At 38.3% G+C, this 72,089-nt stretch overlaps 2 protein-coding genes across 5 annotated transcripts; one reads left to right on the plus strand and one right to left on the minus strand.

Moving 5' to 3' along the window:
* Nucleotides 1-1,630: 1,630 nt before the first annotated feature.
* On the plus strand, nucleotides 1,631-35,360 carry LOC137291783 (protein Hook homolog 3-like). 4 transcript variants are annotated; one of them, XM_067823309.1, is made up of 23 exons: nucleotides 1,631-1,792; nucleotides 4,343-4,428; nucleotides 7,195-7,267; nucleotides 7,548-7,598; nucleotides 9,723-9,774; nucleotides 10,620-10,768; nucleotides 11,578-11,634; nucleotides 12,518-12,601; nucleotides 13,103-13,197; nucleotides 13,816-13,895; nucleotides 14,469-14,533; nucleotides 15,309-15,392; nucleotides 16,685-16,727; nucleotides 17,305-17,390; nucleotides 17,893-18,057; nucleotides 18,444-18,604; nucleotides 18,903-19,043; nucleotides 19,172-19,475; nucleotides 20,312-20,419; nucleotides 20,991-21,062; nucleotides 21,684-21,820; nucleotides 25,421-25,436; nucleotides 27,673-35,360. In XM_067823309.1, exons 1-22 carry the CDS (start codon nucleotides 1,754-1,756, stop codon nucleotides 25,431-25,433), a joined length of 2,145 nt encoding a protein of 714 aa, XP_067679410.1. In that variant the 5' UTR covers nucleotides 1,631-1,753; the 3' UTR covers nucleotides 25,434-25,436; nucleotides 27,673-35,360. The 4 variants fall into 4 exon arrangements, with proteins under 4 accessions (XP_067679410.1, XP_067679409.1, XP_067679407.1 ...); XM_067823308.1 differs by lacking the exon at nucleotides 25,421-25,436 and having other exon boundaries at nucleotides 29,307-29,332; nucleotides 32,929-35,360; XM_067823306.1 differs by lacking the exon at nucleotides 25,421-25,436.
* A 20,715-nt stretch (nucleotides 35,361-56,075) lies between these two features.
* Nucleotides 56,076-69,990, minus strand: LOC137291158 (cytochrome P450 2B4-like). Its single transcript, XM_067822447.1, has 7 exons — nucleotides 69,787-69,990; nucleotides 66,813-67,401; nucleotides 62,245-62,457; nucleotides 61,934-62,048; nucleotides 60,203-60,468; nucleotides 59,210-59,337; nucleotides 56,076-56,789 (listed from the first exon to the last, which is right to left on the minus strand). Exons 2-7 carry the CDS (start codon nucleotides 67,356-67,358, stop codon nucleotides 56,579-56,581), a joined length of 1,479 nt encoding a protein of 492 aa, XP_067678548.1. The 5' UTR covers nucleotides 67,359-67,401; nucleotides 69,787-69,990; the 3' UTR covers nucleotides 56,076-56,578.
* Between the last annotated feature and the right edge of the window lie 2,099 nt (nucleotides 69,991-72,089).

The following is a 72,089-nucleotide window of genomic DNA, read 5'->3' on the forward strand; positions in this document are numbered from 1 at the left end:
TTTGCTAGTGAAAACAGTGTCGACAATTTGGGAAGTGCACAGTTGAGTGAATGTATTTAATTTAAATTGTGACTCGACTAATAGTGGAAATCAGTTTGACTTATGTAAACCGATGTGAAATATAATATACAGACAGGAAAGACACAAACATAATGATTTGTCACCAAGCACAAGCAAGTTACTATACGTTCCATGAACTTTCGTTTAATTGTTACAACTGTCATTTATGCATAGTACCATACCATAAATTACCTTCACATGCCATTAACAGTAATTGATAATACTTCAGTGCACATGACAGAACTTTGATGCTCATGGTTTCAACCACTGGGATGACTCAATTACTTAGAGACAAGGGCGTCTGAGATCTATCTGTCACATCGCTGAGTGTATAGTCTCTGGTGTGATGTAAACAAATATACAAACAAAAAGCAAACAAACAAACACTCACCGATATAGCAAAGATAAAGTGTATTGAATATTAGGGCGCACAAATCTGTAACTCAGCATAAATCTATACATGTTCACTGTCCACACAAATAAGCGTCAGCATTAGCAGGACTCAGTTGGATCTACCATACCTTAGGCTTGTTGACGCAGGAGGAGATCGGAAATGAAACTAAATATTATTAACAGGTACCTCCCCCCCCCACACCACACACACACACACACATCTCCAAGTAAAAAAATCCCAACAAAAACAAGCAAACAAACAATAAAAACCAAGCAAACACCCTCCCCAAAACAAAACATAAAACAAAACAAAACAAACAAACAAACAAACAAAAAACAACAATAAAAGCAAGCATCAGCAAGCAGGAAACGATAACGAACAAACAAACATGAGACAAAAGAAAAAAAACCAAGCAACAAACCAACAAAAGCATGCAAATTTAAAAAAAAACGGAAGAGAGTTTTACGAATATCAATTTCTTATTCTAGGGAAACACAACTTTTCGGAGCATTATCCTTACTTCTTCATTAAAGGACGCACATGTTCCCATAGTATAGTATTTCTCAATGTTGCCTTTTCAGGTTGATTACTACGTGTATGACTTACAAATGTAATCCTACTGGCTGAATGCTGGTATTACCTTTACATTTATTGAGTCTTTGAAAGGCAGTTAGAAGTGATACACATAAAGACAAGAGAAGTGAATCAGGCGAATTCCCCTCATGAAGAAGCAAGAACATACATGTCCTTGGAAATGTCGTGACCGTTCACACTAAAGAAGTACTCGTCCATGAAAACACTTTATTGAATTACACGACAAATTTATACAATAATGTGCAACATCTCCCTTGTTGTTCGACCTTTTAAACAGTTTGCTACATTTCTATTGCCTTTCCATGTAATATTGTCATGCATGTGTACTGTTACTTTGATCTTGAAGGCAGAGTTTTTTGCCTTGCCTCGCATTAGAACAAAATATGGTGATCCGATTACTGTTATCACCAACCAGGCCAAACCATTGTCAATTTAGACATTTTGCACTACTTCAGGTCGTGGTTTTGTTCTCTCTTGAAGCAAAAATAGTTTCACAAGTAAGCTCATTTATTATTACCAACAGACGATGCATTGAGAGGACATGAATATATAAGTAGTTGTTCACAGTAGCGTATAACCGGAAGCAGATTGCGAGTTGCGACCCCTGTTAACCAATGGAAATACCAAGATCAAACAATATTTTCTTCATGGGCTGATTAATCACTTTATTTTCGTCGGAGTTTGTTTGATTTGATTTTCTCGAAAATGGATAGAGACAAACTTTGTGCCAGTCTTATCACATGGGTAAGTTTGATTCTAGACGAAGTGGAAGGTCGTCCAAACTCTGACCTGATTCGAAACAGATGATGGGAGTGGACTAGCACTTACTTTCCTTGGTGTCTTTAAAGTTCACCATGCACCAAACCCCTTGTGCAACAAATGACATGCCTATTTAGATACATATTGAGAATCCTATTCGTTTTGCCCCTGCCTGCATATGTGCCACGAGACGGTCATAATCATAAGTGCCGGAATATTTGACGAGCCATTACCTCACTGAGTAAATGTTAGAATTTTGACATGCCAAGCATTGGGGGCTGCCATATTTTATAGCAAGACAGGCAAACAGTAAATATCAATCAATTCTGAAATGAAAAAAAGCCGAACCCATTGTGTTTTTTTTTTCTTTCTCATCATGTTTACACTGAATACACATCATACTGAAATGATGTTGGTGTATGAAGGAAATTAAAACTGATTTATGTATCACAGAATGAATAGTGGGCCTACCTTTAGAATATAGTACCACAAACTTAACAAACACATCATAATGCTCTTTTACGTAATTTTAGGTGATTAGGGTTATGTTAGGGTTAGGATTAGGGTGTGTTAGGGCTAGGTTAGTTTAGGTCAACCTAGCCTTAACGTCCTTACGGGAAGTTGTGATGCTGTATTCTGTGATTTCGAAAGGTGCTCTGAATAGTGATGTGTGACCAAGCTGTGTATGAGATAAGCCAAACCCAGCCAGACATTAGGGCTGGTATCTTCAAATTTGTACCAACCCCAAATGGATTTAACCAGACAAGACACCAAGATACGGTGAATTTACTCGGATGAATCAAACATCTAAACATATGACCAGACCATTTGGTTGGCTAGCTGCAAATTTAGCTGCAAACCATCCATCAAAATATGGCCCATCTCAGGCGGTTTGATGGATCTGTTTTTCTTCCATTGCTTTAAAGGTCACATGCAACAAAAAAAGCCAGACATTATTAAAACACAATTGTCATTTATTCATGACATATAATATACTTTGCTGATTGTGAAAAGTAACTAAACAAAATTATTGTGAATCAAAAGTGCAATATTTTGTACTTTTTGTATTTGGTTTAGTTCCCTTGAAACAAAGCACCCGAGAGACCTAAAATGGTCAGAGTAGGTAGGTGTGCGCTTAAGTGTAACTTAGACTTTTCATTGGCTGGTTCATTTGCTGATGCTTACTATGTTTGTTTCTTTGTACATATGGCCCATGGTTCAGATATCTGAAAATTTGCTTATTCGGACAATTTCAATAAAAACACAAGTGTTCGGATAAACAGGGCACGACAGTATAGAGATTTTGTAGGTTTTTGTAAATACATGCTCTCTGTATTTCTGTTTGATCCAATGAACAATTACTGAGATGGTGAACTAATGCATGGCTGGAAACTGTCGTTTGTCCAAATACATAACAGAACTTGAAACTGACGATGTTTGTACTGGTTTCCGTCTGGTCCAGTCATATATGAAAAATGGATGCAGTTTGTTTGCAACCCACAGATATAATAACATGTCGTGTACAAGTATCAAACCTGCCTGTCTGTGTAATTACATAATGTGACAGGGACAGAACCCAGGTGCACGGGACATAATGAATTTTTCTGTTTGTGGTGTTTAGATGGATATGTCTTAATGTTCAAATTGCATGTGGTCAATGATTGAAGATGTGTATTGCATAATGTCATTATTAGGCATTCAGACAGACACAAATGTGTCAATAAAACAGACATTGAGTTTTGTCAGTGACAGAGGCAGCTTGTCACAATCAACATATTTTTCTATGTTTCCATAGGCATCTATTGAAACATTTCAGTGGTCAAGCTGAGCAATTTTTAGCAATGAAATTAGTATTCCTGATGCTACAACTTGGCTTGCAAATCTGCATGTATGGGACCAGTGTATATTTATTACTGCAGACCCAAGATGCTTGTAGCCACAATAAGTATCCCTTGTTCTCCAACTTCGATTGTAGCGATAATCCTTGCATGCATCACTTGCTGTGTTTATACGGGTCACCTACCCCGTATTGGCCGTGCAAATCCAATCACTGTGTAAACACTATGGGCCCAGTGAATGACAGCTGGTGAGACCACGTTTTCACCCAGTGCTCGGGAAAAATTAGTGAATCATTTGACCTGCAATCTTGCGGGTTGTTTTTTTTCATCGTGTTATTGTTCAACTTTATTTATTGAATTTTCATTCTTGGTAATTTGTTTCTGTAAGTCCATACCGAAAAGTATCAGAATCTGCAAAGTTGTGTTTTGCATTACATGTGATCTTTATGATTGAATATTTTGATTTCTTTTGAACTATTACTGTTAGGAACATACAATTGTGTTTAATATATTATTGTTTTGACTATATCTGATTATGAAACACTGACAGTGACAACTTTGATAAGTGCCAAATACATGTATGTTATTGTTAATAACAAACTGACTGAATTGCTATTACAGCATGGTGTGTGGAGTTGCACTTGGTGATACATATGTTATTTCTGACTTTATCTGATTTTACCTGTTTATGTTTCAGCTGAAGACTTTCAATATAGATGGACCATGCAACACAGCTGATGAGCTCAGTAATGGAATAGCCATGGCACAAGTACTTCAACAAATGTGAGTTATCTTGCAGGTTATTCTCAATCAGCATTGTGAGAATAGGGTCATGTGTTCATTAGGTTTGTGGTAATAGTGCTTGAAGTCACAGATCCACACATCCGTCAGGTGCAGACAGGCAGTAGCCTGAGGCATTATATCTAATCTTCAAAAATAACTTGAGGGCCAGTACAAATTCTGGTTTTTCAGGATGGCTCATTACACTCATATATTATGTATGTGTTATCCCTATTCAGTTATGTGAATGGTTTAGATAATGATGTGTTCTTGGGCAGGCAATTTATGGAGGCCCCTTGATGTTCATGCATAAGTTTGATTGCTGTCACTCATTCCATTACATGTTCCTGCGGGGATAAATCTAGGATGTGTTTCTGCTGCATTTCCACACTAAAATATGAATTGCTGCTGACTAATGGCGTTCCGCTGATAAAAAATCTAGTGAAAGAAGTATTAAAAATAGCTATTGATCGTAAAGAACATATTTTGATAGTTGGAATTTTGGTGTTTTAGTAAAACGCATTTGGATGAAGTAAACTAACCATTAAATTTGATGAATATTTACGATCAACAGTGTTTAGCGATGTGCATTGTATTTATAGTTTTGTGTTTATCACTATGGTAAAAATTACTGTAAACTGACTTTGAATAAATTTTACATCTGTTGTGAACTTAATGAGATATAGTGATAAATATTTGCTGTATAAATAATCAAAGTAATTACATTAACATTAGTTGGAAAAAATGTGTGTTAGAAATGTATATATTTCGATTATAATCGATAATCATTCACCACAAGTCGTCTGATAATCGACAGTGGATTTGGTTTCCAATTCTCAACAATACTGCTAACAGAAATTTGGGTTGTGTCATATTGACACAAAATATCTGGAAACGCTGCATCGAAAACATACAAGTGTGGCCTAAGTCAGAGGTGCCTACCCTTACGATTTCTCTGTAATTGTTGCCATTTTTACGTTCTAATTACAGCATTACGGTTATATCAATACTGCGATTTTCTGAGTGTCAAAAATTCAAAATTACTTTTTAGAAATACTTATCAGTCAAGCTTTTAATATAAAAGAGTTTGCAATGATCCACAAAGCTTTCTCCAGTTACTGCACTTCCTGTAAATTATTGTTATCAGGCGCAACAATTATTTCATGAATGCATCATGAAGTCATCATGTTCGCAAAGATTGTGTAATTCTGATATGTGAATGAACTATCTCGTGACACCCGGGCTTGTTTCTCATTGGTTGTTAAAGTAGGTCGGCAAAGATCATATATTTCCATCATGCAAATGAAAACTGGCCCACTAACAAAAGCTTCCTAAAGGTTTGTCCCTGTCCTGGGAGTTGTTGAATGAAATGACCTTAGTGTTATGGTGCTCATTACTCATATTTATTAATATAGACTTATGACAGTTGTTGCACTAACATTACCTTATTCAAAGGAACCTTTGACTTTCGTAAAGGCTCAGTTTTTTTTTATCTCAAGTTGTGGTGATGATTATGGTGATGTATGACACTGTACTAGTCTGACAAATTGAAAGCATGTGTTGAAGACAGTTAAGGTTTGAAATTATCATGAACATGATGAATGTGTTCTGATGTGTGTACAAGGTTAGCATTATTATGAAAAGAACAAGAACATATATTGTGACATATGTTGCAATATATCGCAAGAAGGGTTTTTTTGTAGCAAAAAGCTATTTATAAGTGAGTTAGTGCATGACTTATGAAGCACTAACACAACAAAATCACTATGCTTGATTAAATGTTAATAAAAACTTGTAATCAGGACATGAAGAAAATATAAGTAATAATAGGCATAAATGAAACAAGAAACGGAACAACAGGGTGGTTGTTAGTTTCTTCACTCTCAACACACACAGAGAGAGAGAGAGAGAGAGAGAGAGAGAGAGAGAGAGAGAGAGAGAGAGAGAGAGAGAGAAATATCCGGATATTTCTGAGTGTTACAAAGTTTGCCAAGAGCATGTCATTGTCAAAATACCAGTTCACGATCAGCATATCACAATGCGTATAGTTTTCTTGTCTCACCTGGTAAATACTGGTAAACTCATTGATTACCCTGAACACTGACGAAATAGAAAGCTCTCAATACCAGAACTGTCTGGGACCATGGTGATATCAAAAGTGCCAGGCTAGTAATCCAGCGAGGTTGAGGTGTTGACATGGTTGAGATAAAGGCCACCTATGACAGGGTGTAAAAACCTTGGAGTCAACTTTGTAAGCAGATTCTTTCAATGTTGTCACCACCCCTAATGTGCAGTACACAACCCTGTGCACTTAGAAGAACCTATGAATCTGTTGGTATATGACCAGATGGATGAATATGAATATGTGCAACACCTAGTTGCAGGTTCACTGATGTGCAGTAAACTAGGTCGGAGTACTGTGACTATGTCCAAGCCCACCTAACTGTGAAGTGGGTAGCTTGTTGGGATGAGTGTTCCTAGTGGCAGCGAGAGTTGTAACCTCCCCAGGGAGTGGCAATTGATAATACGATGTGATGCTTAGACTGACATTCTGTGACCAAAGGAAACAAATACCAGCAGCATGAGCAAGCGATAGTTGCATGGATATATGTCATATGTAAATACATGCATCTAATAATAACTACTAATAATAAAATGTTGAGGCAAAGCACAAGCAGATGACCTCATGTATGGGGGATTGTAATGTATGCTTCGCAGATGAATGGTTCCTACTCATTGCAATGTGCTTTGATTCTTTATGTTTTTCAGAGCTCCAGATTACTTCAATGATTCCTGGATGTCTAAAATGAAGAGAGATGACACTCTAAACTGGAGGATAAAGGTCAGTCATTGTATAGAAATGATAGTCAGTAATTAGCAAACAAGTCCTCTTCATGGCACGAACAAAGGACATGTAGACAGGAACAAGGACCATGCCCATATGAACAAAGGACAAGCAAACAGGAAAGTATTTGATGTGAGTCTTGCTCTAGCCTAGCAAAGAGAAAGCACTAATGGCACCCATGTTCATCATATGTTCATTATCAGCTGTAGCACTAGTGCCATAGTTATGGACAATTTTTCAACTTGGCCAAATCTCATATTTGAATTATTACTTTCAGGTCAGCAACTTGAAGAAAATATTGAAAGGAATTCTGGAATATAATCTCGAGGTTGGTGAAAATAAGTATCCATTCTTTAGCATATTCATTAGATTGTGGATTAAAAGTGTACAAGAAACATGTATTTGCAGTATCTGATGATGTCTACTGACAGTGTGTCAAATTAATAATGATGGCTGAAGTTATGGTTCTCTTCATATGATGATCTGTTCAGTTTTCAGGCCATTGCAGATTGATGAGGTGATTAAATATGATGTGAAAAGAAATACCGATAACTGGTTACAAAAACTGATAATTTTCAGGGACTGGGATAGAAAACTTCACAGTGGGCCATTTTCAGTATTATTAGCCATTTTCTGAATTTAGAAGGGACCACTGCCCTTTTATTAATTGTAAAGTTCAAAATTTTGATGTGGCATTTTTCATCCTAATGAGCAAAATGTCCCATGGCCCCTGCCTGTCCCAATCCCTGAATAATGGAAGACATAGGGATTTGAAGTACTTTCTTGGTGAATGACTTATGACTTGTCTGTTTTTTTGCTAAGATGGTCAGGTAGAGCTGTAGGTATTTCTTGAAAAATGAATGACGGCTACAGTATGTTGATCGTATTCATAATAATATTAGAAGAACAAAAAAGGATTTTTGTTTATGTTGATAATGATTATAGAGAAAATATCATTCAGTGATACTCATATTTCTGCAGTACTGAAGGTAAGCATCATGCTTGATGACATGAAAGGTGCACTTGGTTGCATATGTACGTAGGTTGGTTTGAATGCATAACTGCTATATATAGTCTGGTTCATAATTATTGAGAATTTTTCTTCTTACTTTGAGCTATCCTAACACCTCAACTGATTCACTGATACTTAAAACTAAGTAATGGTATAAGGGAGGTAACTCATCTTGGCCTACTGAGTATAATAAAATTAGAGTTACCTCCCCTGAATTTGTAGCAGACGTCATTTTCCTCAGCACTGTCAACAATATCTGCTGAAGATAAAAGGAGGTTGATTTTTGAGTTGTGTAATCAAGGAATTGATGATGTAAATACATTGGCAGAGAGAACAGGAACTCCTCTTTCTACTGTGTATAGGATTAGGAAGAATTTTAAAGAGGGAAAGGATTTTGGGCACCAGAAAGGAGCAGGGAGACCCAGAAAATTGGACTTCTCATATCGCGTCCGGCTGGGAATTTTAGCGTCTAAAAAGCAAAGGGCAAGCATCTCCAACATCAGGTATGAAATGATAGAAAGGGGATCAACAGTTGTATCAAAATCTACAGTTAGAAGAAATTTGATTGATCTTGGATGGGAGAAAAAGACTGGAATTCCTTCTCCTCTCATGAAACAAGAACATAAAGACAGGCGTGTTGAGTGGTGTTTGGCACATGAAAACTTTGACTGGGAAAATGTGATTTTTACTGATGAAAGCTCAATATGGGTATATCCCAATAATGTGAAAATATGGACAAAGTCTGCGTCAGCACCGTTGTATCGACGACCTAAATACAGCCCAAAGGTTCATGTATGGGGAGGGATCTCCTTATTAGGAACGACCCCGCTGTGTGTGTTTGAGGGAAATCTGACAAGTCAACGCTACACTAACATATTAGATAATTTTCTCCTTCCAAGTGCACATGTGTTTTATGGAAATGACTGGATTTTGCAGCAAGATAATGATCCTAAACACACCGCAAAACATGCCAAGCAGTGGTTTCAGGAGAAAAATGTGACTGCATTACCATTTCCAGCATATAGTCCTGACTTAAATCCCATTGGGAACATTTGGGGGATGATGAAGGAATGTGTGAATCAAAAGGGGTTGACAAAAATTGAAGACATGAAGAGAGAAGTGGTCCGATACTGGGACAGCATAACTCACGAGACACTAACCTCTCTGATAGGAAGTATGCCTACCCGTCTTAGACTGTGCCGTGAAGCTCAAGGAGACTTGATAAAATATTAAATTGTTACCTACACAACATGAAAAGGTCAGTTTACTTTCACAATACATTCAATTTTATCTGATTTGTTCTCGTTTAATAATATGAAATGCTTTAGCTATTCTCAATAATTTTGAACCATACTGTATTATAAGTAATAAAGCAATTGTCCACTTCACTTTATCCCTTTGTTATACTGATCTCATTCTGTTATCCTTGCCCTTATGCAGGTCCTTGGTATACAGATTCAAGGTTTCCAGATGCCTGATATAAATGCTATAGGTGAGAGATATTTGCTTATATACAATATTCTGTGTGCTCACCTTACTAAAAATCAATATTTTGCGGTGAAATAGGATAAAAAGTTCCACAGGTTATAGATTTGTTTTTGTCATTCCCCTAATGTAGCTTGGTCAAGGTGGTTCAGGAAGGAATGAAATTCATGTCATTGATTCCCCCAGGGTGTTCACTGGCAAATGGGTTCATGCCTGTCACTAGAGATGGTCAGGTGACCTGAGGCACTGAGTACATGGCTGGTTACTGGCCCTGACTTATCAATGTCTCCGGTTCCAGTAAAAATTCTTGCCATAGAGGATGTTTGGTTTATTATTTCTTCTCATTCAGATATTGAACTATTTTCTCAAGGAAATTCGTGCTATTGAACAGGTTCCATGTACCTACATCTTGTCACTAAGATGTTGCAATATATTGGTTCCTGAAGTCAATTCCTGCTGTTAGATTTGCTGACTTTGTTCCCAGTTGTGCAGATCTATGCTCATGCTGTTGATCACAGGATTGTCAGCCCCAGACTCGATTATTTACAGACCGCCACCATATTGCTGGAATATTGCTGAATGTGGCGTAAAACTAAACTCACTCAGTATGATTGCCTTCACTTCCAATGGCCATGAAAACTGTATTTTCAGTATTGATGTTTTGCAAATAGATTTGAGCCAAACATTTTCCTGATTCAAAACCTCCCACAACAACATAGAATTTTTAAAACTTCAAAGCACAAAGTGGTTACCCTTGAATGAAGACTTTACATGTTTACTATTAAACCTGAACTGCATTGCTAGAGTCAAAGAGTAGTGTACAAATGATGCTAGAACTGTTGCCATGCCCAGGTGAACACAACAATGCATCTGAGCTGGGGCGGTTGCTGCAGCTGATCCTGGGTTGTGCTGTCAACTGTGAGGAGAAGCATGAGTACATCCAGCGTATTATGGCCATGGAGGAGTCAGTGCAGCAGATGATCATGAACGCCATTCAGGAGGTAGGACCTCATCACTTCATGTGTCATTGTATTAGCTTGATGTGGGTTGGTGATCATGAACGCCATTCAGGAGGTAGGACGTCATCACTTCATGTGTCATTGTATTAGCTTGATGTGGATTGGTGATCATGAACGCCATTCAGGAGGTAGGACCTCATCACTTCATGTGTCATTGTATTAGCTTGATGTGAGTTGGTGATCATGAACGCCATTCAGGAGGTAGGACCTCATCACTTCATGTGTCATTGTATTAGCTTGATTTGGATTGGTGATCATGAACGCCAATCAGGAGGGAGGACCTCATCACTTCATGTGTCATTGTATTAGCTTGATATCGGTTGGTGATCATGAACGCCATTCAGGAGGTAGGACCTCATCACTTCATGTGTCATTGTATTAGCTTGATGTGGGTAGGTGATCATGAACGCCAATCAGGAGGTAGAACCTGATCAGTTGATTGGTGTGATAGGACCTCATCATCTCACTACATTGGTGTGGGACGATGATCTTCCTTTCAAGCTTGAGTGTTCCAGATCTAGATAAGTAGATTTGGTTATATACCATGTGTTGTAATACTGAACATTAAACAGCAAAGGTGCTTGGTGGTGGAACATAACATTGTTCATTTATATTGAGCATGTGCATTTATATTGTAGGCAGTGCATTTTTTACAAGCTCAGATGCAGAATTTTTTAATATTACTTAAATATGTATATTTTACCTCTTGTATAGTGGCTCTAGTGTTTCTTTCTACACAAACAGTTACTAACATTCAAATCTTGAGTGGATATTTTGTTGTTTTTTTTCAGCTGATGACGAAGGAAATAGCCTCTGCTGGTGACTCAGAGTCTGAAATGGCAGAACAGGTAAGCAAAGCATATGTGCCGACGGTGACTCTCTGGATGACACGTTGTGTTTGTCACCTTTTTCGTTTGTTCTGTGGATGATATTAGCTAGGGGAAATATGCAAATGCAGGCAACTGATGGTGCTGTCAATAAGCACTCTATTGGTTTATCAATGATGGTAGATTTAGTTTGTGTTCTTTATAACAAAGTCATATTGGTCATGCTTTTGCTGCTGAAATTATTTATCAGAATTTCGACTGTGCAAACCCGACCTAAGAAGATAATTGGAGGAAGCAAATGTAAAGCTGCTTATATGTATCTTACATTGTTTAAGACAAAAAGACACGTAAAGGTCTGGGGTAGAATAGCAACACATCCTTGCCATAAAAGGTGACTATGCTTGTCGTGAAAGGCAACTAACAGGATTGGGTGGTCAGGCTAGCTGACTTGGTTGACATGTCATTGGTTCCTAATTGTGCAGATGGATGCTCATGCTGTTGATAACTGGATTGTCTGGTCCAAACCCAATTATTTACAGACCGCTGCCATATGGCTGGAATATTGCTGAGTGTGGTGTAAAACTAAACTCACTCACTCACTCACTCACTCACTCACTCACTCACTCACTCACTCACTCACTCACTCACTCACTCACTCACTCACTCACTCACTCACTCACTCACTCACTCACTCACTCAGAAAAAACCCCAAATAACCATTCTCACTGCTCACTGATACTAGTCAGGATACCAGTGATGATATATCACAGCATCTGTTTTCACCTTTTTGACAGACAGCTGTTTGAAAATGACCACTTTCTAAAGGAAGCTGAAATATCTGTTTGATAACAATCAAGAACAGATGATTTTGCGTTGTGAAAGTGTGATGATGCATATGTTGCAGCTGAAGAAGACAGTGGAAGAATTGAACAGTGCCTTAGAAGCAAAAGAAGAGCTCTTGCAGCGATGTCACGAACTTGATATGCAGGTCAGAGCTGTGTTGTTAAGTGGACATATATTTTTTCATAGGTTTGAACATATAATCTTTGAATGTGTTCGGCAGAATATTCAAATTAATCAGGCTGCAACAACGTTTAGAGGACAATATGATGTTCCTATATTAAATACAGAAGGTATTTACAATGGAATCCCTTTTACTCAGACCCCCTATATCTGGAAACTCTGGACAGTTTTTAGCAATTATATCGCTTGCAGAGAAAGTTTATTGGTACATTTGTATGTTATGATTAATTGATTTTTCTATTGACTGTTGCTTTATTGATATACATACATAAATACATTTCAGTGTACATTTTAAATATGTTTTGCCTGTTTGATCAAGTTAAGTGGAAGCCTTGCTATCCAGATGATTTCCGAGTGTAATGCAAATGTCTGGATAAATGGGGTTTGACTGTACATGTTTGACAGATCAGAACTAGGAGTCAGCATTGTGGCCCCTTGCTATGTTAGTTTCTGTTCTGTCCTCCAGGTGGCATCACTGTCAGAGGAGAAGTCAATGTTCAGTGTGGAGAATGAGAGACTTCTGGAGAGACTCCATCAAGCTGAGAGTATGGATGATCCAAGGTGAGTTTTCATTCATTGCCCTCCAACATCACGGAACATGCTGTATAACTTTGAACTGTTTTGATTGAGAATGATGTCTAATATTTATTTGTAAAAATACAGGTATGTGTTTGTTAAGCAGTTGCTTTCTCTTTGTACTCCTTACTGTCATACGGTTGGTGGGGTAGCCTAGTGGTTAAAGTGTTCACTTGTCACACCGAAGACCTTGGTTTGAGTCCCCACATTGGTACAATATGTGAACCCATTTCTGGTGTCCCCAGCTGTGATATTGCTGGAATATTGCTAAAAGTGGTGTAAACAAAACTTACTACTGTCATATTCTACTCCTTCTTTTAATAATGTTATAACAGTATTTCATCCTTCCATGATGAATGAACTGAATTACGTGTTATGTTGGATGTATATTTAAACATGTTAAATAAAATGGCATATTTATTACAATCATCGAAACTTTTGTGTACATTGTTTCCTTTGAACATTTAAAAAAAAATTCTTTATGACTGAATTGTCTGTGTAAGTATTAGATTCAAGTTTCAGAAATGTGAAAGTATATAAGATTGTTGAGACAGTCTCGATTTCCCTGGTGGTATTGTAATGACAAGTGCGTGTTTTATGCAGCACCCCTGCTGGTAAGCGGTACCACCACCTGTCTAGTCAGATAGAGAAACTACAGGAGGAAGTGTATAAGCTGGAGACAGGTACCGTTTGTGCTTATCTGTCAAATGAATAGGAAAATGTCAAATGTTACCTTACTTTGATTTATATGCTGGGCTGCCTTGTACAAACCAAACTTAGTGCTAAAGGTGTCATTAGTATATGTTAAAGGCCCAGTGTCACGCTTTTTTGACAAGATTATGGTCTATAATATATTGGGGCATATGCACTCACTTCAGCTGCCTATTAATACAATAAAAGACTTATTATCCCTTACGACATGCCAGAAATTGGCAATTGAAACATTGAGGCTTTGTATAACGATGATCACTAGAACAGCTGTAAGCATGAGTGATCTTTTAAGAGCTTTGTAGCTTTAACTCCAATTCATTTGTATAAAATTGCATATTTAAAAAAATTGTCAAAATTGTGTGATTGAAATATAATGTGGGATAATTTTATATAAACATTGATGTACTTAACATTTATCATTTCTCTTTTATATGGACTCTTTTATGAATATTGCAAAACGTATATTGCAACGCCCTTGTAGTTATCTTGTCAATAATACTGTTGTACTGGATATCGTAGTCACTATATCTGATGTGTTATTGCAGGCAAGGATGATTACAGAATCAAATTTGACGTTGCTTCGAAAGAACTTATAGAACAGAAAGAAAAGGTAATGCATTCCTCAGGCACTGTTGAAATATTGCCATACATAGATGTGTTATGTAGGGGTTTTTTTTATTTTCATTTCATTTCTTTGCTATTTGACCCGTGAATGTCTCGGGGTAGAATTTGTCTTCAGCAACCCATGCTTGCCATGAAAGGCGACTATGCTTGTTGTAAGAGGCGACTTATGGGATCGGGTGGTCAGACTCGCTGACTTGGTTGACATGTCATCGATTTCCAATTGCGCAGATCGATGCTGATGTTGATCACTGGATTGTCTGGTCCAGACTCGATTATTTACAGACAGGCGTCATATAGCTGGAAAATTGCTGAGCGCAGTGTAAAACTAAACTCACTCACTCACTTTTTCCTATTTCAGACAGATAGTGTGCTTAGTTGTAAATGTGTTGACCAGTATTGATATCAGGGTGTGACACTCCCAACACTTTCAGCCAGAACACAAAGCTGGTTAGATATAAAACTTGCCAGCCATGACCAAAACCTACCTGCTTACAGAATATTTTCTTATACATGTGACAGAAAATAACTTTCACTGTGTGCTGATTGTACTGCTGTGTTGAGTCTATGAGGTACTGAATGAGTGTTCACACACAGGCTATCTCCCTTTGTCCGCTGTCTGTCACATTGTAGATGCCCTTATTTACATCTGTTTGAGCCAGTATGATGTCAGTATGTTCGCATATTCTCATCAAATGTGACACCCAGTCCAGCAACGTATCTGACTAATTGATGGGTAAATATGATTGTTGCTTTCATTTCAGAATGCCGAGTTGTCAGCACTAGCGGATGAAGCCAGGTCATTGAAAGATGAACTGGATATCCTTAGACATACATCAGAACAAGTGGTGAGAGCACCTAACAACTCAACCATGATACCTCTCCGTATTTGAGACATTATGAAATGTTTTGTAATTAATTTAGAAAACAATATCTAAAAGGTTGATATGTGTATACAGACATTTGTTTTTTCAAAAATATACATGCTTCTTTACCCTGACTGATGCTTATTATGCTTGTCTCCTTGTTCTGGCCGAACATAGTGGAACATTTAAATCCCCTGAAGTTCCCTTCACTGAAGAGGACGTAAAATCAACATTCATGCAAGCAGAAGTTTACAGTCTGCCACAAATGCAAGCATGGCCAGATCAAGATCATTCAACTGCAACAGTCACCCATGCATGAGTGCATGATCTCTTGGAGAGGAAAAATATGTCTCAAGAACTCTCAAGGAAGCCAGGAACACAGGTTCCATGACTGAAGCAAGTTCTACATATTCAGGTTCCATGAAGGCATGTTCCACGATGGAGGTTCCATGAAATTGCTGCTTCAGAGAGGTGTAGACAGCACCCCTGTCGTTCTTGAAATGCTTCGTCCCAGACGTGTCCAAGAAACATATCATAACTTAGATGTTTGCTATGTTGGATCACTGTGTGGCTGTCGGATAATGTCCGAGAAACCACCGATGTTGGATCCTCATCACACAGGCTGTTGCAAATGCCACGCTCATACATGGCAGACAGATTACATGAAGTTATCCTGCATGAAGAAGATGGTGTCATCTTTGCAAGATTGCAACTAGATACAGAGTATTTTCTTACCTTACCTACCTAACAGAGCAGGACAGCAGCGTTCATCTGTATGCACAAGCATCTCCAAAGGATAGAGCACACACCTCAACAACGAAGTAGTTTCGGGGAAGAGGTTGAGACAAGATCAAGCTCTATACATCAGTCTCTTAGAGATGAAAGCAGTGATCATGCAACTGGTCATGCCTTCTCAAGAATGCCAAGGTCAGAGTTCACACTGGCAACTCTACAGTAGCATTCTACATTTGCACGCTAAGGCATGGACCAAACGGAAGCTACCCGTGGATGAGGGTTGAGTTTATGTCCTCTTCAAGGAAGGGAACTTCAAGGGATTCAAGTGTACCACTATGTTTGGATAGAAGAAGGTGACAAATGTAATATGCATGATTTCGGATAAGTATAAAATATCAATTTTTATCAGAAAACTACATATTGTGTAGTTACAGGTAGTTTCTGCCTAAAGGAGAGACTTTCTCTTGCTGTATCTTATTAGTCTTTTCCTGTAGCAGAGAAGTGCTGCAGATGCTTTGATAATGTTCATCTTCTTTCAGGCCAAATATGAATCGACGATTGAGTCCTATAAAAAGAAATTGGGTGAGAATTCATTTCATTATATAAAACTGTTATCAAAATGCTGTTTGTTAAAAAATTGTCTTTGGTCATTTTATCTTTTATGGTAATGTTGTAATGTTTTTTGTATGTGTTAACTTTAGTAAACAGGTTCAGGTTTCACAAAGGTGTTGTTGATCATAACTCCCGCTGATTAGTATAGACTTACAGCAGTTTTAATATGATGTTTTGTGTACACGTTGTTTAGTGTGTTCCTAGATATGGGACTCGTGAAGATCTGGGGTAGAATATGTCTTCAGCAACCCATGCTTGCCACAAAAGGCGACTATGCTTGTTGTAAGAGGTGACTAACAGGATCAGGTGGTCACCCTCGCTGACTTGGTTCCCAGTTACACAGATCGATGCTCGTGCTTTTGATCACTGGATTGTCTGGTCCAGACTTGATCATTTACAGATGGCCACCATACAGATTGACTATTGCCGAGTGCTGCGTAAACCTTCACTCACTCACTCAATACAGTATTGCTAACAGTGATGTCAAAACTAAACTCTCTCACTCCATGATGTGTTTTTATAATTTGTGACTTTCTTGTTCTTGCAGAGGACATGAGTGACTTACGAGGACAGATAAAAATGTTAGAAGAGAAAAATACTAAATATATGCAAGAACATTTAGAACTACAAGAGGTGGGTCACAGTCACTATGAAACAAAAGACTTATCTGCTTCAATCTCACAAGTACCTTCAGTTGCTAGCAATGTATTGCCCATGTATATATTGTATTGTCCAAACAGTGACATCATTTTAAAGTTGCATTTAAATCTTGAATTGTGATATTCTGGTTTTACTATCCTTTGTTAAGAGATTTTATGCTGTAACATTATCTGTTATTAACATATGGTCTGTATTAGTCATGACATGGTTGAAAGTCCAGATTTGTCCATGATCACAAAGCCCAAATGATAGAAACAAGGGGACATAACTCTTGTTGTCTAATCTGTGTAATGTATCCTCTAATGTATCCTATTTAAGTAGATTGATTTGCATGCTATTGATCACTGGATTGTCTGGACCTGACTTGTTTGCTGCCATATAGCTGGAATATTGCCGAGTGCAGAGTAAAACTAAACTAAACTCACTCACTCACTGTATGAGCTAAAGGAAATTGTTTATGTTGCTTGCCGGTTAGGACGCACGTAAAGTGTCCTCCCTGAAGCAGCAGCTCGAGATGTACAAGATACAGACCCACGAGCTACAGAGCAAGCTGGCCGATGAGATCAAGCGAGCTGACAAGGCAGAGTTTGAGTTCAAGAGGGTGCAGGAGAAGATGGTGACACTGCAGAGTGAGAGAGACGTGAGTTGTTTGCGATTGTCTGTATGGAACATTCTCCGTCTTAGCTTCTACATATTTAAGAGTGGCATATAGCATGTGCAAGTTTAATACCAATCATTTCCTTTAAGTTTAGTACATTATTTTTTGACTGACAGTACTGAACTCATGACAGGTTCGAACAGAGAATCACTTTCAGATGTCCATACAGGATAGATGGTGGAATTGATTAACACCCACTTATAATTGTCAGTGATACCACCTCTTGTAGTCAGGCTCACTTATTTGGTTGACACTTTATCTCATCCCAGTTGCGTATATTAATGCCCAAACTGTTGAACCCATGCTGTGTTATTGCTGGAACAATGCTACAAGGGGTGTAAAACTAATGTCACTCTCACTCTCACCAGAGAATAGCCACAGAGAGGGATTCCTTGAAGGAGATGAACGAGGAGCTGAAATGTACAACTCAGTACCAAGTGCCAGACATAGTGGCTGGGAATAATGAACTGCCAGACTTGGCATCAACGCCTCATCGCATGGAAATGCTATCAATACCTCCAGAAATTAAGTAAGAATGTATTGAAGCTACAAAGATGTTTTCCTCCTGCAATGTCGTGTTTTCATAGAAAAAATATATTGTGTTGTATGAACATACATATTGAGTTTTCATTCATGTATATAACTTGTACATTATTATGTAAACTTGTACCTCTAATGCTGCAGAACATATCCGGAGTGTAAATAAAATTCAGTTCAGTTCAGGTGAAGCCCATTTCTGGTGTCACTCGCAGTGATTTTTGCTGGAATATTGCGAAAAGCGGGGTAAAACCATACTGTATTCAGTGCTAATTGATTATTATTTCCAGGGAAAAGTTGTTACGCCTGGAGCATGAGAACAAGATGTTGACAATGGGATCTGCAGGGACACAGGATGAGCAGACGCAGTTGATACAGACGATGCTTGATGATGCTAATGCAAGGAAGAACGAGCTTGAGACAGAAGTCAGGTGTGTATGACAAGTGAATTAAATAAACAATAACATCCAGTTTACTGATTGTCCCTATTGACATATACTGTAAATGTACTGCTGTTGTATTGCGCTGTTATCTGAGTTGATGTGATCTGACATTGTAGGATAGGGAACCAGCGTATCCTGGAGCTTGAGGCCCAGCTTGAGGACCTCCAGGACAACAAGCTGTCTAGTGTTTCCAATACTGAGGTCATACAGCTGCACAAGAAGATTAACGAGCTGGAGCAGAAGGTGGACAGTCAGACAACGGAGTTGGGCCAGCGGAACCGTGAACTGGCACAGCTGCAGGGCCAGGTCAGTGCTGGCGCCGACAGGGTCCTCAGTCTTCAGGAACAACTCAACAAAAAAGATGATGACATGAAGACGATGGAGGAACGATACACCAGATACCTTGAGAGGGCCAAACAGGTGAGTAGTAACCTTTGTGAAGTGGAAATTCTAGATGTCATTGAACTTTGAAATTGGCTTATTACCTTGTCATCAGGGCGATTCTTGGTTGTAGCAATTTCCTATTATTATTGTATATTCATCATTACTTAAAACAAAAATATCATGAATATTATTGGCGATATAAACTTGTCTGCTCAGTCTTAAATGCAAAAATGCTACATGAATATGAATGATCTGTTAGTATTTTTGCTCAGTACATAGATTTATCTGTCCTACCATGACTGGAGAAAGTCTGAAAATCTTCAAGGGTTTTCCGTTGTATTACTTCAAAGAAGAGGAGTTGGTGGGGGAATGTAGTGGTTAAAGCGTTTGCTCATCACGCCAAAGACCAGGGTTCAATTCCCCACACAGGTACAATGTATGAAACCCATTTTTGATACTGCTGGAATATTGCTAAGAGTGACATAACACCATGTTCACTCCCTCCCTCAAGGGAAGAATATTTACCAGTACCTGTGTAAGTGCCAACAGACAATACAGGTTGTATTACTTATGTAGTCATAGTGCTAACATTGCTCTGTGAAATGGCGACAAGTCTCTGTCTTGAAACTCCAGGGCCTCATTTCGCAAGGTGCTAAGATGATTGTAAGTCCCATACTTTAACATGGATTTACGACAGTCATAGCAATATGATCGCTTTGAGGAACAGTGCCCGGTCTTCTTTGATTCTGCAAAGTTGATCATTACTGCTGCTGTCTGGTTCATAATTGATTGATTGCCTCTTGCTGAAGGGCAGAACATGATGGCCAAGACAAACTGGTCTACTTTGTTACTGATATGTGTGTCTGGTGCAGGTTGTGTCGGAGATGAGCAGTATGCAGAAGATGGATGGTGATGCCCCAGAGCTTCAGTTACTGAGGAACCAGCTGATAGAGAAGGAGAGGATGATAGCGCAGATGGAGGTGTGTGGCAACATGCTTATCAAGACAGAGACGTGGGTTTGGAATAGTTCTTGTACTGACTCTCCTGGTTTGTTATAATATGGGAAGTGACTGCAGAGAAATGGTACTAATGTTCTTTCAAAATATGATGAACTTTATAGGAGAATTCTTTGACATGGGTTTTAGAAGTTGTAAAGATGAAGGAAAACCAACTTCTATGGATAGTCTTCTTCTTACAATATGTACTACATTTTGATATAGGTACCAACAATGTTGTGAAGAACTTGCTTGATACCGTTTTTAATAACTGCACTGAAAAAACGTGTAGAGGTTTGTAAAAACAAGTTGACTAGCCACAGAACTTGGAGGATGTTGAACAATAATTAAACCATACCTGTTTTGGGAATGAACAGATGAGGTAGCATGTTGGTTCATGCCTTCTTGGATTGTGTTAAAAATGTATAACTGCAATGTATGAATCCCAAGTGTTGTGTCTTCTGTTGAGTGTCACATTAATATTGTCAAAAATGGGGTTCAACTCCTACACTCAAAAACACACCATTGTGAAAGAACTTGCTTTATTGTTTTGCAGAAGGAGAGTGAAAAGACAAGGAACATTCGAGACCAGGAACAGAAACTGATGGTCTCTGCCTGGTACAATCTGGTGAGTGCTCCTTTCTCAGCTTCCTCTCCTTGTATCATCATTGCCCTTCAGTAGGAATGTCTCACTGAAGATTCTGGATGGTTTGTTTAGCAATAACCATTCACAGAAGCAGGAATATATAGTGATATCAAATGTGTCAGGTGATTGTTGGCATTTTTACTGTGTTTATGCAAATCATTTTATTTTCTTATCAACTCTGGCATGTAATGTGGGGGATGCATCATCCGTCTATCTGTCTGCAGTCATTTAGTTTTTGGAGCATAACTAGGAAAATATTCAATATTCAATATACAATGTATATTAAACAGAATCTAACGTGGTGTCTTGTGCTATTTAAGGATTGTAGTCATTTCTATTTTTTTCAATTTCCATGGAAACAATTTGGACTTAGTCTCCAAAAGGAGAGGTGGGCTTTGTTTCCATCTGGAGCAGACCTTGAAAACCTTTCAATATCTTCCATGGAAATTATTTGGACTTAGTGTAAACATTTTAAGTAACTGTCAGATGATTTGTTCCTTCAAACATGTAGGGTAACGGGGAATTGTCCTCTTCTGATGACTGTTGTCTTATTATCATTAGTGTTGCTTTTATTGTTATTATTGTTTTTATTTTTTTTCCCAGGGTATGCAAATCCAGAGGAAAGAAGCAGAAGAGAGACTTGTCAACAGCTCTTTGGGTCAGTCATTCCTTGCACGCCAGCGCCAGACTCGCACTCGTCAGGGCCAGCCACAAGTCACAAACCGTCCCAATTCTACAAGGTGAAATATCACACATATTGACCAACCATTACTCCCTGTATATAGACTGTCCTATCTGTGATGGTCATGTAAATATCATTTGTATCACATGGTAAATAGTCACAATGTTTTAAGAAGGATCAGGGGGATAGTTTACGCTTAATGACGTCTACCTCAGTATTGGACAGGAACAAAGTGTGCTGATAAATAACCTTTAATGTATATGTGAATGGCCTTCAACATGCGACACCTACCAGTGTTTTAGTTTCACTGATCAGCAAAGCTTTTGGAATTTTCATTTATTATTTCTGATCAGATATTGCGTGGTATCTTAGACTGTATTGTTAACCTAGAATCTCGCAGAGCAAAGAATTCTACTACCCTGCTCCTTTGGTTTGTATGTTGTTTGTAGACAGCATGTTGTTTTTAGTGATCTCCCTCATTGTCATGGTCATCAACATGCATGGCTGTTTAGTTTCTTGAATCTAGAATCTTGTAGGAAGTAGATATGTTTTAGTGTTTTAGATTGTCTGGATATTATTTGCATCATACTGTTGTCATGATTCCAGTCATCAATAATATCCTATTGACTTACCTGCATTGATTCATATTTTAATCCTGTATTGATATGTATTACTGCTATGTAATGTTTCAAACATTGAATGCTTAAAACAGCAATTGAATGAGTTTGTTGGCAAATGGTCTCACTTACCTGTGAAAATATAATTTAAATCATACTCTATTTACACTATGGAGTGTTCAAAGTTGTGGGCTTAAATTCTGTTCTAGGCTTTTCTAATTGTGTATTTTTTCAAGTTTTTTTGGAAATAAAGTAATGAGGCATATTTTCTTCAGATGCGAGACCCAGAAACTGAATTATATGAATTCATGAAAAATTGCCATGAATTAAGTATACATATCCTTTTTCCTTTATGAAGATCATGTTGCATTGTATATCATATGAATAGATAGTTGTGACATGACAAGGCTGTCATATTTTGGGAGCTTATTGTTGAAATAGAATGTACCATTCATATACACATATGCGAGCATTGATGAAGTTTGGCATTTCAAAGTGGTTATGTTCCAGTAGTGAAGGAGGATACCGAGTTTGGACTTGAGTAGGATGAGGATGGGGTAGAGTTGCTAGGTATAGAATTAATTACCAAGAAATCTTGAAAACCACCCAGCCTAGTCTTCCAAGAAAGTTACTGGTCCTAAAGAACATAAACTAGTCATTTTGTCAGTGCAAACGTTTTGTTCCTAGTTGTGACTGCTGGTGAGTACAATGTCATGGGAATCATGAATAAGTAGATAACAACTATTGATGAATTACTCTGGGGGAAAGAATGTAAGTCCTGAATATTTGACATGGGTGGGAACCAGCCAAGCACAATTACAAACGATTGACAAGTCCCACATGGGACTAATCTGCCACACAGTCGGACGGATTCTGTCCGCACCTGCTAAAAAGTGGTGCACCAGAGGATGTTGACATATGAGAACACCAATGGTAGATATGTGGAATGCTGAGATAGCCATGGAGTAGCCACGAATAGAGGATGCGACTAAGTCGGACTATAGTAGTGACTGTAGACCCTCTAGTACTTGGAGTAGAGTAAAAGAAAAGGGATCAAGAATCCCTCCGTGTCCACACCATAACAGGCCCATCTATCATCACGTTGAACGTTTGTTGAATCCCCCCGCGAGGCCAGAATTGTGTCTGCAGCTGATGTAGAGATTTCGCTCGCTTGGAGGCAATTTCTGACAGCAGCCAAGCCACCCAATGAATCCTGGGATTGGGTGTGGCTCGACGTTCTGGGATAGTAGAGTGAGTGTGTGAGTTGTGACTTTGAGACACATCGGCAATATTTCAGCCTTATCATGACTAAAACAAGGTACAGATTTGTAATGACTAAAACTGAAATAATGAATACCTGTCAGTGAAGGACAGTAAAACAACTAGATCATCACTGATAAATATTTAAAACTAGTAATTAGATCTGAAACAGTTCAACCATCAGGATGATACTACATAAAAATGATCAACAGATCATCAACAACTGAAGTTAGATCACCGTACTTGGGACCATGGGGACTTACATTACTTTGGCTACCTGCAACTCCTGATGGAGTCATGTGCCAGATGTGAGTGCACCTCTGTTAGTGTTAGCTGCCTTGCACTAGTTGCAGTACGTGGGAAGGTAATTCATACTTGCCCAGTTCAACGTCAATGAGCTGCCTTCGGAGACCAGATAAATATGCTGAGTGTATAACTACACAGAGTTGTTGGCCAACATTGTGGAAGTGTTCCTTGAATGTCCTATAAACAGCTCTTAAAGCATGATTGTTGGAAGAAAAGCGAGGTAGGCAAAGATTTTGCGTAGCATCAGCTAGATTAGCCCTTTACCCCCTGCATCAGCTGAGGCAGATGATGAGGACAAGCACCTAATTTTTAATTTGGGGGGCTTTGTAGGATGCTTGGAGAGAGAGTTTGTGTAACAACCCTTCCTGGCTTCCTGGTAAACCATTGGCAAATTTGCCAAAGCTGATCATCATGGGCCTCTTCAGGAAGACATCAGATTCAAACCACATGTATTTCCTATAGGACCTCATTACAGGTGACAGAGTGCTTAAAGTGCAAAACAACAGAGCTGGCTAGCTATTCTCAAAATGTTTGTAGCGCTACGAACTTCTTAAGCCCATTCTTAACACACTGGCTACGATCGAAGTTAAGAATTCTTAGGGCTACGTATGCTTCGAGAATAAGGGCCCAGAGCTATAACAGAGAGCCAGGACTGTGAAAGCCTGCACAGATATTATGTATGAAAAAAGAGACACATGGGTGATATGGGAATGCAAACATAACAATACAGCAGACTAGTGAATATTATGTATAGCATGAGACTACCCAAATACGTAATAAAATAGTGCAAATACTGAACAACCTACTTAGAAATATGGCTAACATGCACACAAGAGATTATCATGCAGTTAACATGACTAACCAATATTTCACTGAAATGCAAAACATAAGGTTACCACCTACTCTACCACAAAGTAACACTGACAACAGAACAGCTACAAAAGGTACTGAAAATGTTTGAACGCCACGAATGATTAGCATCTTGCAAGCCACAGGGCTTGAAGGAGAGCGGGATTGGAGGCAGGTTACAACATATTATGAAAGAAAAAAAGCAACATACAAATCTGCCTGTTGCTTGTGCGATAAAGAATGTTACCATACATACAGTATTTGCCTCTTTGTCACTCGTAGTCAGTCATTCAAGGCAGGAAGAACCAATGTACACGTCTTGACACAAGCATGACAGCATGAAAAGTGAGGTACGGGGTTCACGCTTACAGTTACCTGCCCTTGTCTGTTTGGGCCACCAGGGGCCCAGGAGGGGTGGGTCAACATGACAAAAAATCAGTTTTTAGTTTTGTAAATATTTTATTGTAACATAGTTACAACTGTCGTAGGGATATATAATAGTACCCCGTGGAGGATCCCTTTTGAAACAGAATTAGGTTTTGGTGACATTGTGCCAGCCAGCAGTTCATGCATTATTCTAATGTTTATCTAATCAGTTTGTGTTTGTCTCACCCATTGCATCTCAGTCAGTTCAACTAAACTGTAAGTGTTCAACAAAGGTTCTTGAATATTCAATCTATGCCACACTTCGCTTCTGTATGCATCACCATATCCTAGTAAGTCATGTCACACAAAGTCTTTCATTTGTCACAGCTTACTGAGTCAGGAACTGTATTTTTAAAGAAAGTCATGTGAATGGGAGTTTCTTTTTGTTTTCACGATACAGTTAACACTAGATTCATACCATCAACTTGAATTTGTAAATATTTTGGTGCTCTTGAACTCTTAATGTTGTAATTAGATATCAACAAGCTTTACAATCACAGTCAAAATGATGCCCCATAACACATTAAAAGCTTCGTTTATTGGTCAGTCGTGTTTTCTGTTTACACCATTGATATCAAGAAACTTTTCAATACTGAATGTATGTTGATATGCACTAGTTAATGTTTTGTTCAAGGAAAACGTAAAACCAAACATTTAGGTGTTGTGGGGTTGACTCGTGGTAGTTGCCTTGCTGGCTCATGCTGAAGACCCAGGTTTGATTCCCCACATGGGTTCAATGTGTGAAACCCATTTCTAGGGTCTTGCCGTGATATTGCTGGAATATTGCTCAAAATGGCGTAAAACCTTACTCCCTCACTAATAAAAGATCAATCAGAAAAGCACGTTGGAGGAAAGGGACTGGGTTTGCACCACTTGCATAACAACATTTTATCCTGGTGAACGTGGTAAAGGTGTTTTTCCTCATATTTATGTTGTATCATGCATCTTTGTGTTTCAAAAGACAGTGTTATGTTTGAGAGAAACAAGTCAAACAGCATGACAATTTTAATCTTGTTAAGCGGAGAATGCTGAATCTCACCTTGAGAGACATGGACACGGGGCATATATGCATGGTGGCTTATTACAGCTGCATGTCGTGGGGATGTAATGGTTATGGCAACATGGTTTCACTCGAACAAATCAGTGGTTCTGTCTCCTGCCCCACAAAGCAATCTTAGCGCTAAAGGCCTGTCACACTCTTAATGGTAGTCATAAGATAGTGAAAACTGCCCTATTGTAACAGAACAACAGTCACAAGCATGCATAGTTAGTCATAGCTGTACTAAGATGTTCATAGCTGTACTAAGATAATGATACCTCTACGAAGATAATCTTGATAAACATGCATATCTGATACTGTAACATGGTTGTGAGCATACTGGAACATGTATTAATAATAGTGGTAGTACTAAGATCATACTGTCTATCAGGGTCATCATTGGTACTATAACATATCTCATGAAGGTCATACCAGGATAGTGAAAGTAGCAATACTGTATCATACACTTATGATAAATTGCTGTACTAAGATGACTTCCATACTGTAATGTAACGTGGCACTAAGATCACTTTGTGGAGCAGTGATGTGGCCACCATCAAAACTTGAAATTGTCGAAATCCGATTTGTTCAGTTCATGATGTGTTACCATATTTACAATTTCTAATATTGTTTGGAGATGTTATAGGCATGCATTTTTCTACTGAACATTTACTTCAGGAGTTTTTAGCAAGCAACTGATAAAAATATTTTGGAATTTTTAAATCTGTTTCTTAGAGGCACACTGTTGTGCCACACTTCTCAAACATTTTTGCATTTCTCTCATTGACGCTAACCAGCCACCAGTGAGGCTACCATATACCGGTAGTTTATTCCCCTCCAAATTTCTTATTAATATTACAATATGAAGTAAAAAATTTGAATGAATTAGGGCAATGGCAATGAATTAGGGTAAAATCGACTCTCACACGCTCTATGACCAATCTTTATTTTAGGCAAACCCCATGGAATTCTTTAAAATTATAATATGATGCAAATTGTAATTGAGGCCAGTTAGGCAAACACCAACAACACTGTGTGTGACAGTTTTCAATGTACGGAGCAATCATGCACCTTCCATATATGGCAAGTGTTATCTGTTTCGAAGCTGTTTGCCTTGAAATTTCAATTATCGATTTCAGGCAAGTCTTAAGAGATAATAAGTCTTATATTGTATTAATGGGAAGCTAAAGTGAGAGCATACACCCCGGTATATGTGTATATTATTACTAGAACAAAATTCTGTGGAAAAATAGTAACATTGTGCCTTTGAGAGAAAACAACAAACATTACTTTCTTGTGAATAATTATAATGGTTATTCTCATACAAATTTGATCTTGACTTTAGAACTTGTGTTGTAGTTAACTTACATATGTTTTTAGTTTTCTACTAACCCTGTTTTGTTGTCTTTGCAGTGTCTCACTTGGCACTAGCAATAACATCCCGTCGTCATGACAACAGTGACATCATCGCTATCATGGGATTGGTGCTTGACAGCGGCGGCAGTGCACAATATTGCTGGCTGTGTTTCATACACTCATATACTATTCTGTATCAGAGAGATGCAGGCTGTATTATATGTAATATAAAGCATACAAGATATATATATGTATAGCATGAGTATGTGCATTCGTATGTAGCAGATATTAAAGGAGACAGCTCTACCCACTGTGACAATTGATAACAGATGACATAAAAATACCTTGATTTGAAGCTGAATTTGAGCCCTTTGAGACTTTGTCCATGACAGAATATTTTACATTCAATTCTCCCAGACATGATATTATTAGTTACGTGGTGTTTTGAAAGGGTGTACGGGACTATACGACCCTCGGAAATTCCGTATTTCCTTTGGCATAGGGTTGTACAGTCCCGTACACCCTTTCAAAATCACTCTGTCCTCAAATTAAGTGTTTTCAACATGACAGACATTGGGACCAAGAGTAAGGACATTATAGATATAAGCAGTTTCATGCCTTACCTTTCCATGTAGCTTTTTGGGTGGTAGGGTGGCCTAGTGGTTCAAGTGTTTGCTCTTCGCACTGAAGACCTGCGTTTGTGCTGAAGACCTGAAGAGTTTGATGCCCCACATAGGTACAATGTGTGAAGCCCATTTCTGGTGTACCCTACCCTGATACTGCTAGAATTGTTAAAAGCCATTAAATCCAAACTCACTCACATGTATTTTGAAAAATGTATGTTTTTTCCAATTCTTTCGACAAATTTTAATTAGAATAGCTAAGATGAAACACATCACTCCTTATTTGTGAATACTGAAAGAAGAAAGTTGATTAAGTGGGTACCATCCAGCATATCTGCTTTCATATGAATTCCTGTACTCCTGCCAACCATAACGATGATAAGATGTATATTGTTTAGTCTTGTTGCACTGAGTAACATCACACTAACTGCCTTAACATCATTCAACTAACAGCAGGCTATGGGGGCCTTACTTGTATCCTTTGTATATCAGAGTTACATCATTGTCAGCTCATTCATCTATGTTACATTTAAACCAACCTCAGATTTTTCATTAAATGTGAACATATATGTTTTGATTACCTTTTCAATATCATTAAAAAAAATTCAAAACTTTTATGGTTATGATTACTGGTTTAGTTGTTGATATGATGTCTTGCGAAGAATGTTTAGAATGTTTGACTGTGAAAACTGACTGTGTGTTTGAGATGAAGTTATGTAAGACTCACTGACGATGTTAATTCTGAATGTTTGTTGGATGAATAATAATGGTCATGGCGTCTCAACATTTTTATAAGAATTAAAAGAAGATTACTTTCTTGAATATAATGTCTTTTTTGTTTTAATTGCATGGTTTATTATGTGGGCTTGCTTTGAAGTTTTTGAAGAATATTTGCATGCCAGCGAGGAAACTGTTGTGTTTCATTTCATCTTTGATGCGCTTTTGTTTTCAGATATTTTAATGTGACATATTCGTTGTATACACAATTCATCCTTGGCTTTAAGTGGTTAATCTGCTTTAGATACAATGTATTTGTATTTTCATGTGATTTGTTTGCTTATTTTGCAGTTTTGTGTCAATAACATCCTATCAGGGTATGTAACACTGTCTTGCTATCTGACCATATATAGCTGATTGCATAAACCTTTAACCATGATAACAGACAGTCTTAGACTGGTTATTGTTCTTGTACTGAATAGAGTGAGTGAGGAATCATTAAAAACATATTTGAATGTAATGACCTTACTCCCCAAAATATCCCCTAATTTTTTTATAAACCCTAACTCTTTTTGTTCCGTATGTGGATATTAACATGAATATTATTGTAACAAGATAGTTTGATGATAAACACTGTCAGAAACAGACTGTTCTACTCTGCTAAAAATCATTGTCTGATGAGTGGTTTAAGTCTGCCAAAAAATGTTTCTAATGTTGGGTTTAAATCAGTAGATGTATGCAGCTGCTGAGTCCTTATCATCCATATAACCATTTAGATGATCACTTTGAGTTAAAAAGCGTTAAAAAGATGGTTGATAAAATCTGCAATTTTGTTCTTGTGGAAAATAGTTGCTTTCACCTCTGTGTGTGATGATTTCTTCCCACTTTGATTATGTAGTCAGTCTTGTTAATGTAAATCCAGATGGTGGGGTAAGGTGGTTAAGGTGTTAGCTCATCACACCAAAGACCTGGTTTGGTTTCCCACCATTTCTGGTGTCCCAGAATATTACTGTAATATTGCTGAAAGTGGCAAAAAACCTAGTCACTCATGAAATGGAAGAAAAATACCAGATCATACATTTTATGGTTTGGCTGTGAGTTGCTAATCCTGAAACATCTAATGTTTCTCAGTACGAAATATTTTTCCCAAACAGATTCCAGTTGGGGATAACAGGCAAAGTTGCTTTGTAAATTATATTTGTCAATAATGAAAATCAGTGATAAATATCGGTGATGAAAATCAGTAATGGAAGTCAATAATGAAACTCTGTGATGAAAGTCAGTGATGTAAATCAGTGATCAAAATCAGTAAGGCTAAATAAACAAAGTGAAATGTTTCTTGGGCATTGGAGCATCATTTTTATTTGTGCTAGTAACAATTTTTTATTGCCATTTTAAAAAAATAATTTTGATTTATACTGCATCCCGATCATCCTTTTGTCCACTATAAAAATGAGTGCCTATAAGAACGAGTGTGACTGAATCCACAACTTATTAAAATGTGCTAAACTTTCTGTATTTCTGTGAGAAAAAGTATGAATGTGTTCCTCCCTGGTCACTTTTTTTCTATCAAAAATTTTTAAAAAAAGTCCAACTGTCCTCATCACCTTTGAAAAAAATGTGCCCGAGAAACATTTCATATTTTTTATGCAGCCCAATGAAAATGAGTAATGAACGCTGGTGATGAAAATCAGTGATGATCGCAGGTTTTGCAAAATGTCTGTTATCAGAGGTTTGCTTTTTGGTGATTTATACAGCATGGGTTTTATATCCTCAAGACGTGTGTCAGAGGAAGGACTCCTCATCCATATGTTGGCATGTTTTTTGTGTTGGGCAGTGTATTCAGTTTTTGTATGGAGACAGGTGCAAGATTTCCCTTGCATGTTGCAGTGAGTTATTACACATGGCATGTCTTTCAGAGTTGGTGATAAGCTGGTAATTATTATTCATGCATCTAGTTAGCTTCTTTGGTGAGGAGATTTGTACGTTTTCTGGATCTGTTTTTAAGTTGAAATAAGATCTTTTCTTAGAAACAGTTCTAGTTACTACTCCAGTAAACATATGGTACTGTGTTGCTGTTGCTGTTGTAAGCAATCTGTGTGTTTTCAAATGACAACCTGAGAAACATGTCAATATTCTGTTTATGCCGAAGTAAAGGATTGAAATGTTTCCTGTGCTGATTAAATGGGTAGACTATGTGCATATGTGCGATCAGAAGAAATGTGCATAGACTACAGAAATATGCCTGTGACTGTTCAGTATGCACACTTTGCTATGTATGTAGTGTCATATTTTACCTCTTAGTTTATCGTGTGTTTGAATACACAGATGTTCTGTTTTGATAATCATATTTCCTAAACTTTCATAGTTGTCCGACCATGATATTTCTTCTCAATGCTTCCTTATGGTTCTCACAATGTTTTCTAACAAAAACATTGACAGATTGGTTGTTACTCATGGGAACTGGATAGTGACATTCATGAGTTGAACTGGCCATTGACAAAGTAACATGATATTGACAGTCATGAGGTCCTAGTGACTTGATATTGATACTTATGTGTCGCCATTAGTCCTTTTGACTTGGTATTGACATTCATGAGTTGTCAGTGGTCCTGGTGACCTGATATTGACACTCAGGAGATGTTATTGGTCCTGGTGACCTGATATTGACATTCATGAGTTGTCATTGGTCCAAGTGACCTGGTGTTCACATTCATGAGTTGTCACTGGTCCTGGTGACTTGGTATTAACATTCAGGCATTGTCATTGGTGCTGGTGACCTGATATTCACAGTCCTGAGTCGTCATTAAGCCAAGTGAACTGATTTGAGTCTTGAGTTGTCACATGTCCTGATGACATGATATTGACTGTCATGAGTTGTCATTGGTCCTGGTGACTTGATATTCACATTCATGAATTGTCATTGGCCCTAGAGACCTGTGATTGACATTCATGAGGTGTATTTGGTCAAAGTGACCAGATGATGACAGTCATGGGTTGTCATTAGTCCTGTCTTTTCAAAATCTTGTATCATAACACTAAACTGTTATATTTGAAAGCAGACATTAATGCAGAGTCCTTCATTGTTGGAGGATTTTTCTCAGTTGTTAGATATAATCATTAAATTGCATGAGCTTTTGTGTCAGTTTTACCTCCCAAGCACAAGGTCTCTCTTTCAACGATATTACACATGATTCTTTAGTAAGTTTCTGCCATTTTGATTAAAATTATGCTGGAAAGTTTGTGCACCCATTTCCCCCCACAAATAACCACAAAAATTTGTCTAGTTACTCAGGTCATGCACATGAATCCTATAATTCAAACCACAGGGCATTATATATCTATCGCCACTGATGTTTGTAACTTTGTACACAGCCACAGAGGTACACACACCAAGTTTGTGATATAGAGCCACTGCTCACTGACAAGGGTTCAGTATAATGTGTACATGCATGTATAGTACCTATGGATGTATTTCACTTATCCTACAATATGTTGGTCATCAGGGATATTCTATACCTGTATATACACATAGTGTAGCTATACTGACCATTATGAATTGATCATTGCAGTATATTGGACCCACTTACAGAGTGTTTGACCTAACATATATCTGAGCCATCGTAAAGAGTGACTGGCATGCATTGTTTCTGATATATCTTAAACAGCGAGTGACATGTGTATATGAATTATATGAAAGAATGATACACATTTTCAGTATTGGTGTATAGTGTGTTGTTAACACCTAGTAATCTAAGTTGAGGAGTGATATTAACCTTTGAGAGAGATAGTATCTAGTTAGCCTGAAAGGATTAGCGATAAATGTTTCTGAGGTAAAATTAGACTGGAAAGTTTGTGTAAATAGTTCGTTCTATCAGTACAGTATTATTCTCCTTTAGATCATAAGGGAGAAGAACTGATGGATTTCAGGTTTGTGTAACATACAATGTAAATGCTCTGATATTTCTTGCAGATTAACTTGAAGATGCCAACTTGCCATGTGGAAGGATAATGTACTTACCAGTAGAATATGGCACATGTAATATGTGTTTCTTTTCTGAAGAAATCATTATTTTTTTATAGAAATGAAGAAACTTAACATATTAAAGAACCACTGAAACCAAAAGTTTTGCAAACATAATCTATGTCAACTCAGCACTGTCGGACGTTGCTCATTCTATCAACCACTGGTTTGATTAGTAGTCTTAACATACCTGCAGTATTTACTGCTTGCAGTTGCATGTAATGAACTATTTCTTTAAGCTCTAAACATCAGCAACTTGGCTAGTCTCATGGGGATTATGAATACCATTGAGTGCTGTTTACACAGGTGTTGGTACAGATATCAATATACCTTAACCTGAAATTCTACTAGTCACCAGGGTACATATCAAAATGGATGAACTGATTCTAGCTGGCTTGTGCAATTATCTGCCCCTTTACTGTCCCACACATATATTTAATTGGAAAGTGAAGTGTTGAATTTGATTGTATAAGTAGGTACCGGAATAAAGACAGTATCTTAAGGCAGACATATATAATATTTCATGGTTCGGATATGGTGCTCACTGATTCACAAAGTATATATCTAAGTAATGTGCTTTTAATGAATATATATCATGGAGGCTAAATTTATTCGCTCTTACAGTTCCATAAAAATTGTTATATTTATAAAATTTGTGTATGCATGCATACTTACATTAGAGGGGGACTGAAAAGATGTTCTATGATCATGCTGTTCAATATCAGTGTCTTTCTTATATGTCTGTTAAATCTTCTTCCTTTCACGTCTTAAACTGTAAGCAGCTTTTCAAATCAAGTACGATAACTGTCAGTTTATTTTATTTTAGACCCTTTTCACTTTTATATGCTATGTTTTCTGGCTGATGGTCTGTTATGAAATTTTTTATTTTATAATACAAACAAATGCTGACATAGAAGTGTTCCCTGGTGTACATCCTCTTTACTGTACTCAGGATTAGATTGTACAAACTAGTGCTATTTATGCTATTAATGCTTGTAACCTTTGTACATATGTTCCATTTAAGAGCCTAATGAAATGTATTCACAAATCCTTGCAAAATTAATAAAAGTTAAACTTGAGACAGAAGCCTTTACATTTGAAGATCAGTCACTGTAAGGTAAACTTCCTGGGAACAAAATTCCTGATTATTATTACCTACTATGGCGAACATATTGTGGTTCATGTTTTCAAAATATCACTTTGTCATGTTAACATGATGTCATGAACAATGCCATGATGTCACAGTTCTTCTGTGATGTTGCGTTCTACACGCAGCAATGGTGGGTAATCACCCAATATTTGAAAGTAAATTTGGGTTTATTTTCCTCAATTTAACGTAAAAAACAGAATATTAAATTTGTGCCCATAACATATTATGTTTATGACACTCAATAAAGGCTGAACAATTGAAAATGTTGTTTCTTTAATGCAGGGAGAAATATGGACGCCTTTACCATTAAAACTGTGAAAATTGTTGACATATTCCTGTCTTGCAGCTTCTTGCTACACTTTACACTTAATAATTCTTCATATTATGTTGCCATCTTTGTCGCTTTATTTTTTCATTTTAACACTAGCATTATTATTGTTTTCATCACCATCAAACATAAGTTCTTGTGCAACCTTTTTTTATTCAGCTTTATTTTTGTGTTTTTGAGGGTGTGAATCTTTGATTTCCTCAGTGAACATATGAATTAATCTTAAGTTGAATGAACATTTATCTTATAGCTTCTACGGAAATACTGTCTATGCAAGAAATCAGACTAGGCATTGATTCAACACTAGCTTTTGTTTTGTAAAAAATGTGTATATTTTGTGTCTGTCTTCATGAAGGACTGAATGTCTTGCTATACTTGTGATTTACACATCCTATTTGGAAGCAAGAGTAAAAGTATCTTATAGTAAGATAAGAATGTGATCATGGCAGAGAAAAGTTTAGTCCTAGCCATCAGAATGACAGTGATGCTTGTTCTCTGGAAAATAGTCAAATCTCAAGTTCAAAAGGGCATAAACTACAGAGAGCATAGCTTTGGCCATCACTGTGTCCTTTTCTATGATGTTTGTCAGAACAACAGTTGCATAGAACTATTCAAGATTATATTTAGAAACCGATTGCAGATGGATGGTTTTACTAATGCTTTGAATATTATGAAAAGACTTTGTAGATGGAAGTATGGTGCTTGAGTTTCGTTTTGAATGCAACTTTGTTTGGCTTTTCTGCGTGGTTGTTCACAGGGGATGCTGTTTCGTCATGACTTGAAGTTTCATGTACCTGTACCATGGAAGATCCTTTTGTCATATATGCATTTACATGTAAAATATTTCTTGTACTGTACATTATGTGTACATATATTTATCCAATAAATATTTTGATCATTAAAGATGATTTGTCTTGTGTATAAAGTTTGTTCGTCATGGGCATATGATGTTAGCAAAATGTATTCAAGTTCTAATGAAACGTTTTGGTGAATTAGGGTGACTACTAGATTTTCAGTGATGTGAGCAAGGTCACTTTGCAAGAGTGTGCAGGTAGGTTAGTTCTGTAAATCCTTTATATCAGTTCAGTGACTTAGCTTTTCTTTATTCATAGACACCTGGTTCATTGTGTGTTCCTACTGATTCAGATCTAGTGACTACTAGATTTTCAGTGATGTGAGCAAGGTCACTTTGCAAGAGTGTGCAGGTAGGTTAGTTCTGTAAATCCGTTATATCAGTTCAGTGACTTAGCTTTTCTTTATTCATAGACACCAGGTTCATTGTGTGTTCCTACTGATTCAGTTCTCACCTTACCAGTTTGAAAATGGAAAGTTGTATTTGTTCAGTTCGTATACAGAACTGGACATTAACAGGCATGTGAGAAAATTCATTGCCATCGAGCATGTGACTGATCGTCCAAGACCAGGCCGACCCAGGAAGACTACCAGAGTGGAAAATAAATCCCTGACACGTAAATCCCTGTGCGACATCAGCCTCTCACCATAAGTGGCGTATTCAAAACACTTTGGCTGCCAGGCAGAACTGTGAGAAGCCGTTGAAATCGTTTGGCATTCTCGACGGCTAATTAAGCCCCCAGCACTAACTAATCTCCATAAAAGAGCTGGTTTGGATTGGTGTTTGGCCCGATGTCTGTGGAATATGACGTCATGGAGGAAGGTCCATTGGTCGGACGAGAGCCGCTTCCGTTTACACGTCACACATGGTCGTCAACTTGTTTGGAGGACCCAAAACACTCTGAATGTGGCACGGAAAATTCAGGCCTCAGTTCCTTTTGATGGGGTCAGTTCTGCACTGGGAATACCTTTCCCGTTATTCTAAGCTGGATCTTGTCATGGTTCGGGGGTATCTCAATGTCGATCTATACATCCGTGTCACACTGTCCTTGTACCTGATTTTGACGAACATGCTCTAGCTATTCGTCTCTTATTCGTGGATGACAACCCCACCGTTCCCATGCTGTGAACGAGTAACTGCAGAACAACGACATCACCCAACTCCCCAGGCCTGCTATGCGTCCAGATTTGAATCCTTTAGGACAAGTCTGGGACATTATTTGACGTCGAGTCCAAAAACTAGAACCTCTTCCACATATTCTTGCTGGTTTGGAGGCTGCATTTCATCGTGTGTGGCAGCAACTACCTTTGGAACGAATTCGACTACTCACTGGAGGTCGAAGCCGTCATCCGGGCGCGTGGTGGGTACACTCGCTACTGACATTTTGTTGGTGATTTGGCTGCTTGATACCTTACAGGACATTTCCCCCAGAAATCACTGTGTCTTTGTTGATTTCCACAGCACCAAAGTGTTGCTGAATTTCCCACTTCAGAATCGCATGCCTTAAAAACATTACACCTTGCAAGCATCTTTTATTATTGTGGGTCATTCATTGTGTTATTCATGACTCAAGTTCAACTTTCATGATAGAGTAGTGTTGGACCCACTCCTGACCTGATATGATGGCAGTGTTACATCACACTTAACCTCAGTTGGCGAAATCGGTTGTCGCTTAATGAATTCATATGTGTATATTTTGTATTGAAAATTATTTATGCTGCACTATATGAACATGTAAGTCTATGGAAATCACATCAAGTGGTCGAATATAACTGACACGAGTTTGTAGATCGCCTGGCTCTCTAGCGGGTTTGAGAAATTTTGGACCACTGTTGGACAAACGACAGTGTCTAAACCACTCTGGTTTAAACACATTTCTCTTTGCTGTACTTCAAGAGTGTACCGCTGACACTGATTTTGATGCAAGATAATGTTCCTGTCTGCTGATTTTATTTTATTGTTTATGACATTCATTGTTTCGATGAAACCTTTCGTCAAATACGATATAAGTAACGCATAAAGCTCTTATTTTATAATTATGTTGTAGATTAACGCCATGTTGCATATTTTCAGGCTACTCTTTGCCGGAATATGTCGAGCCAGGTTGTTGGACCAGACATACTTTCTGGGGAAGGTGAAAGAAGAATAAATGATGACACTCTAGTAGCTAGATGTAAACACAACTGTCCTGTATTTTCATTTGACGTGCCTCTGGAATTAAGCCATTACATTTTTCAGGATATCCCATCCACGCACTTTTTGATTTCATAAGCACTTTCTTCACTCGATATTGTATCCCCTGATTTATCTGCCTTCTGAAGTGAGTGAGTGAGTTTAGTTTTACGCCGCACTCATCAATATTCCAGCTGTATGGCGGCGGGCTGTAAATAATCGAGTCTGAACCAGACAATCCAGTGATCAACAACATGAGCATCGATCTGCGTAAGGGGGAACCGATGAAATATGTCAACCAGGTCAGCGAGCCCGACCACCCGATCCCGTTAGTCGCCTTTTGTAACAAGAATTGATTGCTGAAGACCTATTCTACCCCGGATCTTCACGGGTATTAAACAGTTCGGCTGCGGTGTGGCACAGTAATAGCCAAATGCAACCAAAGTCTGACCAGATGTTACTGTGACTGGATTAAGAAAAGTGATGATTCTAGTATTGTATAGACAATTTCGTTTCTACTAAATTCCAACTAATAATGGAATTGGCAAGACTCTTATTTGACAAGTTACTTTCCCAAACAACATTTTGTGCATTTACGTTCGTCATATTAACACAAAAATTAATTAAAATTCATATTCGATCTATATTTTAACAAAGGATACCATATACACATACGTTTAGTTTTGCTGTCTAAACCTAGCCAAATTATACACATGAACCAAATATCGCAACATATCATCTTAACCGCTGTATAGCAATATACATTCTCATCATGATTTTGATTGAATGGTCATTTTGAGCCCACGGTCACACCGTACTTTGATTTTAGATGACCCAAGACGAACACCGCGTTCAGTACCCATCGTTAAGCAGACATCAAATTCACCCCATAAGTCAATTAATTTCGTTGTTGATAAACATGTATGGGGCCTCCTCAACTGCCAACAAGTTATTGGTGTGCAGAACGCCGGGATGTCATTCGGGGCTATTGCAAGAAATATTGATTGTCACCCATCGACTATCACCATATGGCCAGAAACAAACAGCAACACGATAACGCTCAGGAACATCCGCGTCCAGGGAAAATGTGACTGACAGGATTGCAAGACTTCATTCGTTCATGTTAGGAGACAGGCGTTAAGAAGTTGCTACTATATGGTCGTGTGTCGAACACCACGCAGGGTATGGAGCCAGGTGACGTATCAGACGTCCGTTGGTATCCTCAGAACACAAAGCAGTACGACTTGCTTGGTGTCAAGCTCGACGTCAAAGAAAACTGACGTCATGGCGAAGGGTCCACTTATGACGATCAGACAGAATCTGAATGAACAATGGTGCATCACTGACATCCTACGCCATATTTCAACGTCCATCCAGCTGTGGGTATTAAAGTTACATACTGATTCTATGAACAATATGGGATGTTGCCAGACTATGGTCCATGTGTACATATGTGCCTGAAGGATACAGATCTTTAGATTTGGTGAGTGAGTGAGTTAAACTTTCAAAGTCACATGGGCAATATTTCAGTCACATTATGACAAAAACAAGTAGAAAATTCATCATAACTATATGTAAATTAGAAACACCTCCCGACGAAGGACAGTAAAACCAACTAGAATAATTTTGAAGTAGAACTAGCATGTATAAATGGGCTGCTGAAGGTAGATCACCATACTAGGGATTATGGGGGCTTACAGTACATTTGCTTCCTGCATGGGTCCTAGCTGGACTTACACAATCCCTTCAGATGTTAGCAAAATAGGCACATCTAGCCAAACAATAAAAACACTCATATGCTGCGATTAAAAGTTGGAGTGTACTTTGAATGTTTCGTGACTTACGTACCCTCTCAGGAGGACAAAATTTTTCCTGTACTTCAACCCCTCCTCGTGGATACAGCCACTAACAATCGGAGTTACTTTTAAAACCTTCTATCATAAACTATTTATCGATTTACAAATCAGTAAACAAATCAAATACTTTTCAAAATACAATAATAAAATGAAAATTAACACTATTAAAAAGATCCTTCATGGTTCGTTATGTAAAATAGTTATCCTTTGTGATTGGATTATGAAGAAAACAGTTATTTCCTTTGTCAAGGAAACCGATTTTGTCGAAACATTCTAAACTAGGAGAATATAATTCATAACTGTTATAGTTAGTGGCCCTGCATTCGAAGGCTTTTGTGGTAATCAGGGCGTGTATAGCGCCAGGTAACCATGTTAGGATATCTTATGACCTCCTATCGTGTATTGTAGTGCTTTTACTTGCTGGGTTGTAATCAACCCACAGAGAAAGAGATTATGAATGTATGTCAATTCTAAACTTTTATTGTTTTGTTTCAGATATGGACGCTGTCACAGATCAAGTGACAACGTGTCTTGCCTTTTACCTGTCATTCACTAGCCCATGGTTGGTTACACACCTGCTTTCATTACGACCAGCGATCCAATCATTGTATCTAGCACATCGACCACAGTAACACTTATGCACCCGATGTTAGAACTTGTTTTCAGCTGTCGGTGTATAATGTCGTAGAGGCACTAAACCAGACGATCTGACCTAATTTAGCAGCACAGTAAACTCTTATTATTTGTTGACAATAGATTGTGTGAAGACGCCGTTTAAAGTTACTGTGTCGGACCCCTCTGATCATTCTGCAACATTATTTATGTACATGAGCGCGTTTTCGTTTGTCATAAGTCGCAACTTCTGCTCGCCTCACTGTGACAATAACCATAAAATCAAAGTCAGGTTCTCAGAGCTTGTTACAGTTTTACAGGCGGGATAGTTTTGTAAGGAGATTCAAAGAAGATAAGTCATTTACAGTCCAAATACTGCATACATAGCGCATCTAGCGCCAGTGAGTTCAGTTTTCAAACATACTACTATTCAGTATTCACATTCCAAACATATTTGGGTACCAGATCTAACACCAAGGTACAAAACTATTTCATCGAGCTTTCGTCTAGACATTTTAACCCTTTTCAGTTCAAAATTCACAAAATCTAAGCTAGAGTCCTATGACAGATTGTTTTAACTCTTTACCAAGTCATCGTTCACAGACGGACAAAAAGAGCATCTGGCAATTTGACCAACTTGAATATAATTAACGTACAACATTTCTCGCCATGTTATGGTACAAGCATTGCAAACAGCGTTGTATGAGTCCCGTTAAAAGTGGTTGATCATTGTTACGAATATGGACCTTAGTAATAATTTTAAGAATGTTTTATGGCAAACACGAGAAACGTATTTTCGTTCTGTAGGTCCTTTTGACCAACATGATTGACGTGCACCGTGTCTTGTCTTTGTTCAGGTGAACACGTGACACACCATTTTAAGCGTCAGTGATAAATGAAGCAGTTAAGAGCTCACCTACTCGTAAACATATGATGACCAAGTGAGTGAGTGAGTAAATTCAGTTTTACGCCGCCTGTCACCGCAGGGGACAACAGAAATAGGATTCACACATTGTACCCATGTGGGAAATCGAACCCAGATCTTTGGCGTGAAGTGCGAACGCTTTCATTATTTGTGTACTCAATGTGTCATCTCACTACATTTATATTTGCTTCATATTTTACTGTTAGTTACACATCTCAATAATATATAAACGCACCTTTTCTCAAACCATTTTAAAACAAGGGGGAAATGAATAAAGCAGAATACCAGAACAATAAGCGTTGAAGTTAACATGTAAACAGATCTGATAGTTGCATATGCCACGTGCAGTACCATCACGCTAGTGCTTTCTTAGTTCCGATACCGTGTCAATATCAGGGATTACAGTAACAAATGTTTGGCAAGTCTGTCTGAGCTTTCAAATCTGTATGGTTCACCTGAAATCCGACTATATCTTAACATTTACCCCTGAGGCTTATCATCCTCCGGTGGAAGCAGTTTACCATGTTCATTCAAGAATCTGGTTGGGGCAAACGTGAAGGGATTCTCCCCAAATGACTCGTCGTGGTGTACACGTCATACATTGTAAATAACCTTCATGAAGAGAGAGATTCGAGTCAGGTTTGGTATCAATGTACAACTGATAAGCTCTAATATCAAAGAATAAACTTGTATGCCAATATTTTCGTGTCATCACCTTTGTTAATCTCTCATGAGTGGGTTGTTGGTGAGTGTATATTTATGTCGCTTTTAACGATATTCACCAGTATCGCGTGGAGAATATCAAGTGCAGTAGTAAAACCGTTACTCATTGTATAGTGTAATTATTGTTAAGAGCATGTTAATTAATTAGGATAATACGTACTTGGACAAATATGGTTGTCATTCAGGAAAGTGTTTGGGGAACTGTAGCCATTCATCACTACAGAAACCTACCATTGTGCCCGTTTGGATTCTGAAACCGTTGTAAGTACAGCCTTGCGTTGTGTTTCCTGGGTCAGGCAGACTGACGGGAGTGTAGTAACGATGTGATTCTAATTCCACAGCCCTAGTGTACGGCATTTTGGTCCGGTCCTCCAAACCCGGAAGTCGGTCCTTCCCAACTTCCGGATCTCCTCCTGGACCTCAGGGAAGTTTACCATTGTAGCTAGGACTGTGTACATGGATGGTTTTGTTGTGAAGATGCCTGTCCACATAACAGAAATGAGTAGTTAGGACCTGGTATCTCTGAACTATCAATGTCGCTGGAATTGATCATCTGCCTTTCATAACAAGAAAGGTGTCAAGTTATCTGCACACAGAGGCTTTTCGTGCTATTTGTACAGCATTACCCCCAAAAAGGGCATCCATCAGAACCCCTTTGACATTTTACTTCGATATCATTCCCTCCTCGCGTTCTATTAATAGCAATGTGTAGAGACAGAGTGTCATCGTATCTTTGGACTCCTACGAGAAGGAACAACATTTGAAATTATGAAAAGCGTTGTATACGATGCCTCACATACGACAATATTAGATGCATTTTTGTTTTAACATCTCTCCCATATTATGTATACAGTACTATACGCTCTACAGATTCATTCACTTGACATTTATTGAACATTTCCCAGAATCGGTTAGTGTAATTTACCTGTGAAAATTTGCCAATTATCTCAGTGAAATAGTTGAATCCGTCCTTCATAGTTTGACAAGCTCGTCTCAACTTTGGTATCAACCTCGTACTATACGGGACATTGTCCATAAGAATCTGGTTCTTATAGTGGAAAAGCTACTCGAAATCAGAAGCAACATTTTAACAAATCTCCAGTGTCTGATGGCCAGGCTTAAATCTTTGTCCACAAATCTAAAAAGAAATAAACGTAGTCCAGTTGAATGAAATTACTACTACTACTACTACTACTACTACTACTACTACTACTACTACTACTACTACTACTACTACTACTACTACTACTACTATGTTTGAAAGTTACCAGATTAAGTCGACAACTTACCAAGAGCAAGATCATATTGCTGACATATTGATTCAGGTCATCCCAGGGGTCAAAAGAGACGCCATTTCGTTCTCTGCACCTGTTGATCATTTGTTGTATTTCTGCTTGGGCCAGACGCACAACCTTTTCCAGTGCAGTTCCATACTGTTTAATTCCCCGAAAGGTCAGTTTTCTCGGGTATTGCTGTCTGTCACAAATCGTCTGGAAAATCATATCATTCGGCAGTAAATGCTCACTGAAATAGGTGCTAACCCTTCCACTGATGATGTCAGCATATGCAGGAGAAAGAAGGAGATCCCTTATGGTGTGGAACTGGTCCAGAATGACTGCCGGTGTCATTAGGAAATAGACGGTGAATATGCCGTCGTATTGCGCACCCAGTCCAGTGAGATCGTTTAGTATCGTAGCTTCTTTTATTTAGAGCAAGTTTCCCAGTACTGGCAGTGGTGTTGGACCTGGAGACATCTTGCTATACTTCCGCTTCCACTGATATATGTAGGCGATAAACAGAACAACAGCTGCCCCCAGTATAATCTCACACAGATGTCTAAAACAGAAAGAGGAAATATATCCGTGACGGACATATATATTGGCTAAAATGAACTGATATTACCATAAATGCACATAACCTTTTGATGGCTGGGGACTTTCCAGTTATAAAACTACAATGTGCAGCACAAACAAATGCCCAGACATGTTGACCCTGATCGATAACATGAATATATTTTCAATAAAACAGTTTTTCACCGAATCATTTGTTTCAGCATTAGGAGGTTTGTTAACCAAACATTATATGATCGGGTGACCAGTCATTATTCCATGAGATATATCACAAATGCATGACGATTTGAGTCTTGGGAGTCATATTACATACATATACAGTAGATATGTATAGTTACCTATCCTTGCTTTTGACCGTAAGAACCACCAAAGTATATACGCCGTTTTATGCTTTATGTGACGATGTTTGGCCCTACATCTGTGAAGGTTGACGAAAAGATTGTGGCCCGTTATCTGTGAACAGGTCTGCCGGAGCGGCCCTATTCATGTACCCTATTTCAAATGACATTTCCACACTTTATTCCTCTCAGTGCTGGTTAGAAATGGAGAAATGTAACCTTATTCTGAGAGCGGGTCGTACTGTTATCTTGAGTTTATATTTTAAAGCTACACAGCAGTAATATGAGTAAAACTTGCTGACAAAGAAAGGCCTACGAACTATACATATGCTATAGTTTCTCTTGAAATCTAGTTTTTGATTATTTTAGCGATACGGATATTAGGCACGAAACAATATTGAAAACAACTACGATATCTATTTATGAAAATTAAAACGTCTGCTTAACAAAGTGATTGAGTTAGAAGTTTACATCGCATCGGCAATATTGCAGTCATACCGTGATGAAAACAAGGTAATTATTTGAAAATAGCTGCCGACAAAGGACAGTAAAACCATCTAGTCTGTCACAGATATATGTTAAAACTAGCCATGAAATGTAAAATACCTTAACTAAAGAAGACAATACAATACGAAAACAGGCCATAGGTCGCCCTGCTCAACAAAACACCTAGCTGTATGTGATAGGAATTTTGAGTAGTATATATCAGGTATGACAGATAACATACTGGTACCAATATATAACTTGCCGTGTGATGTCTATAATTCTGCTTTCTACCATCTACCTTTACATTACAGCTATAAAAACTGCGCGTACAGAATATTTATCCAATTAATATGTGTCAGTGTTACGTTGTTTGCAACGATAGTGCAGTGACCTGAGTGATTGTGATAGCTCATAGGCTTTGTTATGATAAACATAAACCTTTACTTAACTTTAAGATTTTGAGGTGATTATTTGTAATCGTATTATAGTCTGCACCACAAAAGGAATGTCGCTTTGATGACGGTTTCTTGAAGCAAACACATTGATTCACACTCACTAACAATTAAAACGGAGAACTGAATTCAGGCTTGACAGTTATAGTTAACACATTTTCAGGAATCACATTTCGCGTTCAAACAGACAAGATCACCCCAAAATGGTATCATTAAGATACCTGAAAACAACATCGATGAAAGAGTTGCATCCTCTCTTCGTGGAATGAATTACCCGGTTGATGGAGGGCATTGGCTCTTGTGTCCACACTTTGCGAAGTGCCTGATAAAGGTCAGCCGCAGTTGTGAGTGAGTGAGTGAATATTTAACGTCACATCGGCAATATCTCATCCATATCGTGACGAGAACATTTAGCATTTAAATGGAATGCATGCATACTTTAAAAATCTGCCAACGAAGGACAGCAAAACAACTAGAATATCACAATTTGAATTAAAACTAGCATTGAAAGTTAAAACTAATATCACTATTTAGACGATACAATATAAAAACAGGCTATAGATCGCCAACAACAGAAGGTAGATGACCATACTAGGTACCATGGGGACTTACAGTACCTTTGCTACTTACATGGACCCCAGTTGGATTTACACCACCCCTTTAGCTGCTTGTAGGAAAAGTTAGCCAAATTAAAACAACAAGAATACTACGTTTACATAGACTTGAAAGTTTTCGGACTTACGTACCCTCTCAGGAGGACAATAATTTTACAATACTTCACCCCTTTGAGGGTACAGCAACTAACAATTCCAGTAACTAATCTAAACACCAATCATTAGAATGCATCTATCTACAGAACATATTACTCAAAATTCAAAAATGAAATCAATTTCCTTTAAAAAAATAATTAAATTAACACTAACTATGTTAAAAAGATCCTTAACTGTTTTTGCAGTAAAATACTTTTATAATGGAGAATTCAACACAGTTAAGCAGGATATGCTTGACCGTGACTCTCTCATCACAAGGGATACAAACTACAGGGATACAGGAGGGTTCTCACCCTTTAACAAGTGTACATGATATATCTTCTATGGCCAACACGACACCGTCGTAAAATAACCTCTTCAAATCTGGACTGATAGCCCAAGTAGATGTAGCCGCAGTTGTCGGCCTTGGTTGGAGCTCATTTAGTCTTCTTTGAATCTAGTCCCAAAGCTGTTCCATTGGATTTAAGTCATAACGAGTCATACGAGTGCTATCGTAGGTTTTGAATGCCATGATGTTTTTACGGAGTCAAATGGTGCTCTGGCAGTGTGAGCACGACCGTTGTCTTGCTGGAAGATATGATTTCTGTAATGTCCAAAATCTGTGAGTGAGTGAGTGAGTTAATATTTGACGTCACATCGGCAATATCTCAGCCATATTGTGACGAGAACATTTAATACTGAAATGAAATATATATATATATACATCTATTATAAAACCTTTCAACGAAGGACAGTAAAACAACTAGAATATCACAGATGAGAATATAAAACTAGTAACTATACCTAAAACAATTTATCTATAGAGGACAATACAAGATAAAAATGGGCTATAGATTGCTAACAACTGAAAGTAGATCACCATACTAGGGACCATGGGGACTTACAGTACCTTTGCTACCTGCATGGACCCTAGCTGGATTTACATCATCCCCTCAGCCATCAGCAATTTGGGAAATCTAGCCATGCAAATAAAACGACACTTATGCTACGATTAAAAACGTGAAAGTTTGAATTTACTTTGAATGTTTGTGGACTTACGTACCCTCTCAGGGGGACAATAGTTTTACAGTACTTCAACCCCCTTTGAGGATACAGCCACTAACAAGCACAGTTACCAATTTAAACTTCCAATAATAAAATGTTTATCTATTTACAATTCTGTCAATAAATCTAATTCTTTTAAAAATGCAATGATTAAATGAGAGCTTGTGGTATTAAAAAGATCCTTCAGAGTTCGTGAATTAAAATACTGATCCCTTGTGATGGAATTCTCGACACAGTCAAGCAGGATATGCTTGACTGTGATTCTTCCATCACAAGGGATACAAAACGGAGGATCCTCACCTTTAAGCAAATATTTATGTGTATATCTTGTGTGGCCAATACGACATCGTCGCATGATGACCTCCTCAAATCTGGACTGACAACCCAAGTAGGTGTAGCCAATATACGGTTTTATTTCACGTAATTTATTGATACCTACTTGAGTGTCCCACTTCTTATGCATCAGATCACGGATATACGTTCTAAGGCAAGCTTTGTAATCTGAATATGGAAGAAGAAGTGGTGTCACAGATTTGTTCAGTGCTGCCTTGGCAGCAAGATCAGCCATCACATTCCCAGAAATACCTACGTGACTGGGTAACCAACAAAAGACGATGTCGTATTGGCCAGTAGCAAGATTATTATAAAATTCAATAATTTCAGTTAAAAGTGGATGTTTACAAGAAATATTTTTAATAGCCTGAAGGAAAGAAAGAGAGTCGGAATATATTATATACTGTTTACGTTTCGGGTGTCTTTGAATATATTTAAGAGCTGTTAATATGGCGTTAGCTTCTGCTGTAAAAATATAACTATTATCTGGCAATCTAGAAGATATTGTTCTGGATCCAATGACAGCAGCGCAAGCAACTGCACCACCGTCCTTGGACCCATCTGTAAATAAGGATTTGTAATTGCTATATTTATGTTTCAATTGATTATATTCTTGTTTATACTGTAATTCATTCGTTTCTGATTTTTTAAATGTAGTTAATGTTAGGTCAACCTGTGGCCTAACCAACTGCCAAGGGGGAGAGGAAAGAAGACGGAAAGGAGCTATATTATTCAGCTCAATACCAGCAGCAGCAGCAATAAACGGCTTTATTCTGAGCCCAAGAGGTGGAACAAGAGAAGAGCTAAACAAATCCTCATAAAGAGGATTGAAGACACAGTTATATGCAGGGTTAGATTCGTTAGAGTATAGTTTTGTGATAAATTGTAAAGATAATTTAATACGGCGTTGTGCAAGAGATGGTTCATCGGCCTCAACGTAAAGACTGTCAATAGGTGAAGTTCTGAGGGACCCAAGACAAAGTCTTAGACCTTGGTGATGGACAGGATCAAGAAGTTTAAGGTTGCTTTTGCTGGCTCCACCATAGACGATGGAGCCATAATCAAGTTTAGAACGAACGAGTGATCGATATAGATGGAGAAGGGTACCTTGATCCCCTCCCCATTTTGAATTTGAAACCACTTTCAGCAAGTCAATTGCTTTCAGGCATTTACTTGTAAGAGGTTTAATATGTGGTAAAAAAGTTAAATGTGAATCAAAGATTAGCCCCAAGAATTTGGCTTCCTTCACAACTTTGATGGGCGTCCCATCTAGAGACAGTTCAGGGTCTTTATGGGGTTTGTATTTACGACAAAAATGTATGCAGTTAGTTTTCGATTTGGAAAATTTAAAGCCGTTTTCAAGGCACCATTTAATTATTTTGTTTAAACACAGCTGCAGTTGCCGTTCAATGGTATGCATAGTTTTACCACGACAAGAAATATTAAAACATCTACAAATAACGATTCATCAACTGAAGCATTTAAAACTTTTGATAAAGTATTTATCTTTATACTAAAAAGAGTGACAGACAAAATACTGCCTTGTGGAACACCTTGATCCTGATTGTAATGATCAGACAGGGTAGAACCCACACGGACCTGGAATTGTCTGTCATTTAAAAAGTTGGCTATAAATTGAGGTAAACGACCTCGCAAACAAAGGTCATGTAAATCCCTCAAAATACCATGTTTCCAGGTTGTGTCATATGCTTTTTCAAGATCAAAAAAGATAGACACAGCATGTTGTTTATTAATTAGTGCGTTTTTAACAAATGATTCCAGTCGCACTGAGTGATCGACAGTACTTCTGTTTTTACGGAATCCACACTGTATATCTGTGATAAGATTATTTGTTTCCAAGTACCAAACAAGTGGATTATTTATCATGCGTTCCATGGTCTTTCAAACACAGCTAGTTAGTGAAATAGGTCAATAATTGGACGGATCCGTATGATCACGTCCAGGTTTAGGTATTGGTACTACTGTGGCGTCACGCCATGACGGAGGAAAGTTACCCGATGTCCAAATATCATCAAAAATATTGAGAAGAGTTTCTAGGCAGGATTCCGGTAAGTGCTTCAGGAGTTGATAATGTATGTTATCAGCTCCTGTAGCAGTGTCATGAGCTTGATCAAGAGCAGTATGGAGTTCATGAATAGAAAAAGTTTCATTATAATCTTCCCCATTCTCAGAGTTGAAATTAATACTTTTCTTTTCTTGTTGTTTTTGATATTGCTGGAATTTTGGTACATAATTTGAAGAGGAAGAGTGTTTAGCAAGGGTTTTACCTAGTTTATTAGCAATATCTGATTTATCAGTAAGCAATTGATCTCCATGTTTAAGATGATGGACAGTAGATTTAGTAGACAGTAGATACCTTTACCTTTGATTTTCTGGACCATGTTCCATACCTTGGACATGGGTGTCCGAGAATTTATTTTGGACACATAACTTTGGCAAGATTGGCGTTTGTTTTGTTTAAAAGTACGCCGTGCTTATGCACCATAGGATGGCGACGGAAATAATGTTCTGCCTTTTTCCTTGCCTTCCTAGCTTGTTTGCACTCATCGTTGAACCATGGTTTTCTTATGTGTGGAACTGCAGAGGAATTTGGTATACACTCATCAGCTATAGAGTTCAATTCATCAGAAAAAGATTTAATAGCATCAGGAACGTCAATAAAACGTTCGGGTTTAAGTTTTTCAGCACACAGTGTTTCATATAAAGCCCAGTTAGCCTTTTTAAAATTCCGCCTTGATGATGGAGGAACATCAGATGGAGTTACAGCTTTTAATATAGTAGGAATATGGTCACTTCCACACAGGTCATCGTGGACTCACCATTCGAATTCATTTAATAGTTCGGAATTTGTCAATGACAAGTCGAGAGCAGAATAAGTCCCTGTACCAGGGTGTAAATATGTGTTGGAACCATCATTATAAATACATAAGTCATTGTCAGAGCACAAGTCCTCCAACACTTTACCTCTAGTGTTTGTATTTACACTACCCCAGAGTGGGTTGTGCCCATTTAAATCTCCCTTTATAATACAGGGCTTCGGGAGCTGATCATATAGAGCTTGAAGATCGGTTTTGGCAAAAGTCGAAGATGGTGAAATATAAAGAGAGCATAGCGTAAACGCTACATGTAAAGTAATTCTCACTGCAACAGCCTGCATATTAGTATTAAGTGAAACAAGGCTTTGAATAACGTTTTGTTTGACTAGAATGGATGATCCGCCAGTGGCCCTATCACCCGGAGGTGAAAAACAATGATATGCATTAAAATGACGAAGGTCAAATGTATCTGTTTGCTTTAAATATGTCTCTTGGAGACATAACGCTGAAGGTGTGAAATCTTGGACTAATAGCTGTAATTCATGTAAATTTGTCCTCAATCCTCTACAGTTCCACTGTACAATATTATTGGAATAAACTATGTTTTGGGGGAATTTATTGGGGATCTACCCCGCACTCTTTTGGAGGGCGACAAGCTATGTGCCCTAGAATGGACGTTTTCAGAAACGTCCATATCTTCAAGAGACCCATATTTATTGTACAATTGAATTTTATTTTGTGACCCCTTAGGAGCTCTGCTACTGTGTTGTTTTAAAGCATCAGGCTTTGGCTTCGGTTTACTTTTCACCGTTTGTTGACTATCAGATGTTGATTGAGACCTTGATTGTGACTGAGATGATGATGATTTGTGATCAGAAGACGACTTTGAGGTACTAGGGAGTGGTTCCTCAGTCTGTGAAGATATAGCAGGGTACAAAAGCTGTGGAGAATCACAATTTACCCAAGTCAAGGTAGTTTGGCAGCCTGTGGATGATTTTGTTATTTTAGAGCGTGACTCCAATGTTGTTTTTGCTACTGCAGCATAACTTTCTGGAAGATCAGATCTTTTTATTGTATTTTTGGCCCCAGAAAAAGAGATATTTTGAGGGAATTTGATTCTATTTATTTCCATTTGTTCTTTCCAAACAGGACATTGTTTAGAAAGTGAGGAATGGTCGCCTGAGCAGTTGGTGCATTTTTTAAAATCACTGGTACAATCTGCTGTTGTGTGTGTCTTCTCACCACAGTGGGCACACACAACGGACAATGTATAAGTATTTACACCATGGCCGTACTTCTGACATTTAAAACACCTGAGCTGGTTCGGAATGTACACGTCAACCTTGATGTTGCAGCAACCAGCCTTCAATGATTTGGGAGCTGTCGGAGATGAAAAGGAGAACAGATAAGTATTGGTTGGAACACTTTCATTGTTTTTACGAACTGAAAAGCGTTTGACGTCGAGCACACCTTGATCTTTCATTTCAGTCGTGATGTCAAGTTCTGTCATGTCAGAAAACAACCGATCACGGTCTCTGATGATTCCTTTGCTCGTGTTTAACGTCTTATGAGCAGATACAGTAACCGGAATTCCAACAAACGATTCTATGCTCATCAAATTGACTGACTGCTGCCGTTTCCCACAACAACCTGCAGTGCACCTGAACGTAACCGTTTAACTTCCCCGGCAATACCTTGAATACCTTTGGCAACTGCGAACGGGTTCAATTTTAGAGACGTTTTATCAACAGATTCGATCACAAAACTCAATTGATCTGGACGGTCGAAGGTCATTATCATCAAGATCATTTTCAAGAGGACGTTTGGTTTTTTTTGTGGGGATTTCATAAGCCATATTTAGGGTTGAGATTTCATCATCCGAGCTCCCCACTCACCACGGAGTATAACAAGGATAATGCTAAAAACAAGCGGATCTCCGGCTTGCAGCACCAAGGATACCCGGATGATATACTCCAGCAGAAAAATTAAGAGATTAATAGTTCCACCAGATTGGCCCATGAGCCACCGCCTTCTGGCATAGGACTCTAGGCAAATGTCAGAACAACATATGTCAAAATCAAATATGTTTTAGATAATATAGCCAAGTCCAAAGTTATAACAATTCTAAATGACATGTGTGCATTGAAAAATATAACAATACTCCATGCACAGGGCTTGGCATGACCAGCCGATTGGTCGAACCGGGCCCATTCGACCACCCGTCTAGGCGAAGTCAGGGCCAAAGTGGTGTATTGAGCAACAGGAGCACGATTGCAGGCCCCTATTGCCCTCAACCACCAGGATCCCCTCCTCCGCCGACACAGGGCCTCAACCCACGGCAAACGGGTTGGTGGACCAAATATGCCCCCGGGTCCACTACGGGGGTGTTGGCGAGCTCTTGGCGTTACCCAGCACCCACCACGAGGAGGTGGCTCGCCACGGGTGCCTCCAAAATCTGTTTCAGCGTTGGGTCTTATGACTTGGTCCATACAGAGTGCAGTTGTCACGTGATTTCCTCATCCTGGATCAAGATTCTGGAACAACATTGTGTCGATTGCACACCACACCACGATGCTTGGACCCACCACAAGTCTGTTTGAACACTACACTCACTGGAAAACATCTCCCATGCCTTCACCATACTCTCCCTCTGATACTGACAGTCGAAACACAATATCGGCTTTCATAAGATAAAAAGGTCTTGTGCGGTTACTGAAGGTCCCCCAATGCGTGGACAGTCTTGGGTGCTGTTATTGAGCTGATACCACTCTTCCAATCGGTAGGTTGTTCTAACATGAACATTGAAATGATTGGCAGTGTGGCCGACTTCAGTCGTCCAAAGACTTTGTTCCTCTTATCTATCGTAATTCGTGCCATGGCGATTGTGTCAAAACAAACACGAGTTAGCGACTCGCTTTAATTTGGTGGGGTTGTCACGATTTGCACGTGCATTTGCAACCATTTGGAACCTTTTACCACGTCCGCCTTTTTAGGTGCGTGGGGTCTATATGCTTTTTCTTCAGAAAACAGAATGATGTTGGTAATTAATGTCAATTTGAATTGAAAACCATGTTAACAAAACGATACAATCACAATAAAACACAGTTTTGCAAGTACGAAATTAAGCATTTGGTTTTGAAATGTGTCGTTTCTTTTGTTGTTCAGAGTAAATTATCATATTATATGACATGATCTACATCTTAAAGTTAAAGGTCACATGCAACCAAAAAAGCAAACATAATTAAAACACATTTATCACTTATTCATGACATATAACATATATTGCTGTTTTAAAAAACAACAACAAATAAACAAAATTATAAGCGTAGAATCGCGATTCAAAAGCGCAATATTTTGAACTTGGGCTTACTTCTCCCGAAACGAAGCCCTCGGGAGACCGAACCCAGTCGTAGCGGGTGGATCTGCACTCAAGTATAACGACGGCTTCCGATTGGCTATTTCATTTGCTGATATGCTGAGGGTTCAGAAAGGTGATCTGTTTGATGGGCATTTTAGAAGTATGGCGAGTCACAAGAAAGTAAGATTCTTTATGGATAACAACTTCTTTTTGTGTACTTGATGTGTCGTTTCAGTATGGATTCATATAATGTTGTCAAACAAAAAATCATATACACTAAAAGAAGTGCATATAGAGATGTTAGGTTTTGAAAATACATGTTCTCTGAATTTGCGCTCGATCGAATAAAAAATCATGTCAGTAGAGATGGTAAACTATTGCGTGGCTGGAATCAGTCATTCGTCCAAGTACAAAGCAGGACTTGAAACTGACAAGAGTTTGCACCAGCTTCCGTCAGATCCACTCATCCGAAAAAACATGACATGTGTATCACACCTGCCTAATTACACAATGTGGCAGAGACGGGACTCGGGTGCACGAGTCATAAATCAATATATTTTCTTTATGTCGTATATTCTGATAGGTGTTAAGTTCAAATTGCACGTGGTCAATGACAACAAGCTGTGTACTGCATGTTGTCTTTAACAGACAGACAGGCAGACATATAGGTGTGAATAAACCAGACACAGAGCTTTCTCTGAGACAGAGACTGCTTACCACAATCAGCAAGTTTTTTTGACGTAACGAGAAGATTATTTACTCGTTTGTGTACACAACCATGATTAGACTACTGCTCACGACCTCAGACTCTGGGCATGCATACTGTTTCAAGCTCAGCGACCCTATTCACTGCGCATGCGTTATGAGCGCAGCGCAGCACAGCTGCTGAAACCAGTTTTTAGTTAGTGAAACGTTTGAACTCCGATTTCGCGGGCTTTTCTTTCATCGCGTTTTTTCAACTTTAAAGGTTGAATTGGCATTTTTATGATTTGTTTCGGTAAGTGCATACCGAAAGGTACCAGAATCTGCAAAGTTGTGTTTTACGTTGCATGTTACCATTAAGCAAAGGTTTATGTATATCATAACAAAGCTTATGAACTATACAATAAAAGAAGTTCTTTCGTACGAAACAGTCATATGTATCTATCGGAAAGAAGTTAAAAGTGTTACAGCATTAGACATTAGTAATGCTGTTAGAAGGCATTTCCGTAATTGAGGTGTTTTTAACCAACACAATACAAGCTTCGAGGTTGACGTGCACCACACCTTGCCGCTTTCCAAGTGAACACTTCATATAACTGCTTGTGATGAATGAAACGTAAAGTGAAAATGAAGTTCCCCTACTATTATTTAAACGTTTATGTACAAACTACACAATTTGTAATGTTTCTGGAAAACAAAGTCACCACTGGGTCATGGGTTGAAAGTAGTTCCTATGCAAATTAGTCATGTTTTAATGAGGTCAAGCCTGAGGTCTTGTCCATGGTTTGCACTGGCTGAAGATGTGCAGCATCTTGATTGGATGTTAAATTCAGTTGCATTTGGAAAATGTGAAGTTTGTTCACTTGTTGTCTTTCTGGGCAAGGTGGTTTGAAAGTCACGAGAAGAGGATTTCTACTTTGGTGGAGTTTGATAAAGGGAATAATATACAAACATATGTTCAATTGTTGAAAGGTTCATTCAGAATATGTGGTATCCCAATTTATGTATTTGGTGGAGGCATATTTTGACTCAGGGTTAGAAGTTGTAAGTGTCAATAATTTGAATGATACAGATAAATGAATTTCACTTACAATTGATGCAGATAAGTGAATTTCACTTACAATTGATACAGATAAATGAATTTCACAGAGTCCAAACAGATCGTACGTCTACTCTATTGGTGAGAATTATCATGTTCATGCTAATTAAGGCATACGCATTTTAGGTCCCTGGATAGTGTATATTTTTGCTGCCTCACAACGTGTGGTCAGTTTGATGCAAGTTGTCCCATAGATGGTAAGACCAACTGATATACCAAAAGTACTCCATTATTGCACATCTAAGGGTCTGATTGTGTAATTGAACCCTTAATCTTATGATGTTCATTTTTTCAGTTCCTTTTATATGTTCAGTGGTAGTACAATAATTGTTATCTGAACAATGTGCAATGAATTGAGTGTGATAAAATAGATATTTTTCATGGAGCATTATATATTCATATATATTGTTCCAGATTTGTATTATAAAGTTAAACTAACAGTAAATAAATCCGAACTACAGCCTCGACGGAGCTCGGAGCGCCTTCTTTATCCATTGAATAAATGAAATACATTTGGAAGAGCTCTCCATTCACAGAGGATCAAGATGTTTCGGTGCATTGGTGTTCGATTTGTCAGTTCATTGCAGTAAACTAAAGTCCGTTTGGCTCAAAAGCGAACTAAAGAATTGCAATCTTATCTAAGTTTTACGCCGCACTCAGCAATATTCCGGTTATATGGCTGCGGTCTGTAAATAATCTTACCTGGACCAGACAATCCAGTGATCACCACAATGAGCATCGATATGCGCAAATGGGAACCGATGACACGTGTCAACAAGTTAGGGAGTCTGACCACCCGATCCCATTAATCGCGACATGCATAGTCGCCTTTAATGGCAAGCATGGGTTATTGTCTATTGTCTATTGTACTACGGACCTTCATGGATTCTTTAGGGGTAGGAGTGCAAATGTATGGGGTGGTATTCACATCCTTGTCATAGTGAAGTTTAGCCTTCATTCTTCGAGTTCACGGTTCACAATGGCAACTGGGGGCACCTGTTGCGTCATCAGCGACTTCGATATCGATAATGATGACCGTGTTCTTTTGCAGAAGAACTTTTGAGCTGGGGAATATGACTGGCCCTGGGCACACGTGGTTCGGTGCTCGATGTGGCCTTCAAACAAGTTAGACTTCTTGAGGTACCGTTTCGTTTGCTCCACACACGACTCCGCTGTCCCTGTTGCTTGAGCGTGTTAAGGGGAGCGTGTGATGGCCAAACGTTTATTTGTTATATAAGTTATGATAGATATAACATAGTTATTATATAGTTGATAAATTAACTTTCCAATATATTCATTGACGTGTCTTTAATGAAGTCTATTTTTATCTGTGACTACAAACACAGGCTTCACAGGCAACACATTGCTTAAGGAATACCATCGAACGATCTCATTGATACGTCCTCAGAAAACCATGTGGCCTGAAACGTCACAGATTAACTACAGAACTATAACATTAACTAAGTTTAATGAAATTAAATCCATTCGGAATTAGTCGACGTTAACAATATACTTGTCAAATGGGTTAATTATGAAAATATCCTTTGTATATCTATTACTATAATGACTGCAATCTGTTCCTGTAGAGATACACGCTTACAACCTTAAGGCTCAACCTAGGGCCAACTCGAGACTGGCTCGCGAAGGAAGCTCCCACACTTTAGACAAATCTCAAAGCCTTTGTGTGTTGGAAACAGGGACATTGTGGCCCTCAATGTCTAGGTTTGAACTGCAGCTTGTATGGAGGCGGTGTTAAGATAAATGTACTCTCATATGTGCTGGGGTCGGATGAAGGGAAAGGCTCCGATGGATCACGAGTCAGGTCAAAGTTTTGCAGGATGGACGTCAGTCCAAGAAATATCCTGACTCGGGCCAGCTTCTCACCAATACAAGAACGTTTTCCAACGCCAAACGTCATCAGTCTGCAGAGTAAAACAAAACAAGTTTAATTATGTGTATTGTTACATGTAACGACTTATGACTGGGGTATACATTTACACTTCCATGGCACTGTGTCCAAATGTAAAATGTAATCATAACAAACGTTCATACCATGCATGACGCTTTTTTTAAATCGTAGAATATTAGTTGGTTTATTACGGCTAACTATCAGTACAATCGCCAGTGTCTGAAGGAATAGCATAAATCCAGCTACATTGGTCATGCAGATAGCTAAAGTACTGTAAGTCCCCATGGTCCCCAATTTAGAGATAAATTATACGCTAGTTTTATTTCTTGATATTGTGATGTTTTAGTCAGTTTTACTGTCCTTTGATGACAGGTTTTTATAATTTACCATAAATGACTGAAACAATTAAATGTTCTCGTCATGATATAGCTGAAATACGGCCGATGTAACTCGCTCACTCACATGATATACGCATCAGTCAAAGTCTGTGTGCTTTAAGGGGTATCCATAATTGCTAATGCTACTGAGCTAAGTCTACACCTGTCTCAAATAGTCTCTAGAGACAACCTCCCCGTGACCAGAAACAATTGCAGGGTGTCGGTACAATTTGTTTCTGCGACATTTGAAATATTGTCCGAATAATGGCATATTAAGCAGTACAATGTCTCGACTGCAGGAGTACCACCAAATGGGTGGGGTTGCAATTAGAGGAGAGGACGATAGAGTTATAACGACATTAATTAATTATGCCACCGATGATAATGCCAGACCCCATTCGCTAAAGCGGGCATCGATTTCTTCTCACGGAAAACTCCTCTGGCATGTCTCCGACAGACCATATTCTTGGAGGGCGGGATGAAAGGCATACCAAAGACCCGTTACCGGATTATGAAGCTATTTATAAGGAGGCAATACCAAATCGTAAAAACATTTGTTAAGGTGTATAATTTAAATCCAATCTGTCACTCTGGATTTGCTCAGGCTATTCAAGTGTTGATAATGTTTTCACCCCGCAGAGTTTAATTAAAAAATAGTTGTCTGAGTGTAAGGGTCAATTTTTTGTTTGTATGTTGTTGTGTAACTATAGAAATTATTTATGGTATGTTCGCAAAACAATATCCTGGGTAAGATGCTTTCAATAGTACTTGATATGTACATTAAATCTATTTCAGCTGTAAAACTATCAATTTGTAGCATTTCAGTGTCTTGAGTGGTGTACGCCAAGGATGTATACTCAGTCCCTTGTTATTCAGTATGTTTGTAACAGAACTTGAAGAGGATCTTACATCGTCAGACGAAAGGCGTATTTTTGTTGTTGCAGGTCTTTAGAGCTCTTTGTATTATTCTATGTTGATGATTTATGTTAATGTTCTTACACTACTGTAGGTTTACAAAGAAAGATTGATATTTTATCAGAATTTTGCGCAAAATGGGGCTTAAGGGTTAATTTTACAGAAAACTAAGATAACTATCTTTTTCACAATTGAGGTATATTGAAGAAGTATAGGTGTTAATCATTTTCCATGTTACATGAGCGTCCAGATTTAGAGTTCTATTCATATGGTAAAAGTGCGTTTAGTATGGAATCATATCTGTCAACTTTATATAACAAAGATTATTTTTATCGCTTTGAAGGTTAGGTGAATTAAATATCAGGAAGAAGAAATGATATTCAAAGAAAATTACGATTATATACATTTTAAAATATGAGGTTCATTTCATTTTTGTGCCCTCAATAGGATGATTTTAGAACACATTATATATTAAATATTGACTTAAAGATTCGAATTCTCTCATTCTCTTTCTTCAGAATGAGAAAAGTAATTACTTATATATGTATAAAAATATATTGAGGAAGCGTTTAGGCAACGTAGCGCATTATTATTGGAAATATATACACAAAAGTTCTAGTTATTGTGCACACCACCCCCTTTGTAAACGTATACATTGTACATGGGCTTGTGGCCTTTCTACTGAATAAAGATATATACCGAGGATAACTACGTTGCTATGACAACATGTTTAAGTCATATTTAAGAAATATGTATTCACCACATGGGGCCTGTTGGTGTATGAATTTTCCACCTCTCCTCTCCGCTTCTCCAGTCCCTAGCATGGTGATCTGCCTTCAGTTGTTGGCAATCTATAGCCCGTCTTTATATTGTATTGTCCCCTATAGTTAAAATGTTTCAGATTTCATCACTAGTTTTAAATAGATATCTGTCATATACTACTGTTTTTACCGCTCTTCGTCTACAGGGTTTTAGTTTGTAATATTCTTGATATACAACGTAGTTATTAATCGTTCTCGTCACGATATGGCTGCGACATTGCCAATGGGACGTTAATATTAACTCACTCACTCACTCACCCAGCTTCTCCAGCTGAAAATTCAGAATTGGGCAACATGCAGGTTGACCTATACAGATTTACCTCTGACGCTTTTCATCCCCTGATGGCAGAAGTTCGCCATTTTCATCCAAGAATCTGGTAGGATCAAACGACGAGGCATTCTCCCAAAATGACTCATCGTGGTGTACACGCCATATATTGTAAATAACCTTCATAAGAGAAAAATGCCTGTCATTATTGTTAAGAATGCTGAAAATACATGTGTAATGAACTCTCTAATGAGGTTGATCAACTTACCACAAACCCTCGGCCGTGTCATAGACGTCAAAATATGGCATTTGTTAGTCCCTGTCTGGCGTTCGGCATTAAGGGGGTACAAGGTCTGGTCGGCACGGAGTCATTTTAACGTGTCTGAGTTGTTTATATAAGCTCATTTGCAGCATGGCAGAGAGTTAATACTGGGCTAGTACAAGGGTCCACATATACGCATCGTCATATGAAATATTATTAAGTACAGTGTTAAACCCCATGTCACCTAACCTACTACAAACGCCAATGTTATGGCGTTGATTTAAATTAAAATTCATCTATATCGCATAAATTTGCCCCTGTCATACAATTCAAATTTTACCAGACTATATTACACGAACAGTTTACATTGATATTCTATATCTTTAAGGACGTAAATAGTTTGACAGTGCAACAGGGAAGTCATTACGAAATTAGCATTGGTCGTTGCACGTGAAATGACATGGAATTTCGCTAGATGATTGGTCTGCTGTGTTTCATGTTCTTTACCATGAAAATTAAAATTCATCTATAACGCATGAATTTGCCTCTGTCCTACAATTCAAATTTTACCAGACTATATTTACGTCGTTATGAAAACACGCTTTCACGAAACTGATGTGTCAGTAAGAAATTTAGAATTGTGAACAATAAAAGATAACTTTCTAAATCCATACACTGTCATATATTTTGGTTCACAAATTACATCACACAAAATTGGAACAGACCCTACTTTCTTAAGGTTATTTTACGGACATGTTGCCCTTCATTATTTCCAACACGTACCCTTGTGTCCTTGGGAATGCTGTAACCTCTATAGTTGCAGTCTTGCATAGGGGTCCTTGGTCCACCTATGGTTGAAGGCGTGTAGTAGCGATATAATTCTAATTCCACTGCTCTGCTGTAGGGCATTTTGTCCCTGTCATCCAAACCTGGAAGTCGGTCCTTCCCAACAACCCTCTGGATCTCCTCCTGGATCTTCTTTTGGACCCCAGGGAAATTTGCCATTGCAGCTAAGGCAGTGTACATGGTGGGTTTTGTTGTGAGAATACCTGTTCACATAATAGAAAAAAGTAATTGAGTTTAGGACATAGCACCTGTGAAGTGATTAATGTTTACCTCTATTCCACAATAGGAAACGTGCGAAAGAATTTCTGTTCAAACAGAGATGTATGACCTGTACGAGGGGACATAAAAAGGTAGTCAGTCTAACTATATTCTCGACGTCCAATGTTTGTTAAGTTTCCATTTAATTATGAATGGATCATTAGCAAAACCATATCCAAAGTTTCAGATATGTGGTAATGTGGCAATGGTGTGTCCTCAGACAATATGAAATGATCAGAAGTATGTTCAGAATGGTCTTTGATGAATTCCCATCTTAAATCAACAGCCAAAGATTTAGACAGGGCCTGTTTTTTCAAGGACTCGTCCATTCTGATCTTTCAAAAACATTGTGTCCAGATATTGAAGCTGGCACTATTTACAATATACTGGGAGCTGACACTTGTGTGACCATCCAGTATTTAGATTACACCCTAGACATCATGAGGTTCTTGAGAGGCATTTAGAAGTTGGTATTCTAATATAAGACAGAATGTTATGGACGTCAACTTCTTCTTTATTATTTACACAACGTTTCGGGGCCATTCCTTGTCCCTTCGTCAGGATATGCTAACTAACAAATAAACAGGATATATATACACTACTAATGCACATGAAGCCAGAGTGATGATTTTAAACATGTATATACATTTACAAAACAGCAGATAAAAGAAAATTAAAATAAACAAAATCCGGTATGGTGCTGTTACAGTGGATTAAACAATAGAAACCAGTATATCTGATTGGTCTACAATAGTGGGGGCTGACAGTCTAACGATCTAGAAAAGCTGGGATAACATATTAACGGCTGGAATGAAGATGTGACAGTGCATTAAGAGGTGAAGCCTTGAGTACTCCCAGGCATTGCGTAGGTAAACCCCTTGGTCTCTGTTCATCTGTGGTGCTAATCTCTTAATAATGATAGCTTCTGAAATTTAGCGTCGTCGCCAATCATGGATGTCCGATTCTATGACGGTTGTTGCTTGCCAGTCAGTGGAGTGCGACGGATTGTTGACAATGTGTTCCGAGAGAGCTGACTTTAGATCTGAATTCTTGTATTGAACTTTTGTGATCCTTCAGCCTAATGTCAATGGGGCGGGATGTCTCTCCTACATAGCTGCTGCCATAGTCGCATATAAACTTGTAGATGCAGCCTCTGGGCATCATGCATGAATAGTGAAAACATTAGAATCAGTTATGCCACTTTAACAAGCACTTCAGTATCGAAATTTGATTCCAGCGTACTTCTATTAATCTAAAACACTCAACATATTTCGTGCATATTTTGTTTCCTGAAATCTATTGCAGATTTTGCATTTTGGGTCGTGGTGTTGGTGGCGGTGGTAGGGTACCAAGAAGAAAAGTCAAACGATATGCATATCTTGAGGCTGGAATATAGCAAATCCATTTTACCTGCTAGCACCGAATCCATCAAAACACCTCGGATCTCTTCCCTTGATATCAGTCCATTCTTATGCTCTTGTAAAAGCAACTTGTAGAGACAGTTGGGGTTCGTATCCTTGGATTCCTTCAAATTATATTTAATCTATTACTCCATATTTGAAATTAGGGTTGCATGCATTCTTTATAATGATACATTCTTTATAATGATATTCGTGACATTTGTTTAACGTACACACAGTACCATGTGCCCTACAGCGTCAGTCAGACGTGTTTTACTGAACATTAACTCAACACTTCTAGTAACGGTTTGCATACATCACCTGTGATATTTTGTCAACGGCTTCGGCAAAATAGTGGCAACCATCCTTCAAAGACTGACAAGATTGTCTCAGGTGCGGTATCAACGTCGTACTAAACGGGATATTGTCCATAACAAACTGGTTCTTGTTGCGTAAAAGGACATCAAAGGCATCTGAAATCTTCTGACAAATCTCCAATGTCTTATGGCCAGGTTTAAATCTTCGTCCACATACCTGAAATGAAATAAACTAACCGTGAGTGAGTGAGTGACTTAGAACGGCAATATTCAGTTACTCGTTATATATATATATATAGACACACACACACACACATATATATATATATACAAACACACACACACACACATTAATAATACATTTATTCCTTAAAAGCTGTCGAAAAAGGACATTAAAGCAGACACAATACTATCATGTAACTTAAGATTTTATCTTATAATGCAGGACAATACAAATATTAAAAACGGGCAATAGATTACCAACAACTGAAGGTAGATCAGTATACGTCGGACCATGGGGACTTAAAAGTACTTTTGCTACCTGCATGGACCCTAGCTGGATTTACACCATCCCTTCAGCTGCTGGCGATATTGATGAGGACAGGCGGTTCTGCTATAAAAAAATGGAGCGTCGTTTGGTAATCAGGAAGATAATGTTCTAGATCCATCTGTGTAAACAGCATCATAAGCGTTTCTTAATTCGTGATATTGCTGTTTGTACATAAATGAGTTGGTTTCAGATTTCTGAAGTTTAGTGTAAGTTAGGACCACCTCTGGCCATACTGTTTGTCATGGTGGAGAAAAGTAAAGTTGGGTCTGGCTATATTTTCAAGATTTAGATTATGATAGCTGCAGAAATAACGGATTGTATTCTTATTTAAAATGGTACTCGTGGGGAGCCAGCTCCTCGTGGTGGGTGCTGGGTAACGCTAAGAGCTCGCCAACACCCCCGTTGTGGACCCGGGGGATATTTGGTCCACCAACTCGTTTACCGCGGGTTGCGGCCCTATGTCGGTGGAGGAAGGGATCCTGGTGGTTGACGGCAATAGGAGCATGTAACCGTGTTCCTGTTGCCTAACACACCGCTCTAGCCCCGACTTTCAATCAACCAATTCAGTCAATCACATTATTGTTAAGTCTTGGCGAATATTTTGAACTCGAAATTTCAAATACACAATTTCATGCATGTTCTTGCCTAGAGACGTATGCCCAGAAGGCAGTGGCTCATGGGCCTATCTGGTGGAATCATTAAACCTTTTCTTTTTCTGCTGGAGTATATCATCCGGGTGCTGCAAGCTGGAGATCCGGATGTTTTAGCATTGTCCTTGTGACAATGCATGGTGGGTGGGTAGATCGGATGATAAATTTAGATAACTAACCATGGCTTATAAAACCCCGACAAAAAGGGACAAACGTCCTCTTGAAAATGATCCTGTTGACATCAGATATTCCAGACACATTGATTACTGGCCATGTTTTGTCGTCATTGAGGTCAATGATAAAATACACCGCTGAAGTTAAATCCTTTTGCTGTGTGTAAGGGTATCTAAGACACTGCCGGCGAAAAGAACAATAGAGGATTATGTTCTGGTGCTGTTGATTGTGTGCGCGAAAGGGCAACAGTCAACCAACCTTTTGAACACTGACACTTTTGTTGGCACTCCGGTTACCGTCACTGCCGACAAAACACTTAACACGAGGAAGGGAATCGTGCGAGATCGTGATCGATGGCTGGCAGACGTCCGAACTTGATATCGTTTCCGAGATGAGAGATCGGGCTGTACTATATGTAAAACGTTTCTCAACCCGTAAAAACAACACAACTATTCAAACTAATACATATCTGTTTTCTTTCTCGTCACCTACTGCTACAACATCACTTACGGCCGGGTACTGTAATATCAGTGTGGAATGCCATACTAACGGCTCATAAATATATTCAAAGATATGTATAATCTGTTCAGATCCACTTTCGTGCCTTCAGGCAATTAAAAACTTATCGTGTAAACATCTACTTTTTAGATAAATTATTGAACTCTATAATGATCTTGCTACTGGCCAATATGACATCGTCTTTTGTTGGTTATCCAGCAATGTAGGCATTTCTACGATCGTAATTACTGGTTTTTTAAAACAAATTGATTTCATGGATGAATTTTGAGTAATATGTTCTGTAGCTAGATGTATTTTTATGATTGGTAGTTAAGATTTGTCACTTAGATTGGCAGTATCTATACCCTCAATGGGGGTTGAAGTATTTTAAAATTATTGTCCTCCTGAAAGAGTTCAATTCAAAGTCAATTTAACTCTACCACACCTTTAATCGTTGTGTATTTGTTATTTTAATATGGGCTTAAACTCACCAAAATCGCCAGCAGCTGAAGGGATGGTGTAAATCCAGCTAGGGTCCATGCAGATAGCTGTAAGCCCTCATGGCCCCTATTATGCTGATCTACTGCCTTTAGTTGTTAACGTGCTATGTATCGTATAATGTTTTAGTTTTTCATGCTAGTTTTATGTTCATATCTGGGACGTTCTAGTAATTTTACTGCCCATCGTCGACAGGTTTTACTCTTCAACATTTTAAAAATTTGTATTATATGATATATATGGATGAGATATTGCGGATGTGACGTTAAATATTAACCAACTCACTCGTTTTTGAATTGGTGGAATAAGTGATGATTTTTCAGGAAGAGTTCTTTATGTAGGAGATGAAAGCAACAATTGCACGGTTACAGTCAAGATTTGATGAAATAATACGTATTTTGACACACAATGTAGAGTGAAGTTAAGGAGTCGTATTTTAAAACTGCTTTTACAAGCTCCACCTTAAATGAAGGAGACGTAATCATGTTCGAGGGGGGTTTTCTGATCACCTCCCCACATTGATCTGGAAACAACTTTTAATATACCAAGTGTCTTCAGGCATTTGTGTTTCAAATATACGATAGGAGGACGAAAGATGTGATGACGACAGAGTAAATAATGCCCGGGAACGTAGCTTCCTACATGACGTAAACAGAGAAGCCATTTAAAAACAATTCCGGGTGTTTGTGTTGTTTATAGTTTTGACCGAAATGGATGCAATTTGTTTTATATTTTGAACATTGTCGATTTTATGGCATATATTGTCTGGTAACATTATGTTGTCATTATGTCTTTCTGTAAGGAATTAACATGCGCTATATAATGTATTTGAAGATACATCCCAGTTACCAATAGCTGTACACATATGCCAGATAATACATGTACTTACGTAGAATGACTGCTAAAGGGTCATGTAAAATTAAAATGCAAACATATATAACATCAGCAATATATATATATATATATATATATATATGTGTGTGTGTGTGTGTGTGTGTGTGTGTGTGTGTGTGTATTATTAGGCACGTGCCCAAAGTGTTTAATGCTGAGAGGTGATGACTGATATCATTGTTATATAATTATTGATATCATTGTTTTACAATTACTGATTTACAATTATTTAAACGTTGTTGGCGTCCCATTATATTATATTTGGACCGACGAACTTCAGACGTTGCATACAAGACCTTCACGTTTGCTGTACCGAATCAGTTTCCCGCTGTAATGAATTGCATGCATATCGACTAATCGGTCATAACACGCAAAAAACGTTCATTACTTAACGTCAACAAAACGACAAAACATGACTTTTGTGAACAATCAGCTGATACCTCTGCTTCGCTTCGAACGGCCATCAGCTATTAGCGTTACCCAGCAGTCGCCACGAAGTACAAGATACTTTTCGCGAGTGCCAATGCAAAGAAGGTCTAGACACGTGGACACTCCATTCCTTAAACATATTTGAGCCGAGGTCCCGGAGGGGCCGAAACATATTATTCTTAAGGAATGGAGAGTTGCGAGGATATTACCCTAAGTTAAATGTCAAAATGACAAAATGAAGTCTTCACATGAAAGTGGTACACGTCGCTCCAGTCCTGGAAAGTAATGGAGTGAGCAGACAATGGAATGACGTCACCAGTGTGATTTTAATAACTGTGAATTGACACGGGTCAATGCTACGGTCATTTATGTAAATGCATGTTGCTGTATGTGCAGCTCATGGACACAAAATCCGTTATTAGTATCTACAATTTATAGATACGATGTTTTCTTTTTATTACTATGGATTCTTTAGAAGAATGCTTATTGTCCTCCCGTGAGGATACTCAGGCTTCTAAACTTGGAAAGTCAAATAAGTCTCTCCACTCTCTTTAATCGTAGAATGCATGTCCTTTTAATGAATGGCTAGATCTCTCTATATAGCTAATGAATGGTATTGTCTGCCTCTCCGGGGATCCAGTATAGTGATCTATCTTCAGTTGTTGGCGATCCGTTGGCCATTTTATATTGTAGCCTATGTTGAAATAAAGTCTTAAATATGTGATAGTCTAGTTTTTTTACTGTCCTTTGTAGACAGATATTTATATTGCCTAATTATATTTTGAGATATATTTATACAACGCTCATAGTCACGACATGGTTGCTATAATGCCGATGTGACTAAATTTTAACTTACGCACTGAGATGAAGGCAACAACTTACCAAAACCAAGATAACGTTGCTGACATATTGGTTCACGTCATCCCACGGATCAAAAGAGACGCCATTTCGTTTTCTGCACCTGTTGATCATTTCTTGTATTTCTGCGTGGGCAAGATGCTCGACATTTTTCAGTGCAGTTCCATATTGTTTTATTCCTCGAAAGGTAAGTTTTCTCAGGTATCGCAGTGTGTCACTGGCCGTCTGGAAAATCAGGTCATTCGGCAGCAAATACTTTCTGAAGTATGAATTAACCCTTCCACTGAAGATGTCAGCATATTCAGGAGAATGAAGGAGGTCCCTTATGGTGTTGAACTCATCCAGAACGACTACAGGCTCCATTAACAAATAGAAAGTGAATATGCCGTTGTATTTCGCACCCAGTCGAGTGATGTCCTTGAGCATTGAAGCGTCCTTTATTTCTAGGAAATTGCCCAGTACTGGCAGTGGTTTTGGACCTGGGGGCATCTTGCTATACTTCCGTTTCCGCAAATATACGTAGCCGATAAACAACACTACAGCTGCACCCAGTATAACCTCTGTCAACATCTTGTTACAGCGCCAGTGAATGGACACAGCTTTGAGTGTTTGTCTGAAACAGAAGTGGAAAATGTATCCATGATCGACAATTATGATTGCGAAAACATGACAACTGTCTTATCTATTTCTCCAAATATGTTAACCCTGAAAGCATTAAATATAATCAGTAAAACCTACAATTTCAGAACCATTTGTTTCCGAAGTTAGGAGGCTTGTTTGAAATGTCAAACATTATGAGGTTGGCGATGAGTGATAATTCCATGATTTAAATAACACATTACATGACGATTTGACTCCTGGGGGTCATATACATACATATACAGTACATACATATAGGTTATCACTCGAGTGTGTTTGGGATGGTTAATATCCTCCATTAGAAATAAACATTGTATTTCACGATACCTATTGTTTATTCCTAACGCAGGATATTAACCACCCCAAACCACAAGAGTGTGATAACGTATTACCACACAATGTCATTCTTACTGTATTTTTAAAAAAATGCGATTTCATATGCCACGGATCATGAAACTAAACTTCGTGGAATGTGTCCGCATTATCTATGACGTCACAAATATGTGCGTAGTAATACATGACATCACAAGCTCGGTGACGCAATTTTCTAGTGATCACTCTGTTTTAGAGTCTACTTCAGGACAGCCATGTCCAAATATTTCTAAAGACCAAAAACTATGTAGTCAGGCCATATGATATTTACCACAGAGTACATTGTTTTGTCAGCTACCCTGTTCCTCTTGGTCACTCCTATTAACTACTGTATATGGCTCTTATGGCCTTTATTGGTCACCCCCCACCCCCCTTGGCTGTGTCTGTCATCACATCACCTGTAGAAGGAAGTGTTATTGTTTCTCTATCTATTCATTGTTGAATCTTTGCCTGTCCTTTGTTGTTAAAACTGTATATATACATATATGTATGCTCACATCTATACTGAATGTGAGTGTTGAGTCCGGTATTCCGACTGTCTGTGTAGGGACGACCGCGAGCAGGAGTACGCCGCTCGCAGGAAAGGCCCTGGGGTTGAGCTGGAAGTCCGTTCACCTCATTCATGTATACTTGTTTGTCATGTCTTGTACCAACTAAAGAAGTTGGAACTATACTATGCATTCATTCGTCGTCATCAGCTTATTCATTTGTCTTCGTCGAAGTAACGTTCATCTTACTCATGATCTAATTCACCACGAGCCGATGACAACAGGCACGCGTTGACAACTCTTTTAACTGCGTTACTTCATCTAGTTCCCATTAAGCTTTTATGTTAAAGAGCGTATTGTTGCCAACAAATCGTAGCTTAGTTTGAAAAATAACAAAAATACTCACGTGGAATTTCAGAAAATTTCAGTTAACCCTCTGAACAAGAAATACACTTTAATGTTCACGTGATATTGAGCACCTGGCCCCTCTTTCATGAAGCAACCTTATCTCTAAGGTTAACCTTAACTCAGGTTTCAGCCTTAGGCCTTTCCTACGGTTGACGTCAAACAGCCTTAGCTAAGGTTAACCTTACCTAACGTGAAAAGGTTACGTTGGTTGGTATGACTCAATCTTAGTAGTATTTTTAAAAGTAGTTAGTATTTAGTAAAGCCCACGTTAGGAGGACACACCCAGCGTGCCAACTCCCTTTCCCTCGAGACAGCATGTGCTACTTACTTTCAGGTATTTGGGGAAAGGCGGTTTCCTGTCCGAGATTGGCGATGTCCATGGTGTACAGACACATGCAAAAAGTATTCGGACACTTGACGTAATTGCCAAAGACTTACACGTTATTTCAGTGTAGCAGGCTTTTAATGGCCGTTTGAACAATAATACTTCTTTTCCATGGGCAAGAGAAGAAAAAGAGCGAACTAAACTTGGGTTCTACAGTACTGGTGGCTTCCCAAGAGTTGTGGGTGCAGTAGATGGTACTTTGATACCAATTAAAAGACCGCCGGCAAATGAGGAAATGGCTTTCGTTTGCCGTAAGGGCTACCACGCCACAAATGTGCAAGGACTTTGCGATTCTGACCTCAGGTGAGCCAATATATCTGTCACTTAACAATATCTATATACAAATAATGTTCATATCCTACTGTTTTATATACTAGATTCATTTTATAATTATATAAAAGGGGGATTGTTTGACAATTGTACTACACATTATTGTTTTGATTGTAAACTAGGTGATGGTGCGTTGTAAAACTGAGAATGTTATTTATGGCCCTGGATTCCTGTGTCGTCCTCTCCCTAATACTGACAGTCGGTCGGGGAACTGATGTTGGTACGTATCTTTGCACGCCTGTGGATTTGTACACCATCTATCATAACCATGGGCGTCAATTCGCACACGATCACCGTCCCTTGACGCCATGTTTGTTTACAGAAGCTGGCCTTATTCTAGCGAGAACTCTATCCACTGTATGATAAAAATAGTTACCTGTCCTTGTCTTTCTTCGTGACGACCAGCAAGAATAAACGCCGTTAAATTTGTTTGTACTACGACGTCTGGCCCCTACATCTGTGTATGCTGTAGTTCGTCAGCTTTCAACGCGTCTGCCGGCCGGTCCGTGTTTATATACCCTATTTATAGAACACGTCTGCAATCTTTGACACATTTATCCACCACGGAGCTCGTTGGTATGGTGGCTGAATGGGGGACTACGCATCATGATCCCACCGTGAACAGTCATGACTTTAAAGTTGCATTGCATTACTTTTGCTATAAGTGAGCGAGTGAGTTAATATTTAACGTCACATCGGCAATATTTCAGCCATATCGTGACGGGAACATAACACTGAAATGGAATATATGTGTAATATAAAAACCTGTCGACAAAGGACAGTAAAAACACTAGAATATCACAGATATGAATTTAAAACCAGCATGAAAAACAAAAACATTGTAATTAAAGAAGACAATACATTATAAAACGCGGGCTATAGATCGCCAACAACAAAAGGTAGATCACCATACTAGGGACCATGGGGACTTACAGTACTTCATCTACCTGCATGGACCCTAGCTGGATTTACACCATCCCTTCAGCTGCTGGCGAGTGTACGAAATGCTAGCCAAATCTAAAATGACAAGAATGCTACGATTAAAAACCTGGTAGACTTAAATTTACATCGAATGTTTTGGGACTTAAGTATCCTCTCAGGAGGACAATAATTTTACAATACTTCAACATCCTTCGAGGGTACAGCAACTAACAATCTCAGTTATAGTCTGGTTCATAATTATTGAGAATTTTTCTTCTTACTTTGAGCTATCCTAACACCTCAACTGATTCACTGATACTTAAAACTAAGTAATGGTATAAGGGAGGTAACTCATCTTGGCCTACTGAGTATAGTACAATTAGAGTTACCTCCCCTGAATTTGTAGCAGACGTCATTTTCCTCAGCACTGTCAACAATGTCTGCTGAAGATAAATTCCTTCTCCTCTCATGAAACAAGAACATAAAGACAGGCGTGTTGAGTGGTGTTGGGCACATGAAAACTTTGGCTGGGAAAATGTGATTTTTACTGATGAAAGCTCAATATGGGTATATCCCAATAATGTGAAAATATGGACAAAGTCTGCGTCAGGACCGTTGTATCGACGACCTAAATACAGCCCAAAGTTTCATGTATGGGGAGGGATATCCTTATTAGGAACGACCCCGCTGTGTGTGTTTGAGGGAAATCTGACAAGTCAACGCTACACTAACATATTAGATAATTTTCTCCTTCCAAGTGCACATGTGTTTTATGGAAATGACTTGATTTTGCAGCAAGATAATGATCCTAAACACACCACAAAACATGCCAAGCAGTGGTTTCAGGAGAAAAATGTGACTGCATTACCATTTCCTGCATATAGTCCTGACTTAAATCCCATTGAGAACATTTGGGGGATGATGAAGGAATGTGTGAATCAAAAGGGGTTGACAAAAATTGAAGACATGAAGAGAGAAGTGGTCCGATACTGGGACAGCATAACTCACGAGACACTAACCTCTCTGATAGGAAGTATGCCTACCCGTCTTAGACTGTGCCGTGAAGCTCAAGGAGACTTGATAAAATATTAAATTGTTACCTACACAACATGAAAAGGTCAGTTCACTTTCACAATACATTCAAGTTTATCTGATTTGTTCTCGTTTAATAATATGAAATGCTTTAGCTATTCTCAATAATTTTGAACCATACTGTACTAATCTAAACTTCCAATAATAAAAACTTTTGCTATAAAAATGTCTTGTTAACACAAATGTCTAAAAGCCATGAATATATTACAGTTTATCTTCAAAACTAGTTTTCTATTATTGTTTTGATTCAACTATGATATAGGACATCACATAAGAAAGAAGTATGGCATCACTCCCATATTTTACTAAATTACATAATTAAAAGGCGTTAGAAATTTAAACGAGCACAGGCTCAGTTCCATATCGTAAGGGAAATCCTTCATTTTGCTGCATACGCTGCCGTCTTCAGTGGAAGGGTTAATTTAAAGAGATCGTTTGAACATCAAAACTTTAAAAAACGTTTATGATAGAAAAATTCACACAGTCAAAAATATATGCGTGGCTGACTTTCCATTCAAGGAGATAGGATGGAGAGTTTTCTGTTCATTGATGTTTGAATTGACAACTACCCCCACAGTGCAGTGATGAGATGATAGATTAATCGTTTAATGATTATACCTTGGAATGTATCTTAAATCAAAGCAACAAGACCTTTTTCCTAATAAT

This window comes from Haliotis asinina, chromosome 7, assembly GCF_037392515.1.
Source record: "Haliotis asinina isolate JCU_RB_2024 chromosome 7, JCU_Hal_asi_v2, whole genome shotgun sequence".
NCBI classification, from domain to species: domain Eukaryota; kingdom Metazoa; phylum Mollusca; class Gastropoda; order Lepetellida; family Haliotidae; genus Haliotis; species Haliotis asinina.

Coding starts and splice junctions, on each gene's coding strand:
- LOC137291783 (XM_067823306.1), top strand. CDS start 1,754: ATGGATAGAGACAAACTTTGTGCCAGTCTTATCACATGG. Junction 13,198..13,815: donor GAGAGTATGGATGATCCAAG/GTGAGTTTTCAT, acceptor TGTTTTATGCAG/CACCCCTGCTGGTAAGCGGT. Junction 13,896..14,468: donor AGTGTATAAGCTGGAGACAG/GTACCGTTTGTG, acceptor GTGTTATTGCAG/GCAAGGATGATTACAGAATC.
- LOC137291158 (XM_067822447.1), bottom strand. CDS start 67,358: ATGTTGACAGAGGTTATACTGGGTGCAGCTGTAGTGTTGTTTATCGGC. Junction 62,049..62,244: donor CCGTTGACAAAATATCACAG/GTGATGTATGCA, acceptor TATAATTTGAAG/GAATCCAAGGATACGAACCC. Junction 59,338..60,202: donor GCATTCCCAAGGACACAAGG/GTACGTGTTGGA, acceptor TCTCTTATGAAG/GTTATTTACAATATATGGCG.